Source organism: Prionailurus viverrinus, chromosome C1 (assembly GCF_022837055.1).
Source record: "Prionailurus viverrinus isolate Anna chromosome C1, UM_Priviv_1.0, whole genome shotgun sequence".
Classification (NCBI taxonomy): Eukaryota; Metazoa; Chordata; class Mammalia; order Carnivora; family Felidae; genus Prionailurus; species Prionailurus viverrinus.
In genome coordinates, this window is record NC_062568.1 from 141320527 (window position 1) to 141381474 (window position 60948).

Consider the following 60948-nt stretch of genomic DNA (forward strand, 5'->3'; position numbering starts at 1 on the left):
TTTTTGTGTCCTTTGGATAAATACCTAGTAGTACAATTGCTGGGTTGTAGGGTAGTTCTATTTTTAATTTTTTGAAGAATTCCCATACTGTTTTCCAGAGTGGCTGTACCAGTTTGCATTCCCACCAACAGTGCAAAAGTGTTCCCCTTTCTCCACATCCTCACCAATATCTGTTGTTTCCTGAGTTGTTAATTTTAGTCATTCTGGCAGGTATATAGAGATAGGTCATTGTAATTTTAATTTTTATTTCCCTGAGTAGAAGTGATGTTAAACATCTTTTCATATGTCAGCCATCTGGATCTCTTCTTTGGAAAAGTGTCTATTCACATCTTCTATCCAGTTCTTCACTGGATTGTTTGTTTTGGGGGTGTTGATTTTGATCAGTTCTTTATAAATTTTTGATACTAATCCTTATCAGATATGTCATGTGCAAGTATCTTCTCCATTTCCATTGGTTGCCTTTTAGTTTTGTTGATTGTTTCCTTCACTGTGCAGAAGCTTTTTATCTTGATGAGGTCCCAGTAGTTCAGTTTTGCTTTTGTGTCTCTTGCCTCTAGAGACATGACTGGTAAGAATTTGCTGCAGCCAAGGTCAAAGAGGTTGCTGCCTGTTTTCTTCTGTAGGATTTTGATTGTTTTCTGTCTTACATTTAGGCCTTTCATCCATTTTGAGTTTATTTTTGTGTATGGTATAAGAAAATGGTCCAGGGTCATTCTTCTGCATGTTGCTGTCCAGTGAGACTGTCTTTTTTTTCTGTTGGATATTCTTTCCTGCTTTGTCAAAGAGCAGTTGGCCATACATTTTGGGTCCACTTCTGGGTTCTCTATTCTGTTTTATTGATCTATGTCTGTTTTTGTGTCAGTACTGTACTGTCTTGATGACTACAGTTTTTTAATACAGCCTGAAGTCTGGAATTGTGATGACTCCAGTTCTGGTTTTCTTTTTCAACATTACTTTGGCTATTCAGGGTCTTTTCTGGTTCCATGCAAATTTTATAATTGTTTGTTCTAGCTTTGTGAAGATGCTGGTATTATTTTAATAGGGATTACATTGAATGTTTAAATGTGTAGATTTTTTTGGGTAGTATAGACATTATTTCAAAGTTTATTTATTTGAGAGACAGAGAGAGAGAGAGAGCACGGGGAGGGGGGGTGCAGAGAGACAGAAGAGAGAGAATCTCAAGCAAGCCCTGCCCTGGCAGTGGCAATGGCATGGAGCATGAAATGGGCTTGAACCTGTGACCTGAGCCAAAACCAAGAGTTGAATGCTTAACTGACTGTGCCACCCTGGTGCCCCAGAGTAATATAGACATTTTAACTTTTCTTTTTAAAAGTAAATTTCCAGCCACTCTGGAAAGCAGTGTGGAGGTTCCTCAGAAAATTAAAAATAGACCTACCCTATGACCCAGCAATAGCACTGCTAGGAATTTACCCAAGGGATACAGGAGTACTGATGCATAGGGGCACTTGTACCCCAATGTTTATAGCAGCACTCTCAACAATAGCCAAATTGTGGAAAGAGCCTAAATGTCCATCAACTGATGAATGGATAAAGAAATTGTGGTTTATATACACAATGGAATACTACGTGGCAATGAGAAAGAATGAAATATGGCCTTTTGTAGCAATGTGGATGGAACTGGAGAGTGTGATGCTAAGTGAAATAAGCCATACAGAGAAAGACAGACACCATATGGTTTCACTCTTATGTGGATCTTGAGAAACTTAACAGAAACCCATGGGGGAGGGGAAGGAAAAAAAAAAGAGGTTAGAGTGAGAGGGAGCCAAAGCATAAGAGACTGTTAAAAACTGAGAACAAACTGAGGGTTGATGGGGGTCTCAGGAGGGAGGGGAAGGTGGGTGATGGGTATTGAGGAAAGCACCTTTTGGGATGAGCACTGGGTGTTGTATGGAAACCAATTTGACAATAAATTTCATGTATTGAAAAAAAATAAAAGTTAAAAAAAAATAAAGTAAATTTCCCTGGGACAGTGATTACAGCAAATATATCCATAACTTCATAAAGTTACTATGACAATGCCATAATACAGAATGTTTTAAAATTTTCTCCTAGATTTAAAAAAATGCAGTTGATAAGTAATATGTGTCTTCATTAGCATGCCATGGACTCTTGGGTAGGGTTGCCTGCAAAGCTGGATAAACAGAATGATGGTATAAAAGGAATAGGGTCTAAATGAACTGTATGATTAAACAGAGGACAAAGACTAATTTAGGGCTGACACAGTAGGAAAAGGCTGTGAATTTTGTGTATTGATGACAAAATGTCAGGTATTTCAGCACCTCTATATCACCATGAATAAATAAAGAGAATATTATCCTGTGGGAAATGTCCCTCAGTCATATGATTTCAAGGAAGTTTTCTTTCAGTTTATGACTCAAGAGTAATGTGAGATTTAGAGGGGACTTAGAGTGACAAGGAAGATAAATGTTGGTCCAAAAATCCAAGGAACTTCACAATGAGATATCACTTCACACCCATAGGTATGCTATTATCAAAACACACACATGCAGAAAATAACGATTGGTGGGAGGGAGAAATTAGAATCCTTCCTTGTGTATTGCTGGTGGAACTGTAAAATGATGCAGCTGCTATAGAAAACTCTGTGGTGACTCCTCAAAAATTAAGCACAGAATTATCGTGTGACCCTGCAATTCCATTCCTGGATATATACCCCAAAAAGTTAAAAGTAGAGACTTGAACAGATATAGGTACACTCATATTCACAGCAGCATTATTCGTAATAGTCAAAAGTGGAAGCAACCCAAGTGTCCATCAATGGATGAATGGACAAACAAAATGCAGAGTATACATACAATGGAATAATATTATTCATCTTTAAAAAATAAAGCAGTTCTGACACATGCTACAACATGGATGAATCTTGAAAAAAATGATGCCAAGTGAAATAAGCCATTCATAAAAGACAAATACTGTATGGGTATACTTATATGATATACCTAGAGTAATCAAATTCATAGAGGTAGGAAATAAAACAGTGGTTTCCAGGGGCTAGGAGGAAGGGGGGGAATGGGGAATTGTTGTCTAATAGATATGGAGTTTGAGTTTTGGAAGATGAAAAGTGCTAGATGTACACGGGGTGATAGTTGCACAACAATATGAATGTACTTAATGCAACAGAATGGTACATCTAAAGTGGTTAAAATCATAAATTTTTAAGTCATGCATATTTTAGCAGAATAAAAAATTAGGGACTTAGGAGGATAAAGGTTTAACGTTTTTATTTTATGTCACATACTTAAGTTAATAAGTTTAGCACTCAGCACAATGTTTTTTCCTTTATTCAGCAATTTGAGAGCAACCGGAGTTTCCAATATTTCAACAAACTTTTCTTGAGTCCCCACCAACTATAAAGCAGGCACTATGGTAGGCTTTAGGAATACAAAAGCAAATTAAATATAGTCCTTGGCTTTAATGAAGTCACAGATGAGCATGGTAGAGAGACATGGAAATCAATGATTGCAATTTAGTGCAGTGCAATATGTAACAAATATATATGACATTGTGGTTGAGAGTGCAGGTTCTAGAATGAGATTGCCTGAATTTGAATGCTGGATGAGTCATCTTTACCAGTTGATGATCTTAAATAAGTTGCTAAAACTGTGCTTCAGTTTCCTCATCTGAAAAATGGGAGTAGTAACAGTTTCTACCTCACCGGCTTATTGTGAGGGTGAAATGATGAGTTCATATTGCAAAGTGCTTAGAATAGAGACTGGAACATGGTGAATTCCTTTTAACTCTAGCCAGCATCAGAATCATGGCTAGGGAAGCAGTAGCAGTGGAATGTAAGGAAGAGATTTTATCTTTTTTCTTCACTGCTAAATCTCCACTGCCTAGGAGATTACTTGATATGTGATAAGTGCTTAAGAAATGTTTTTATTTCGTGATGAGAAAAGTGAGGTTTAGAACAAGTACAGAGAAGAGAGTTTGAGGCCTGTGGGGTAGGTGGTTTGAGAAAACGTCAAGAAGCAATGCCTCAACAGGATTTTGATAGTTAACTGTGTTTTCCTTGTAATAATGGGGAGCAGGCATTCCTGACAGAGGGAACGGAATTGTAGCCATGCAGCTGAAATAGCATCGACCAGCTGGGGAACAATGAGAAGTCTGGTATTGTATCGTAAAGGATAAAGTGGGGAGTGGCCTGAATGGGGGCTGAGAAAATAGAGAAGTATATATTTAAAAAATTATTTAATCATTACTAGATGCCTGATAATATGCCAGGTGTCAGAGTTGAAGTAGTGACCATGGCACTATTGTACCCCCCCCCCCCCGCCCCCGGGAGATTATGTGAGAGACCTGAAATGCCATGTAAAGGACTTAGGCTTCATGGGGTTAACCAGGGAGTTGATGAAGAACCCTGAAAACTTTTAAGGAAAGCTTTGACCTGGTTAGAGTGTACTGATAGGTAGATCTCTGGGAGAGATAGAGGGTGGGCCAGGCAGTGGCTGGAGTGTCCTGCTGCTGGTGCCAGAGGGCCGCTCATGAAAAGATTTTGCTCTGACCCAGGTAAAGGAGTGTAAAGCCCAAGATATGGTGATGTCTGCAGGGAGAGAGAGGAGGGATATAGATTTGAGAGGTAATTACAGGATACATTCTTTATAATTTGGTGACTGAGATTGAAGAGAGAGAGAACCAGCTGACTCTAGTTTTCTGGCTTGGCTGTCTTGGTGGAGAGCTGGGACTCCCTTCTCCCACTCATGCAAGGAAGAAAACAAGAAAAAAGCAGGTTAAAGAGTTATAGGCAGAAGCAAATTCAATAATTCAGTTTTGGACAAATTGAGTTTGAGGCATCAAATTCAAAAAGGCATATATCTAGATAGAAAAGATTTGTAATGAATCTCTCTCTCTCTCTCTCTCTCTCACACACACACACACACACACACACACATTTATCTCTCTTTCTCTCTCTCTGTGTGTGTGTGTGTGTGTGTGTGTGTGTGTGTGTGTATGTATGTATGGGTTGGTACTTGGCGGGGGGGGGGGGTAGTTCCTAGAAACAGAGAACTGGGAGTAATTAGACTAGAATATAGCATTTACTTACCCACAAATCTATTTATTACTATCTTTTGATAGAACACAGGCTCTGTGTTTCAAGCTGGATAGGTGAAATTCTTGCTGATGGATATGTGTAGCATCTTGGCCCAGGTTGCAAAGTCTGAACATCAGGATTAAATATGACGGGGATGGAGGCATCTTTTAAAATCAAATCACTCCTGTCCCACTGTTTTAGTTTTCTCTTTGTGTTGTAACAAATTACCACAAACTTAGTGACTTACAGCCACATAAATCCATTATCTTATGATTCTAGATGTCCTAAATCCAACATGGTTCTCACTGGGCTAAAGTGTCAATAGAGTAAGTTTCTTCTGAAGGCAGCAGGGGAAAACCTGTTTCATTGCCTTTTCCAGCTTCTAGAAATTACATGCATTTCCTGGCTCATGGCCTCTTATACCATTTTTAAGGCCAAATGTATTGCATCTTCAAGTTTCTCTGTGTCTCTGTTCCCATCATCACCTCTTCTCTGCCTCTTCTCCCACCCTATTTCCCTTATAAGGACCCCTGTGATTATATTGGCTCCACCTGGAAATCCAGGATAATCTCCAAGTTTTAAGATCCTCAGTTAAAATATTTTTAATGTTTATTTATTTTTGAGACAGAGAGAGACAGAGTGCAAGTGGGGGAGGGTCAGAGAGAGAGGGAGACACAGAATCTGAAATAGGCTCCAGGCTCTGAGCTGTCAGCCCAGAGCCCAATGTGGGGCTCGAACCCATGACCCGTGAGATCATGACCTGAGCCAAAGTTGGACGCTTAACCGACTGAACCACCCAGGCGCCCCAAGATTCTTAATTTAATTATAACTGCAAAGTCCCTTGTGCCATGTTAGGTAACACATTCACGGTTGTGGGACATGCCCATCTTTGGGAGGCCATTATTTTGTCCTACACATTTACTTTTACCTGTAGAATTCAAGTTCATTTTAAGTTTATTCACCTTTAGTATTTAAATTTTTTTAATGTTTATTTATTTTTGAGAGAGAGAGAGTGTGTGTGAGCTGGGAGAGGCAGAGAGAGGGAGACACAGAATCTGAAGCAGGTTCCAGGCTCTAAGCTGTCAGCACAGAGCCCGATGCGGGGCTGGATCCCACAAACTGTGAGATCATGACCTGAGCCGAAGTTGGATGCTTAACCAACTGAGCCACCCAGGTGCCCCTCACCTCTTACATTTGTCATGATGGCTGCTTATCTAGCTCTGCATACTTGAACTAGTCCTTGTCCCACCTCAAGTAAAGTCATTAAATCTTTCTTGACTCCCTAGACCAAAGAAATCTCTCTTTTGAACTCCTAAAATGCTTCTTTCTGTCTGGTTCATTTGCACTAATCATTCACTAGTCTGAACTCTCTGTTCCAACAAATAGAAATTTACCTCAAATTGGTTTAAGGAATTAAGTGGAAGTTATTTACTCGGAGAATCCTAAAAAGGACTGAACAAGGAATTATGGTAAGGTCAAGATGCAGCTAGTTTTTATGAGCAACCAAAACCAAGGACTTAAACATTATCTTTCCTTTCTTTGTTGCTACTTCTCTCAGAGTCACTTCCATTCTTTCCTATGAAGGCCGACTTTGTCTATATGACAAGAAACAGAGCCAAGAACAGGAACTAAATTTTACACTTGACAACTTCCCTCACCAGAAACACAAATCAAAATGGCCTTACAAGAAGAAATATTGCTTTAATTGCCTTTAAGAGTTGTGAAAAAGAAGAGGCAAACCAAGAAACAGACATTTAACTATAGAGAACAAACTGATGGTGATCAGAAGGGAGGCGGATGGGGGGGCTGGGTTAAATAGGTGATGGGGATTAAGGAGTGCACTTGCTGTGATGAGCACGGGGTGTTGGATGAAAGTTTGGGATCACTATATACCTAATGACTAATATATCACTGTATGTTAACTAACTGGAATCAAAATAAGACCTTTAATAAAAAGAGTTGTGAAAAATAAATATAATGTTTCAACTACATGTTTAATAACCTATTGTTTTCTCTAGAAGATGTTTTTGTTCTTTGGTCTAAAGGGATATCCAAAATACTGGTCCTAATTCACCTAACTCCTTATCTATCAGCAAAATTTCACAATGAAAATAGAACTCCTCCAAATGCTTGCTTTTACATCTACAAATATACCTTTATTTAGACTGTCTCTTTCCTCATTCCCCAGAAAACACTGATAATTACCTTTTAATATACATGTACCTGTGCTCTTTGTCCTCCAGTCTCCTCCAAGAACTTAACAAAACATCCTTTCCCCTCTCTTTTCCCTTTCTCCCTCTCTACTGGCTTCCTACTGATCTCTACTCCCTCTCAACAGCATTTAAAAGTGATACAAACCTTTCTCATCTTAGAAAAGAAAATCTTGTAATTTGGATATATTGTTTTATGCAGTGAACAATTTGGAGTATTTAATATTACTTGACTTCTCTGTAATATTTGATGTTGTTGATCATTCCTTTTTTTTTTTTGAAACTGCCTCTTTTCTTGGTTTACATGATGCATTCCTGATTGTATTTGCAAATCTCTGGCTTTTCCTTCTCAGTCTAGTTCACAATGCCCCTTTTCTTTACCCCTATTCCCCCTTAAGTGTTGGCTTTTTTCAAGAGTTCATTCTTGGCTCCCTTCTCTTCTCCCTCTCTATGTTGCAGCTAGTGATCACACTCACACACATGGCTTTGGCTATCCTTTGTACTCTTATGATGACCACCTACCCATCTAGCTCAGACTTCTCAACAGAAATCCTAAGTGCAAGAAGCAAAGGAATACTATTTTCACAATATTGAAAGAAAAAATTAAACCTAATATTTTATTTTATTATTTTATTTATTTGTTTTTTAATATGAAATTTATTGTCAAATTGGGTTCCATACAACAATCAACAAAACTAAAAGGCAACCAACAGAATGGAAAAAGATATTTGCAAATGACATATTGGACAAAGGGCTAGTATCCAAAATCTATAAAGAACTCACCAAACTCCACACCTGAAAAACAAATAATCCAGTGAAGAAATGGGCAGAAAGCATGAATAGACACTTCTCTAAAGAAGACATCCGGATGGCCAACAGGCACATGAAAAGATGCTCAACGTCGCTCCTCATCAGGGAAATACAAATCAAAACCACACTCAGATATCACCTCACGCCAGTCAGAGTGGCCAAAATGAACAAGTCAGGAGACTATAGATGCTGGCGAGGATGTGGAGAAATGGGAACCCTCTTGCACTGTTGGTGGGAATGCAAACTGGTGCAGCCACTCTGGAAAACAGTGTGGAGGTTCCTTAAAAAATTAAAAATAGATCTACCCTACGACCCAGCATTAGCACTGCTAGGAATTTACCCAAGGGACACAGGAGTACTGATGCATAGGGGCACTTGTACCCCAATGTTTATAGCTTTCAACAATAGCCAAATTATGGAAAGAGCCTAAATGTCCATAAACCTAATATTTTAAATTAACACTTAAATATTAGAGTGAAATAAAAATAATGTCAGAAATATTAGATTACCTAATACACACTTTAAAAACACTTTTGGAGGAAATTCTCCAGCAAGCAAAATAAATAAAGATGAATCAAAAAGATATGGGTGGTGGGGATTAAGGAGGACACTTGTTGTGATGAACACTGGGTGCTGTATGTGAGTGATGAGTCACTAAATTCTATACCTGAAACTAATATAGCATTGTACGTTAACTACCTAGAATTTAAACAAAAACTTGGAACATTAAAAAAAATAAGTTTTGGTAACTAAATGCTGGTAAATAATTTAGTAAAATTTCCTGTCTAAATAAGCAATGAACAACAACGACAAAAATCTATCAATTTATAATTTAAACTCTAGAAAATATCAACAAAAGGGAGGTTGGTATTGGAGTGCAGAGAGAGATAAGAGGCTGCTAAGGCATTTTTGTTGGAAGTGAGGAGATGAGGGAACAATAGATATTGATAAGCTTTTGAATTCTATTACTATAGGAATGCATACATGAATAATAAGTATAATAATGGGTCTTAATCAGTAGAGATGACCACCAGAAGTCTAAAAGCACAATGTATCATTTTCAAACCAGCAGAGTAAAATTCAGTCAACCTAATGGATGTCAGGAAAGAAGGGGAACAGAAGAAACAAAAAGGAAATACATGAGATAGAAAATATGAAAGAAGATGCCAGAAATAATTTTTAACAAATAAACCTCATGTGAATTCACTAAATTCACTTTTAGTAAGACAGGGACTCTCAGATTTGTGAAAAGATGTAGTAATATGCTGTCCACAGAGCCACATTTTAAATCATAATGTTATATTTTATAACAATTCCAAAAAAGACAAAATCAGTTGACCCTGATTTTATTTTGCCTCATTATAATTTTGCATAGTAGCTCACTAGCTCAAAGATTGCAACCTCTTTCCCAACAGAACTCCTGTCTCTATCTTCTCTCAATATATTCTACAGCATAATCTTCCTAAACAAAACATGATTTTGTCCTGCTGTAGCTATTTTACTATCATTCCCCAGTTGACTACAAGAAAAAGCTCAAGATCTTTGGCATTTTATTTAAGGCCTTCCTTGATTTGTAGCTTAGTTACTTCCTCATTGCCTCCCTACTTTACAGCTCCCTGCCCTTTCTTCTTTCTGCTTTGGGCATACTGAAACGTTTACATTTCTAAATGGAACACTCTGTCTCTCATTTTTATGTCTTTGCCTATTTGGCTCTTTCTGACTGGAATTTCCTTTTTCTCCTTCTATTTGTCCTTCAAGACTTATATGAGGTGCCACCTTTTCTGTGATCTTTCTCCTTTATGCTCCTATAATTGTATGACATTATATCATATCACATGAAATTACTTTGTGTCCCTCCCTAACCAAACTGTAAGCCACTGGAAGAGCAGGGACCATGCGGTCCCAGCTTCCAGCATGGTACCTGTCATACGGTATAAATTGTGCTTGGATGGATAAATGAATTCAAGTCAGCAAATATGTTAGATGCTAGATGGTGCTAGACTCAGACCAGTAGGTGAGAATCAAAAATTAGGAAATAGGTTCTGTGTATAAAGGTTACAATGAACGGTGTATTCAATTCAAAAAAGAGGATTGAGATAAATTATTTTCTGAAATATTAATTGTATTGTTTGAGTGTGTTAGGCATACTCTTTGTCTGCATGTGACAAATAAAACCAACTCAAATAAGTTAGTCATATATTTTTATATATTGAAGGATACTAGGCACATTGTGCTGCAAAGGTGAGGTTGTCACCTAGAGTTCAGGTTCTGTGGGAACTGGGGAAACTAGGGATGCGAATGTAGCCAGGTTTTTGCCCATCTCTTGGTCTATTGGCCTCATAACCCCATAGCAACTTACCCCTTTCAGCAGGGAAAATGTACAGAGACTAGTCCTCAGCCTCACAAGAGACATTGATCATCTTCCCTAGTTCTGGTTCAAAAAGCCCTAGAGAAGAGTTCTGATAAGTTTGTTATGACAAGTACTTACCCTGGGCAAATCAACAATAGCAAGGAGGGCAGGGTCAGATAGCAATGATATGAGAAGAGGGGCATTCTCAATCCTTGCCACTCGAAGTGAGGTCCTCCTGGTATCATTAGAAATGAAGAATCTTGGGCTCTGAATCTACTGAAGCATAATCTGCATTTTAGCTAGCTCCCTAACTGATTACTTAAATTTGAGAAACACAGGACACATTGACTGGGAATAACTGCTCTCTATTTCTTTTGATGTTGGGTATACTAGCACTGGTTTTAGTTGTAGGAGATGTTTCAAGGACATGCCTGCAAGATCATCCTGAGTATTTTCACATAAAATACAATATTTTGAAAAGTTTTGGAATTTTCTTTTGAAGCAAATTTTACAGAGAAATATTATTCACTATTTTTTCTGGTATAGTTTGTCATATTTGTAAAGAAATAGACATTTCAACTTCCTTTACTGTCCCATTGTTTTTTTTTTTTTTTAATTTTCTTTACGTTTTTTTATTTATTTTTGGGACAGAGAGAGACAGAGCATGAACGGGGGAGGGGCAGAGAGAGAGGGAGACACAGAATCGGAAACAGGCTCCAGGCTCTGAGCCATCAGCCCAGAGCCTGAGGCGGGGCTCGAACTCACGGACTGTGAGATTGTGACCTGGCTGAAGTCGGACGCTCAACCGACTGCGCCACCCAGGCGCCCCTGTCCCATTGTTTTTTATAGTAAACTTACCTACTCTTATTTCATAGCCCAAAGACTAATTATTGGCTCCTGGAAATCCCCATTTCTATACCAGTGACCTGGTTTCTCCTTGGGCCCCACTCTTATTATGTTTTTGCCAGATGGTCCTAATTAAACAGTTGGACATTGACCATGATAACTCCTAGAGTGGCTCTATGGTGGTATCAACACACTTTCTGAGCTTGTATAACAGTAACCTATGTCAACCAGTCAACAAATATGAGACTCTGGGTCCTCAGTACTCAGGGCTGTGTCTAGTGATGTAGAGGCTCCTTCTGGAAGGAATAAAATGGAAGAATTCATTTGTACATCAAGCTAATAACAGGTTGTTGAATTTACCAATCTTCTAGAGCATTCTAGATGAGGTCTAAAGACTAAAGAAATAGATATCATTGAGCTTGGTTGAATTATTATATGACCTGAAATCTCATTGGCCTGGATTATTCCACTGGTACAGTAATTTTAAGGAATGTGGCTGGTTCTGTCTATGTGAAATCATTTCTCTTTCATTTTTCTGAAAGATAATGTTCCAAAGCAGCAACTCTCCATTTGATTTATATTGAAACTAGAGTAGCCAAGAGCCCTCTCCATTTGGTTCAAAGATTTACTGAAAGTCAACTGATTTTTTTTTTTTTTTTTTTTTTTTTTTTTTTTTGCTCAGGAAGTAAGTCCCTGAGAGAACTTGGTTGGAATCAGCCCAACTTCAGATTAAGGACAATACAGGACTAATATTTGTAAAGTGCAAAATGCAATGCAAATTAAGGAACCAGTATATAATTAGTTTTGCTGGCAAAATTTTCAATCCAGATCCAATTCTGAAACTATCTGGGGGATGATTTCCTAAAGTCTGGAATGGTGTCAGGTGAAAACACCCTAGTTGGCAGATGCTTTAGGCTGTGGTATAGGCAGTGCCAGCCAATCTGCTATTTCTTGTTATTATTTGTAGAGTATATGATAGTCTTGATTGTCTGTAATCGATCAGGAATAAATAATGTCACTGAAATTTCCAGATAACTGAAACCTAATCCATAGAGTTTGAAACTTAATTTTAACTGTTTTCATGCCTATCTTTCTAAAAGAGCATATATTATGTAGGATGTACTGATGATAGCTTAGGTGATGTAATGGGACCTGAGTGAATGCATGTGGCAAGAGTCTTTATGAATGCCCTCCCGTAGACACCAGGTTCATATAGTCTAAGTCTTTATCCAAAGAGTCAGATTTTATTGAGGCACACACATATTTTCACAGAGGTAAGTGCCATATTTTCAATTATTTTTAGTGATCAATATCAAATAAATGCATATGGTAATCAGTGATGGGTCAATAGAGTAGAGAAGTCTCATTTACTTGGCATCTTCTCTGAGTGTTTCTTGGACTTACCTCTCTGTGGCATCCTCTATTTAATGTTAGAATTACTTCAGCTGCAAACCTGGGGTCATCATGTTCCAAATCAACCTTGGTCTCCTCTGGAGACCACTACAATGTTCTGGGAAGTTTGCTAATCTCTGTGGAGGTGTGTGGTGTCCTGTGTATCTTTAACATGCAACAGTGGCCCCTGAAGGCAGAGATGTTGTCCTGTGCTGCAGAGCTGTAAGTTCTCCATTTTCCTTATTTCTGGCTCTGTTCTGTCTTCCCAGTGCTCATTCTTTGTTGCCACTTTGAATTTCTGGCATCACTCTTCTGATTTTTGTTTCTCAACATGCTTTGGCTTTTGTACTATGTAGACTGTTTCCTTTTTATGTGTAAAATCTTTGTTGTGATTATAAATAATATTTATTATATAAATTGGAAAACATTACAAGGTTTCAAGAAGGAAATTTTAATTACCTATTATTTTATATATACATACACTTTTTTTTCTTGAACTATTAAGACTATACTGTGCATTCAATTTTCTAAACATTTTTAAACTGGGCATATTAGGGGCACCTGGGTGGCTCAGTCAGTTAAGCAGCCGACTTCGGCTCAGGTCATGATCTCACAGCTAGTGGGTTCAAGCCCCGCGTCAGGCTCTGTGCTGACAGGTCAGAGCCTGGAGCCCGCTTCAGATTCTGTGTCTCCCTCTCTGCCCCTTTCCCACTCATGCTCTGTCTCTCTCCTTCAAAAATAAATAAACATTAAAAAAAAACCCAACTGTATATACTATAAGCATTCTACCAAAAGACTTTCTTGGAATGAGGATGAAATTGATGATGGAGGTGATAAGTAACTAATACTGACTTAGTGATTCTTCTGTGCCAGACCCTGTTCTAACTACTCTACTTGTATTCGTTCAATTAATCTCCACATCAATCCTATGATAAGATTATTATTCCTACATTTCAGATAGAGAAACTGTAGTACAGAGACATAAGTAACTTGCCCGATGTTCCATAAGTGAATGGTTATATATTTTAAAGCATTTTTTATGTCAGTAAATTCTTTCATAAATCCCACTTGAAATGATTGAGTAGAATTCCACCACATGAATACCTCATACTTTACTATTATTGTTAGACATTGCAATTGTTTCCAGTTTGGGTATCATTCAGATAATGCTTCTATGAACATCTTTGTTGGCAATTTTAGTTCTTTCCTCATGATATATATCTGGACATAAACTGATGTTTCAAAGGGGTGAAGATATTTATGGCCCTTGGCGTTGCCAGTTGCTTTCTAGAAAGATAGTGCCCATTTATAGTTCATGAGGTGGTACATGAGAGTAAACACCTCATTGTAATTTATAAGCATTAACATTTAAAGATATCTTTGGGGGCGCCTGGGTGGCGCAGTTGGTTAAGTGTCCGACTTCAGCCAGGTCACGATCTCGAGGTCCGTGAGTTCGAGCCCCGCGTCGGGCTCTGGGCCGATGGCTCGGAGCCTGGAGCCTGTTTCCGATTCTGTGTCTCCCTCTCTCTCTGCCCCTCCCACGTTCATGCTCTGTCTCTCTCTGTCCCAAAAATAAATAAACGTTGAAAAAAAAATTTTTTAAGATATCTTTGTTAGTTTGAAAAGTACAAATAGTGCTCCATATATGCTTTTAATGTAGTAGTATGGATTTTGTTGTTACCAGTCAATGGGATTGCTCATAGCACACAGAAAACTAGGGCTAGAAGATACCCTTATTCCCAGTTGAGGAAATTGAATGAACCAATCCATCCTAGTACTTAGGATCTTTGTTGTTCTTGGTTACCTTTGTCACAGCTTATTATTCAGAACTGCTAGTTCACTATCAGATATGCACATTTGATACATGAGTTCCTACAAATATCCAGTGAAACAGAGAAACAGTTCAAAGTACTGGACAACTAGGTTATGTTATATTAGCAAATTTGATCCACATACCGTCCAGTGTTAAAACAGAAAAACAAAACAAGCAAGCCAGGCAATGATCTCTGTACTTTAAGTTATTAGCAAATTTGGTTGGCAGTCAATTTTAAGTTTTTTAAAATGTTTATTCATTTCTGAAAGACAGAGAGACAGAGCACAAGCAGGGGTGGGGTGGAGAGAGAGGGGGACACAGAATCCGAAGCAGGCTCCAGGTTCTGAGCTGTGATTGACAGTCAATTTTAAAGTTAATAGTTATGTTGAGAACAGTTTTTTTGTAACAGTTTTGTGAGTCTGCTGGGGTTTCCCCTTATTTCCTGGTTCCTGGATATGTTGTAAGTGTAGATAAGGAAGGTACGCAAAACATTGAATTAAATATAAAATGTTTCCTGTTTATGGAGCATTGGCTATAGGATCAAAAAGTTAGGTCTATAAAGGGAACATTTAAAAATTATTTTCTGAAAAGTAAAATGCATGAAAAACTGGTTAATGTGTGGTTTTAGTTATGTCAGATAAACTAAAATGCTGTTAAAGTTCCTTGTACTATTATTCTAGGAATATTTACTCATCTTGTCTGGGTCAGTTGCTTTAGTTCCACCTGTCTTCAATAATATAGGGACAGATCTACGAAGAGAGAAAGATGATTCAAAGGAGTAGAACTGCCTGAGTTCTAAATGGTGACTTTGTCACTAACTAGCTGTGTGAACTTACTCAATTTGCTGGACCACTCTTTGCCTCTGCTTCCTCATTTATAAAATGTGGATAATAATATTACCAACCTCGTAAAGTTTCTGTGAAGAAAAATGAGATAATAGAGCAGAAGCTCTTAGAGCAGTATCTGGCACATAGTAAGTGCTAAATAAATATTCGCTATCCTCATTATTACTATAAATAATAAGTATTCTTGCTTTTTTGTGTATTCTAATTATTACTAGAAGGAAAGTCACTTGCTTCCTCTCTCTTCATCAAGCTAATGTTTTATGCTTAGCAATAGTGTAATTGCAACTATGTTGCTGAAGCCAGCCTGCCAATGAATCAGCCTGGAAGTTCTTGGCTATGGGGAAAAGAACTCTGTGAAAATATGAGCCTTGTACAGTGTTGATCCAGTTCACACAACTAAGCTTCTGTTTCATGAGGAACTATGGTAAACTGATTAAAGAGGTTGGTCTCTAGATTTCAACTAACTCTGCTTAAATACTACTTAAGTCACTTATCAGTTGTTGCAGGAAACTTACTTAATTCTGAACCTTAGTTTCCCATCTATATAGCCTTTTGATAGGACATTTCTTCCCTTTAGAGGACCTTGCTCTGGCTCTTTGATGGCTGTGTCTCTTTCAGGTCTGGCATCACAGGCAAGATCTGTGTAGTCACATATCAGGGCCCTCTACTCAGAAAGGTCCTGTGCTTGGTTTAATGCTTTGCTGTAGTTGTCTTGAAATCCTTACTAATTTTGTCTTTGAGCTTATGTTTTATAAGTGAAATCTGCTGGGACAATGGTTCATGCATTTAAGTAGAGGAAATACATGCACTATGTGTATCCAACATTCCTTGCCACCCAATTTGCATAAAGCACTCACGATGTCTCCTAAGCATAGAACTTGGCTGGACCCACAATGCGTTGGAGTTCAGTGAGACTCAAAGTGAATACCAGGTGAGCATGTTACATCTGCAATTGAGTAGGTGGTGCCCTGACAGTCCTGAGAGTCTGTACTTTCAGTTCAACCCAGAACTTTTCTTTGAACACAGAAAGAAGGCAATGATATTCTAAGAAAGATAAACAACCAAGAAATTGTATTGTATTTTTTTCTTATTCTTGTTACTTCCCTTTATTAGCCAACTACTTAGTTGAAAATGGTGAGATAGAAGGAAAGGGAAAAATAGGGTAACCGTAGTTCCTTTTTCTTTTTGTCCTGCTTACTCACAGGTAAGCGAAAGGTGGAGAACATATATATAACAAGATGTGAAATAAAAACTGACTTGAGTCAGTTTTGTTCAGTGTTTTCACTGTTCTGGCAAGAATGAAATATACATGCATGTACAGGCTACAAAATACAAATTGTGTGTTCCACATACAAGTTAAGTGTTCTTACATTTGCATTTAGACCTCGCATTGTACAATATGAAAATGAATAGTAAAATTCATATATGTACTTTCAAATAGTGGTTTATCTTTATTTGGAATAACTTTAAATAACAAAAATATCACAGAAAGCTGAGAAAGACTATGGAAGAAAGGAAAAAGCTTTATATTTTAGGAACTTTTTTAAAGTTTATTTATTTATTTTGAGAGATTGTGTGCATTCACATGTATGCACAGAGCAGAGAGAAAGAAAGAGAGAGAGAATCCCAAGCAGGCTCCACACTGACAGCATGGGCTGATGTGGAGCTTGACCTCACAAACTGGGAGATCATGGCCTAAGCCAAAATAAAAAATTGGGCGCTTAAGTGACTGAGCCACCCAGGTGCCCCTTAGTAGCTTTAATAACATTATTTTTTACTGCTGCTTGAACAAGGGGTATTACATTTTCATGTTGCACTGAGTCCCCATAATTATGAAACTGGCCTGTCCTCTTTTTCTGGGGTAAAGAGTCCAGAGGGCCAGGGAATTATACCCATCCAGTGAATGACCCCCCTACCCTACTTCTAAAACATGCTACTCATGCCTGAAACCTGAAATTCTCTGATTAGTTAATGGCCCTCCTTTCATGGTCTTTATGGCCCAGAACTGACTTGGGTGCAAGGATCAGTTCTCCCTAGGGCAGAGATTGCATCAAAGGTGTGTGCACTTCCAGGCTAAAGAGATGGATAAAGAGCAGCTATTGATATTGTGCATGGGCTTAAAGAGGCCATACCCATGAATGTGAGGTCCCTCAGGGTGAGGACTGGAGTTGGAAAGAGTAGGAAAAAAAAGGGTTGCTTCATGGCCCATCTGTTCCTGGGCTGCCATGTTCCAGGATGACATTGTGAGGGTCCAGGAATGTTAACTCTGAATCTGGGTTTTGAAGTCGTAATGACGGTATATTTGTGAAGATAGGGGATAAACACATTTTTTTTATAGCTTGTTAGCCTGATTTGTAATATTTGCATATTTAGACATATTTTAGGTGGGTCATCAGTTTGTACTTAATATTAGGTCAGGACCTGGATGTGAATATGCAAAGCACTTAGTGCCTGACACTTAGTAAAATCCTAATAAATTATGGTTGTTATCAATATTAGGTAATATACCAAATGATGATGGTGATAATGTAATGCCTTCCTCTTCTTGGCCAAGGCCTTGAAACCCTGTCATCTCTCCCTCCATCAACACTTCTTCCTCACCCCCTAAGTCAGTGGGGGTGATGGTGGTAATGCTAGTACTCTGCTTTCCAACCCCCAAATACTAAATTAAGCCTTCCTCTAAATAGCCTGATTGTCTGGCTCCTCAAAGTATTGCTCTGGGTCCCATAGCTATGCCCTATGAGTAGGACCAACTACAGTCCTATGCCCGCTGGAATCACGCATGAGCTTGCTATGGCCACTAACAGTATAGATTGTGCTATACATTCTGCAGCTCTTCACGTGTGTTTTGGTTTTTTCTTTTTCTAATGGATTTGAAATTATTTTTGAAATTTAGGAAAAACTTATCTCTAGTAATAATTGAATAGGCTAAGAAGATCGATTTAACAATTTTCCCTTTTCATATTGAGTGCCAAGAACTGGGTTAAATAGATTTTCTTAATTACAATAACTATGTTTTGCTTAGGCTTTCTAATTCAATGAATTTCCTGTCCTCATTATTTGGTTCTTACCTGGATTTTCATCTTTGACTATTTTGGTGAAATTTTACCGTAAGCTTCCTTGAACACTGTTTTATTGATTTGTCTTCTCTTTCTTAGTTTTAATCAATCCCTCAATGTTGAAAATGCTTGGACAGCATGTTCTTTGGAGAGGTTTTGGCATTTGCTCAAAAGTCTGAAGCCTTGTAGAATTATTTGAGAGCATGTAGAATTAATTCACTGAGGCCACACGTCAGGTAGTTTTTTTAAAGTATAATTTTAAAAACATAGTGCTTATATTCTCGTCCTTATTCTTTTGCTGATCTTGATATCACCAAGTAATTCATTGAGTAAATGAAAAGAATTTGATCCCCAGAGTCACTCCAGATTGCGTGTGGCAGTAGAGTTTGCCCAACATGAAAGATGTAATAATACTTGTAGAAATGGAAGTTTGATTAGGATTATTATGCTTATCTTTCTCTTGGTTTTCCCTCCTTATTTTATGCTTCTAGCCAGACATTATGAAAGTAGAAGTATCACTTCCTTTGGCAGATACCACACCACATGTGGACTGGCTACCACATCATGGGTTCTTAAAATAGATGCTTCCCCCGCCCCCATAGCAACTACATATTGTGCATTGTTAATTTCCCACTTGCTTGTTTATTGCCAGCTGCCTATAAACTCCTTGAGAGCAGAAACCCCACCTGGTTTGTTCACTGGTGGTATCCTTGGCATTTAATGCAGTGCTTGGGACATAATGTAGATACTTAAAAAAATATTTGTTGAATGGGTAAACGAATGCCTCAAGCACACAGACAGTATGTTTAATGCAAAGCTAGAGATTTCCCAGGCAGGTGTGATAACAAGATAAGTAGAAGTAGATGAAGGAATTGAAGGGGTTGTCAAGGAAGGACTTGAAGTGACACACCATATAGGGGCTGTTCAGCAAAGGAGATAATGGGCTGGGTAAAAAGAGGCAATCAAGTAATGAGAGAGCATCATGAAATTGCCAGACAGTTTAGGAGGATAGGAAGTGAGGAAGAGGGTTAAGAGCTTGTCCCAGAATAGGCTATTGTATTTTAAGATTTCATAGGTGGGGTTGTTCTATGCAATTATTAGGTCCAGATTGGACCTTAGAAGTATTAGGTCACACCACGTAGAATTGCCAATATTCTATCATTTTTTAATTTATAAAAAGGCACTTTCATGATTCAGACTAACAATTTGTTAAAGTTTAGTGGAGATCAGGTGAAGATCAAGGAATTTTGAGGTTAAGATATTGATTGACTCATTCACATAGATTATGATATCAGGCAGAGAGATTTTAGGAGGCAAGGAGAAGAAAGATTGTTACCCAGGCACCTGTCTTGGGATTGGTAGGTGACAGTGAAGGAACAGAAATGGATGAAGGCTTTAAAAAACAAAAACAAAAACATGAGACCAGAGGAGTAATGGCCTAGTTTGGAAGTTGCAAAGGGAGCTTAGAGAATACTTCTCCCCACCCATCCCTGGTTCTTGGGTACTGGGAAAAGTCTCTTCTAGAAGAAAGGGAGTCTTCCAGGAAGAGTTCAAGCTCAGTTAAGTAACAAAGGCGGAGAAAGCATTCACAAAGGAAGCAGAATGAAGCTGTGGTTCTACATGAAAAAAAATCTATGTAGGACACAGGCCTTTATTTGAAAGTTCTATGTTACCAGTATCTTGGATATATTCACCAGATTTATCCACTCACTTAAGTGGCCTAGGAGAAACTAAAAAAACTAAGGTCATTTTGGGGTAAGGATGGCATAAGGCAAAATTTTGGTACATTTTACCACATATGACTCCAGATCTATTTTGCAACAAGCTTCCCTACATTCCCAGAGTACATACGAATGTTTTCTTTTGCTCTTCTCTACTTTCTGCCTTATTTACGTGCTGGCATTTACCTCCTTTCTCTTAAGTAACACTATATATCCCTATGAAGTTCCCTTCTGTATTCCATAGTATATTCCATTGAGTTTGTCCAAATGGGAAATTAAAATCTCAGTGAGTCACTTAGACATTTTCCAAGCTAAACCCGTGGTAGCCATGTTCCATGGGGCTGCGTTGAAGACTTCAGACCCACTTTCCCACATGGGGCAGGTGAGTGGCCCTCTGGTCAGGCACGTGTCCCAGTTTGGTTTTATAACTGTTCAAAGAAACCTTCGAATTGACCTTCTGTCCGTTTGCTTGGAAGAGTACCTGAAAGTGCCCTTAATCAACAGTACTGAACTTTAGGACATTGGTGTGCTTCTAGCCTCAGAACACTCTGCCATTCAATTACTATAACAAACTTGCATATAAGAACAATTTGGCATAGAAAATGGCCTAAAGGACATACAATCCATGTCTCCGAAATTTATCTTTGGAGCAAACTCAAGAGCTACTTGCTAGATTTGGGTTGTTTGGGTCAATGTAGAGTTGTCTTTCCTAAACAATGCTGGGGTATCACTCTGTTGTAACACCACAGTGAAGTGTGATCACAGTGCAGGATGTTGTGACCAACACTATATTAAACTTGTTGCAATTATTATATGGATGCTGCTGAGGGCGCAGCCCTTAATATCACAGTACCCTAATTTATTAAGCATCCATTGATGAAACTCCACATGGCTCCTCCTGAGTCTCTGGTGTGTTTTCCATTGTAGATTCTGTTAATTTTGTTACTCTGCAGGGCTCCTTTGTTCTGCCTGCTTGGAGGTTCAAAATGAAATGTGTGATCTGATTGTATCAATTGTATAGACTGTTATATTAGGCGTTGGATGTACTGAACCTTCCACTTGTTTTTATTATATACTTATTTCACTTCATTTAAAAATTTTCTTAATCTAATATATGTATTGAATGTGTCTCTGAAGTGCCTAAAATCCTATTTTGAAAGAAGGAAGATCTGTATAGAAATAAATTTGGGGCCTTCAGTCAGAGAGCCACCCACATCTTGAACTCGTCATGCTAATGAACTGAGAACTTGAAATACCTTTTACAAGGATACTTCCCCTTGAAGGCCCTGGAATTTGTGATTAGTTGTATGGAGGCTGCCATACTGCTAAGTTTATTTGGCTCCTTTTCCTTTTCCTCTCCTTTTCCTTTCATCTGTCATAACTTTCCCGACTTTATTCAGTTCTTCACATGGTCCTCAAAGTCCGTCTTCTGAAGCGTAGCTCTGATGATATCTACCTCTTCATTAAAAACAAATCCTCAGATATTTTTTATTGCTTACAGGAAAGAGGCCAAATCTTACTCATTTGTTTGTACTCAGGACTTAGAATGGGCCTAGAATATAATAGGCAGCTGATGAACATTTGTTGAATGAATTATATTACATAAGATAATGCATATAAGCCATTAGTAGAGAATTTGGTACAAAGCATACACAGTATAATTCATTTCTCAATCACTTTCCCTTCCTATCAGGCTTGAACCCACTTTTCCTACTTCATGTCCCACCGCTGTGGCTTTAAGCATCACTGACTTGTAATTTCATGCACATAACATACATATCTATGCCTGTGGAGATTTCATAATTCTACTATTTCTTTCTACAATGCAATCTCTTCTTGAAATGCATCCTTGCCAAAATTTAGGGAAAAGAATACACATTCCTGGTAATGTTGGTACTAACCTAGTTGGCCATTTCTGGCATCTTTCACATGAAATTACATGTTCTTCTTAATTGGAAAAGGTCCTTAAAATGAACTAAAACATACTTTCATTAATAAATGCCTGAGCAATGATAAAACTTTTGGATTTGAATGGATAGTTTTTATTCATGCATAGCCAGTTGTTTAACATTTTATTTCATTATGTCGCCCTCTACAGGAAAGTTTAAAATACATTTTGGAAAATTTTACAATCAAAGAAAGGATGGATGATTTATTCATTTCATGAAAACTCAGCCCAAGGCTACTGACAGCTGCAATTCTCCTAGCCACTTCCACATAATTTTTAAAATGTGAAGGCCAGGAATGGTGCTGTTGACATTAATTTCAGGACAAGGAAGAGAAGGACTAGGTATCTCTGGAGGAATCTCGGGGGGGATAAACAAAGACACACGTGCAATGTTAGAGATTTCTGACTTCAGGTTGGCCTTATCAACAGCCTGAACAGCAATGAAGAGATCTGTGCCATTTTCAAAAGTGATGTTTTCTGGTGTAAACACAAAGACTTCCTCAGAGTTGGCCTCCTTCGGGATGAGATCAGATGTGTTCACTTGAATAGAATCATTGAACTTGTCTCTCAGATCAAGAATATTTGCACTTATTCTAATGATATACTTGTGAGCTGAAAAGAAAAAAAAAGTTTGTGGCATGTGATTCTCAAGTTGTAAAGAAGTTTAAAAGTCTATTAGAAACTATATCACCATCCCCTATGTTCCAATGAATAAATGTAATTCATGGTCCATATTTATAAGTATTAGTATACTTTTTACATTCTCATTTGTGTATCTTGACAGAGTGATAAATATAAAACTGGATCAGGCATGACCAAAAGCCTTGGTCCGTATTTCTGTGCATGCTGCATGCACCTGACTGAGAAAGGAAGTTTTAAAATTACTGCTTATTGCTTTATTACTTATAGAGGAGATTTTGGTAGTGGTGGTTCTCAAATTTTAATGTGCATACAGAACACCCAGGGATCTTAAAATGCAGATTATGGTTCAGTAGGTCTTGTTGGGGACTGGGGTTCTACATTTCTAACAAGATTCATGTGATGCCCATGCTGCAATCCAAAGACTACACGGTGCAGCAAAAATCTAGTAGGTTTCTTCCAAAGGCCAGTTCTGCTCCTTAGTAATCTATGCTCCACTCCCAATCCTTTCCAAGAGTTGTTTCTAAAAATGGGGTTTATTAAAGGACAGCTTGGCAATATTTCAAAAACAAAACAAAACCCTAAGGATTGCCTGTTACTGGTTGAAGCCTCTTAAAACTTAAAGTACGCCAGTTTTTCGGGTTCCAAACCTCTCATATTTAAAAATCCTAACCTTTCATTTCAGAGGACATTCAAGAGCCCTCTTGCCTTCTGCCTTCCACATGCATCACAACACACCTGCCTGCCTCACCTTCTTTTGCACCCCTGCGTGGCTGCTAAACTCCTTTACAGGGTGCATACCACATTCTGCTTACCTCTTCCATGATCATAATCGTCTCCAGGAGCTGTCCAAGTCAGATTAATAAATTTGTACCCGTGGATTTTTGCCTTAAGGTCAGTGATTTGGCAAGGTGGGAAGAGATCAGGTATGGGAGCCTGTGGGACACCAGAGGCCACAAATGAACCTCCTGAGGATGTTCTGCTGAAACACACTTGCTTGCTTTGAGGATCATCCTTATTAATTTCCGGTCTGGGTGGATTCCAGTTTACTTCACCTGCATTATATTACGTTACATTATATTACATTATGTTATGTTATGCTACATTACATTGTAAGCATTGTATGACTATACTTCCTTCTCTTTGGTTATCAGAATGCCCTCTTCCTACTGTCCCCTTTGCCTTGTTTCCTCCCATACACAAAACTAATTTTAACTATTTGGTATAAAGATCCCAAATCAGGTTGTATCTGGGGAAAAAAAAAAACAGGGAATCAGACATTTTCAGGAATAACAATTCTCATAATTTATTTTCATGACATTTGTCCTGGAATTGTTTCTCTTCCCATCTCTTTGTCTATCCTGATTTTACTCTTCCTCAGTCAGTTTAAATCCTACCTCTGTTTTAAGATTTTAAGAAATCTCTTGCACCTAGGTAATACTGTTGGTTTTATTATTTTTCCTATTTATTTGCTAATCATCTGGACCATCAAGAATTGCCTTGATTATTTCTTCTATACATTTTTCTTTTCTCCATGTTCATGTTTTATCTTCCTTATTAGATTGCAGATTCTCATGAACTGTTTTATGTTGGGGTTCTAAAATGTTATGCTTTTGGAAGACTTCTTATCTTCTCATTGAATGCATGGGAACTTAGTGCCTGAAGCAATCTCAATTTTTCTCACATTGTTGTTGAAAGATTATATAAAAGTTATCCTGGAATTCAACAAATACCCTGGCCTGGTCAGTCATTAGGGTTCTCAGACTGTCTTTTCAATAAAAATATTCCATAATACCCTAACATGGCATTAGTCAGAATTTACTCTCTTATAAACTCTACTTCCTTAGCCCTTAAATTTTTTTTCTGTAGAGACAGATTGATTTTCATACCCATCAATCTCGTCTTGGGCAAAGATGAAGTGGCTACGATAGCAAGTTCAGAGTTAGTATTCAATTTAACAATAGAGACTATCTCTCTTGGTATTAAGATTCATCAAAGGATAGAGGGAAAAACACTGACTTTCCAATGCCAATCCAGGTCCTGTCACAGTTAGTTCTATCACAGTTAGACTAATAGTCTCTCTAGCCTCTGTTTCTCCATCTATAGAATGGGATAATTAGGAGAAAGTAATGTCCTAATGTGAGTAAAACACTGAGCATGAGGCTAGATATAGCCACCACACCGATCTCCCCTTGCCTTCTTCCCCTAACTCAGAAAGACGAACAAATGAAAATAAACTCAGGTGAAATATATAAAAGAGCTTTGGAAGCAATAGTGTCTTTTAAAGTGTTTTTTTTTTCTTTTCTGTGATCGCCTTTGCATCAGATACCACACGTCCTAGAATCCTCCTTTTACTGAGCACACACCCAACCACCCAAACAAGTAAAGAGGACAGTGGGAAGCTACTTGGAGGAGCTGTTCTTATAATACACCAGCACCAACACACTCTGCCCAAGACAGAGTAGAAATTGATGGAAAGCAGGTCCTGGAACCCATGAGGACTAGTCTTGGTCCCAGTTCCAGCTCTAGTCTAGAGGATGTCTTTATTACCAAAGATGGTATAGGAATATCTGTTTCTTGGTACATAATTTCCCCGCACGCTTGCATATGGGCTCTGTGTGCTGGTTGGTTTTAGATTCATCTACTAGTCTCCCTGGTCTGAGCAAGAGAAAGGAGACAGTGGACTTGCGATACTGATATATATAATAAGCCCTAAATTTCCTTATTCTATGGAAATGCCAATATCAGTGGAAAGAGCTTCATTACAAAATATTTAAAAATGGGGCGCCTGGGTGGTTTAGTCGGTTGAGCATCCCACTTCAGCTTAGGTCATGATCTCAGGGTTTGTGAATTTGAGCCCTGCGTCAGGCTCTGTGCTGACAGCTCAGAGCCTGGACCCTGCTTCGGATACTGTGTCTCCTCCTCTTTCTGCCCCTCCCATGCTCATGCTCTGTCTCTGTCTCTTAATAATAAATAAATGTTTAAAAAATTAAAAACAAATGTTTTAAAATTTATTAAAAATAATAGCAAACATTTATTGAACATTATTATTTACCAGCAACAGCTTATTAGATGTATTTCCTTGTTTGTTCCTCACAGCCACCATATGAGGTGGTTACCATTATTATTCCTATTTTACAAGTGAGGAAAATGAAGCACAAAGAGATTACCTAAAATACTTTATTTGCTAGAGGGCTATAATATGAACCCAGGCAGTTGAAAGCTACTTTGAATCTATTGGTTTTCAAGTGGAGGTTATTTTGCCTCTTAGAGGACAGTGGATGATGTCTGGAGACATTTTTGATTGTCATGACTGTGGGGGTTGCTTCTGATAACTAGTGAGTAGAGGGCAGAAATGCTAGTAAACATCCTACAATGCAAATGACAGCCCTCACAACAAAGAATTATGTGTCCCAAAATGTCAGTAGTTTTAATACTGAGAAACCCTGAAATTAAATTACACCATTCTCCTCACAGGCTTAATGGTTTTCTCTTGATCTCAAGCCTTTTACTCAAGTCAGATGTGTTATTACAAACTTCTTACCATTCTCAATCCAGCCAGGTATGTACATGGCTCCATTCTGCTGGGGTATCAACCTCTGACTGGCTGCGTTTATTCCTCCAAGAGCCCACACTTTCACACTGTATCTACCATTTGCATTGTAAGCTGTAAAATACCTTGAATAGACGCCATCATCCTTAGTAGCATCAGCACCTTGACAGGGAAATGAAGGAATTAATGAATATCCTAAAGGCAGCTGGGCATTTGTATATTTCCAACTTATAGAAGGTTAAAATTTTTCAAAGCAAGGATAATGTCACACTATCTCCAAGAGAGTTTAGGATTTGATTGTGTTAAGAATGAGATCTACTTTTTCTTTTCGTGTGTGTGTGTGTGTGTGTGTGTGTGTGTGTGTGTGTGTAGCTTTATGTGTGTATATTTTGTCTTCCTGAATTGTTATCTTTCTTTTTGAAATCTGACATCATGCCGCATGTCTCTGCTACATCCAACATAGCACAAGGTAACTATTCAATAAGTATCTTTTGAACTGAATTGAATTGCTGTACATTACTGGGGAGAAAAAAATGTTATATGATTATTTTTTTTTTAATTCATGATTTCTCACTAGGGTAGATTTAGGTAGGCAATTCATTTACAGAATTTGTTCTAGTAAGATTACTTGCATCATAGTAATGTTCCTTCTAAAAAGAAATGTAGAATTCTCTTTCTCTCACTCTCTGTATTAGATTCTTTAAAAAATAATGGACAATAATTTCACTTTGGGGGCAAGCTAATACAGAGTCTACATACACAGAGAAGTAGCATTTGAATTTATATCTGCTGTTTTCTAAATACGAAAGCCTCAGTTTCTTCATCTGTAATGTATGGTTTATATCTCAAAAGTGTGTAATGAAGATAAAAATGAAGATAACATAAGATAGTTATTACTTTTCCTCCTTCCCTTTTAGGGAGTGTAGAATATCCTCTGACAACTCCCTAGAGTCTCTGAGTTTATTGAGCTTAAACCACTAATGTGTTTGGCCTTTGTGGAAGCAAAAGGTAGGCCTGTCTTCATGTTTTCCAACATTTTAAAATATAGGAATTGTGGGGAAGCAGAGAGCTCTCCCAACCAGACCCCCAGTAGTGGACCCCCTGCTTCTAACTATCCTCATCAGACCATGCCCTCTTTCTGTTTTCTTGGTTGCTTTTTGGAAAAGAAAGATGTATTTTCCAATTTTTTGAATGGTTACCTGCTCCATTGTCCAATAATTCCAGGGTAACTGTTTTACCATTCACTGATTCTATTATGGCTGTGACAGTGGCCCTGAGGATCGGTGAGGCTCCTTGATGAATCTTTGCATAAACTGTCATAGCGCTAGGGAATTTTCCTGTGTTTTTGTTAATTTTAGAGGTCACTGTAATTGGAGGCACAGTAGCACTTGATGGACGGGAAGTGACAGTCAGAGTCAGGGTTTGTGAGCTTGCTTGCAGACTGTAACTCCAAATGCCAACCTAATCAAAACAAATGGAGACATTTCCAATTAATAACCATAGGTGACACAGACATGACTTCAATGCCACCTATAGGAAAAGCTTATCTGATACAAGCATTTTACAAGCATATCGAAGAAGATCTTTGATATTCTGTCAGCCAAGGGAAACTTAGGTACATTTGGAATGACTACATGTCTCTTATAGTCAATAAAATTGTAATTTGGGAAAATGAGGTCAGAAAGCTGTGTCCTTATCATTGCTTGGTTTCTAAAAAGAAGTATCAAATAATTGGGTTCCTGAAGTAGAGAAAATGTTTTTCATGATCCCATAGTTTCAAGGACCATGTTGCATCTTGACTCCTACGTAATTTGAAAGTTCTCCTTTTAGTACATGGAGAAAACATCACCAATTTCCTTTCTCTTGATTTTCTGTCATACTAATGAGACAGAGAATTAGATGGAGAATTTTCCGTGTTCTCCCTTTCATTCAATACTAACTCTCCTTTTAGCAACCATGCACATTTAAAAAGCTATGATTTTTAAGAATCTCTTATGCTTTGGCTCTCTTCCACTCTAACCTCTTTTTTTTTTTCCTTCCCCTCTTAAAAACTGAGAACAAACTGAGGGTTGATGGGGGGTGGGAGGGAGGGGAGGGTGGGTGATGGGTATTGAGGAGGGCACATTTTGGGATGAGCACTGGGTGTTGTATGGAAACCAATTTGACAATAAACTTCATATATTGAAATAAATAAATAAATAAAAATGAGAATATATTTCAAAAAATAAAAATAGAAAATAAATAAATAAAAAGCTATGATTATTTTGTCCAAATGTGAGAAGGATAAAACCTGGCCCCATACCTTGGCAGTGCCTGGGATTTGGAGGTAGGCCATTTTGGTGTTCGCGTCCACTACAAAGCCATCCTGTTTCTTTTTACTAGGATCCCACAGAAGGATTTGGGGAGGCTGTTTTGTCCAGGTGATGAGAAATAAAGTGTCTTTCCCCACAGTGCTGTCCACAAGCACTGTGCCGTTCATCCACTGATTGTTCTGGAGGGTTAATCCCTTACTCTCAAGCTGTTAAGAAAAACAACTCTTTACATACTGGAGAATAGAGCCTGCATCACACAGTCTCTTCCACTCTGCTTCCAGCTCTCAGTTGCCCCATTAAAAGCTTTCAGTGATGCCTGAGTTCTTGGTTTGGCACTTAGGTCTAGTCATGATTGAATTTTAAATTACCTTTCTTCCAATCTTAGCTTCCAAGATGTATATTCCTATACCCAAACCAGACTACTTCCCCAAATGACACTCATGAATCCATGACTCTGACTTTATTATACTCTGCTTTTCCTGGAAATCTGTATGTTAATCTCCTTTTGTTCAAGCTTTATCAATCCTCCAAAATTTGGTTCAAATGTCACTTTCTCTGTGAAACTTTCTCTGACATCCATCTGACTTACTAGCTGAGAATAATCTTTCCCTCTTGTGAGTTCCCATAGAATCTTGATTCTATCAGTCCTTTGATATTCTCAGAGTGTGTTTTGCTTTATACCTACTAGTGTTTATACCTCATCTTGTTTACTAGACTATAAACTCTTAAGGGGACTGACTGGGACTTTTTTTTCCATCAACATATGGATCATTTGGGTTGCAGATAATCGATTACTAGGTCAAGTGTTATTGCAGGCCCTGTGAAGATAAATGAAGTAAGTCAAGGGCCAAGGCAGATTTGCTGTTTGGAGCAGAATGAAGGAATGGTAGAGCAGGAACTGAGGTGGGGAAGACTTAACGGGACTTTTACAGAGAATGTGACCTCAAGGATTGTCTCCTAGGTAATTATTTCTCATCCTTAAACTGATATCTATGAGAAGACAGGGTGACCTGTGATGGGATCAGATTTTCTAATTTCGTAGGTAGTTTTGATCTTGGATGTGGAGAAAGTGAAGGGCTCTTAGATATGATTTTTATGGCAGGTAGGTAAATGAGTTCTGCTCATTTCTCTATTTCTCTCCCCGTTAGGTTTCCAAAATACAAAAATAATGGTCAGAAACTGCCTGATTATGAACTTGTCCTTTCATCAGTGTAATTACTTTTTTTTCAGACACCATCCTCCAATTTCCAGACTGGACTCCTGAGTTTAATTTTTTGAATCTGAGCTAGGATTACCCAAATGAGTATAGTCTTCTCTAATTGAATAAATGCTACACTGGTAGCCCAGAAAGCCTGTTGCTTCAAAATTTGTCATTATTTGGTTTTGACATTACAGTATTCCTTTACGTTTGTCCAAATTTTCACAATAAAATTGTGAAATCACGATGAAATTATCACAATAAAACTCATAATTCACACACATGTGAGTTCTGATTGTTCACTCTGAGGTTTAAAAATTCATAGGAGTAGCTTTTGAAACTATTCAAGGAAAACATTTAAAATACATTTGTTCTTTTCGTAAAAAATAGCCTCAAGACTTTTGAAAGAAATTTTGGTTTTCTTGAAATTTTAGAACCAGAAGGGTCCAAGAATGTTTTCTGGTTCATACCTGGCTGAGGTCCAGAAAGATGAAGTTCTTAACCCACAGTTATAGAGTCAATGGCAGGCCCAGGCCCAGGATCCAGGTGTCTTGACTGACATCATGGGCTTTTCACAGAACAAAACACTTTCCACCCATTATAAGAAACTCTTGGCAAATATAAGGGGTTTGAGGTAATGGAAAAATAGAGCAAGTAATCCCTGAACACTTACTTGTTCCAGAAAATTTGTTTTAAGATGATCTACTGTGAAGAAAATTCTGACCCAATTATATTGCTATGGGTGCTTGTTAGCAGATGTTAAAAATGAATTCTTGGACCTATTATATTTTATGTTGCTGGTTTCCATGAGGAAGTCAGTTAGCATTGTTTCCAAACAAATAAAAACTAATTGCTTTGTTTAAATAAGTAGTGTTGCATTTTAGGAATAATGTCTAATGTCAGGCTGAAACTTCTATTTTTAATTTTAATCTACTACTAGAAGAATATAGTACTTAGGAGTTTTAACCATTAAACTCTCCATCTTGGCTATGATTATTTATAAACATGAAAAACCAAACAGTAAAAATTCTGACCTGGATAGAGCGCTGGGAGTCAGCTCCATTTCCAGATGAAAGGGCTCCAAAAGCATCAATGAGGCCGTTGTTCTGAGCCTGATCTGAAGCATATGTCTGTAAACCTCCTAAAATACAATTACATTATCAGAAGTTGTTTTCTAGAAAGCAAGTATTTGCAGCATTTTAGCTATTGTTAAGACAGCAGAATATGTGAAATATTTTGTTGCATTATTAAGGTATTAATTGATCAATATCAAATAGGCATCCAGATGAACTCAGAAGCTGCTACTAATTTTTTAATCATACTAAATAATAGCTTCAGCAACATCTAAGTTGCCCAACTATGTCAATTATTTGTAAAGCAGCCATGGATCTCTGATAGGTCAAAAATAATATAAAATTTCATGTTTTAAAAGTCATGCACTTTCATATAAGAGAATTCATTAAGCCTTATTCCAAGCCTATTGATTTATTCTTATTTTAGACATAATCCTAACAAGCTTCAATTTTGAGTTTTCCCCTAAATCATAAAACATGTATATGTAGCAACAGCAAGAAATAACAGCTGACAAAGAACAGTTATAGAAAAGTATAATATGTAGTAAAAAAAAAGATTATAAACCAGGTCTTGCAGTCTTGGGCTATTTAGAACATATGTAACTAAGATAGTTGATGTGAAAGTACTTTTAAACTATTAATGCCATCCAAAGTTTAAGGTAAGTATTTTGGTAATGTTCTTGGAGCCTCACTCAGATACCCTTACCTAGACAAGTGACTCTCTCCCCAGCTGCTCTGAGTGTTAGCTGCTAATGGCAGATAGCTACCCCTTTGTCCAGAGAGTTGCCTTACCCAAAGAGGCTATACTTGCCAGAGAAATAACATGTCCCTTCACCTCCAACTTGCCTCAACTCTTCATAGCCACTGACTGATGGACACAGTGCTACAAAAGGTCAGCGCTTTTACCTCAAGATTGCACCAGGTGTGTGATGCAATTCCAGATCGAAAGCCCGCTGTGGGCTTAGACTTCAGCTAGACTCTAAATCCATTTCTGTGCTTACGTCTTTCCCCTGCCCTATCCTATTTTCAATTCTCCTGTTCTCCTGAGGGCTCTCCTTCTATAACTGCCTGTCTCAGGCTCTGTTTCTAGGAAACCCAACTTAAGACAAGTAAGCAGTCTTAAGCAGATAGGAGCAAGCAGTCCTATCATTTTACCTGCCTCAGAAGGCAGCTCACATAATAATTGATATGCATAATCCTGGCCCTAAGTTAAAAAAAAATGTGCCCATTTACTCTGCTAAAGAAGCCAGGCATATATGGAATCTATGTTAAACATCTGTCTCTGTATGTGAGTTAGAAGCACAAAATATTAATGTCTTATGGAGAAACTGCATTGTTTTCTACATTTTCAGAGTGATCTCCTCTCTGTGTGGTTCAGTAGACCCTTTGCTCTACCTCTGCTACTCCTTATTAAAGTCTCTGCTTGGAGGTCATCCTCCTGGAACCTTCTTCCCTCAATAAAGTCAAGGATTTCTATTCTTTCTTTTTATTCAAGTGCTTTCTACTGCTAATATGGTACTTGTATCATGGTATTATGTGGTTAGTGGCTTGTCATCTGTCCCCCCTGGGTCTCTTAGCTAGCTGAAAACTGGAAGAGAGTGGTTCCTGGGTAACCTATTAGATTCTATCCAGTCTTCACAAAGTGTCTGGGAGGAGAGACCTGCATCCTAACTAGAGTGCTGTGCTGATTCCCATCTTCCTCCAGACTGCCCTAATCCTAGAACCAAGGCCTTAAAATAAATGGGTAGAGTTAGTTCTAATGGTCATTTGGGAGGAAGGGCAGGTAGTTGGTTAATAAGATTATCCCTCTCTATATATATCCCACCCTTCTCCTTCTCCTTCTCCTCAGTTCACTGGAGCTTGCAGTGCAGTAGAAGTGACAATTCAGTGGGATGCAGCAGGCCACTCTTCACCTGTCATTTTAGACAGCTCCTCTAGTTCTTTTGCTGCTGAGGGTCCTAGGGCGACTGTGTGGATGATGGCTCCGCTTTGTTTCACCTCGTTAAAGCATGAGCTTATCGTGTTATCCTCCCCATCAGTCAGTAGCACGATTTCAGATCCATCTGTTGAGTATTTCTTCCTAATAACCTGAGAACATAATTCAGGGCATGAGTTATCAGGGTGCCCAAGGTGTTGGGAAAACTCATTTAAAGGGAAATTCCAGAGGCAATAAACGAGTGCCTGAGAATGGTCACATATCTTTCTATCTTGAAATGATTAATTTTAAATCAACAACTTTCATGGAACTTGACAGTAGTGTTTTCTCTTGGTTACCCTGCTATGGAGCAGGCTCCGTTAAGAGGGATACAAGACAGTTCTAGGGATGGACACCACTGTGGAAGCAGCAAAGGAGGTTTTTCTAGTTTCTTTCACATGATCTCTCCTTGACAGGTTTTCAGAAGTTCCCAGATATTCTCAGAAACTACCTTCATTGAATGAGAATAATATTTTGGAGATATGAGACTCAGGGCAGATTTTAGCCTATAAAATGGTTGGCATTGGTTCTGACTGGTAAGTACCCGGGTCCCGTGAGTTGTTAATAGTTTTTAATATTCCCTCTAATAAAAAAATAATTTCATTACTATTAACCCACAGTTCCTAGTTGTCTTATGACATCTACGTTTCAACCATTTCTTATGACACAGATTAAAGCTTTTTACATTGTGTAGAACCAACCTTTTACCCATGTTGGATAAGTTACGATAGAAGGAAAATTAGATTAAAAAATAGTGATGTTCATTTCAGAAGAGGAAGGCAAGAGTCCACTCTTCCCCTAAGAAGAGTAGAAGAGAGACCCAGAAGTAGGGGAGACAAGCAATCAAGCCTAAGCAATCTTCTCTGGACCAGACTGTCAGAAAGGGAAGGCACCTTAAGTAGCTTGAAACGAAAGCTAAGAACAGAGGGGACTTCTGCCCCACTTTGTTTGGACTCTGAGAGAGGGCTGCCACACAAGGAAAGAGGGAAGAACTACGACTGCTGCTGCATGTAGGAGTCCAGAGCCCACGATCCTCTCAGCCATGGCTGTGGCCTTGATTTGACTAAGTTGCAGAGCCTGAGAGGCCAGGGAAAGGGCTTCATTTGGATTCTTGTGTCCTACTCCCCATCACTGCTACATGCCATGGAAAACATGCAGAAGTTCCCACATACACCGTAGGGAAGACAGAAATGGGCAGATAAGAGAACAGGTCATCTTGCCAGACAGGCTGAGGGGTGTATAGTCTGCTCAGGGGTTGAATGGAGGACATGGGGTGCTCAGGGCTCTGCTCCAATAGTGAGAGCCAGAGTGGGGCTGAGTCAGCCAGGAAGGATCACTGGGCCCTGATCAAACCTGGAGAGCAAAGTCCAGTGGGCACTTCAGCAGACACAAGAGCCCAGAACAGACCTGACATGGGTCCTGCAGCAGGAAACAATGGGGAACTTAAGGACAGTGTAGGACCCAAGGCCCTTTACCTCATCACTGTAAAGTCACATATAAGCTCCTCCCACCCCACATCTGGACTCCATTGGGCAAGAGGAGCATGTAAATTCCAGTTGTGTCTCTCACACTCTCTCTCACCCATTTGAGAGGAAAATGCAGAACCAGAAGTTCTGTCTTCACCACCAGGCCATCTGGCATTAGTCATCTCCCCTAAGGTTTTGCATAGCGGGAGTTTAGTCTAACACATCAGCGATTTCAATGTCAGTTCCCCTCCTTCATTTGGTTCTTTAATCAAAGCTTGGGTGAGTGGTAGAGGCCAGAAAATCCAGATGCACACAGGCATCTGGAGAAGGGATCTGCAGCTGACTGTACAAACAATGGAAACCACTTTTAAAGAACTAAACTTCAAGGTGGAATAAAAGGTCTAGAGGAACAGACTGAATGTGAGGAAATTGTCCACATGCAACAGTGTCTGTTGTCCACATGCAACAGTGTGAGCTGGGTGCTAACTATTCCTGCTGCTGATTGGGAATCTGGAACAGCCCCAATGATGTATTGTGCTCCACAGCAGGCAGAAGGCCGACCTGCCCAAGATGCCACAGATATTCTGAGACCTTAGCCAGCCAGCTTCTCTCAGCCTCTTATTCTTTGTTTCATGGGGCTAAATATCTTCTAAAGAAATATTCAATATTGGATGATATATTTGGAGCAATTAAGAATCAGGTGCTATCAGATAACTCGGTTCAATTTTATTTATTGACAACCTTCTGTAGAAAAGATATTGTGCCAGCAGCCTGGGAGGTAAAGAGATAAGTCCTGTTCCTAAAGAAATTTTGCTTGAGTGAAGTACATGATTAGAAAGTAAGACAGAAGACCTAGAAGTAGTAAGAGATTTTTTTTTAAAGTTCACAGTGTTTAGAGAGATTCTCTACAGCTGAAGGAATCAGGAAAGATGTCAAGAAGTAGGTGGCGTCTGTGATGGATCTTTGAAGAATGAATGTGATTTGAATTACAGGAGAAGGAGGAGAAAGTATTCCAAGTGGGGAGCCTAGCAAAGGTGTGGAAGTGCTGAAGGACAGGTGATCCAATTTGCTTAAACATAGGACACCTGGAAGAGAATCCCTGCCACGTAAACACAGAAAGGTAGGTAGGCCCCATATTATGATAGAACTTAATATTAGAGGAAATTTGACTTAATTTGTTGAAAACAGAGAGATGTTTAGGAAACAAATTGTAAACATTGACAGATTATAGGGGAACTTGTCTTACAGCAAATGCCGATCGAAGCCCAGAGCAGATGGACGTTCCTCCTGCGGCCACGGTGGGTAAGCTTCTGGTGAGTGCATTCCTTTCCACATCACTGTTTATCTGTATGAGTTCACTTTGTACATGGGCAACACTGTCAAATGTCACCATCCCAACCCAGGACCCTTGCTCAACCGTCTGCAGAAGGAAAAGTTTGCCGGCTTGGTTCAGTCGATTAAGACGGTCACCATTCTGAATGAAGAAGTAGAAGAAAGGCAGTCAGTTGAGTTTAGATGAGCGGACTAATAACAGAACAGTCTAGAGGAAATTTGGAAATAGCTCCCTCAACACAGAGTAAATGACAACAAGCTTATTCAAGGCCTTTATATTAAATTAGATTTCTGTATTAAATTTCTCCTTTATATTTAGTAACATCTTTGGGTAGAATTTTAGGGCCTTTGTATAGGTGGCCCTAAAAGATCAAACCGAATTTGGCTTTAGTTTGATCATTAGATCACTGCTTTAGTAACAGTTCTATACATCTACATATTATCAGCAAAACATAAAAAATGTTAAGGCTATGCACTTTATCAGATCAGTGCTCATAAATTGAAAGCTAATTTAATTTGGCAAATGAGACACTTGATGCTGAAATTTCTGTTGAATAGAGTTGAGGTGGGTGTTTCTGATGGTCGTGTTATTGTTCTAACTGTTCTGACCCTAAGGGTTGTGTTTATTCCCAACCTGTTACAAATTGCAGTCCAGATCATATCATATACAAATGTGAGACCAGAGTCCAGAAGAGTAAGACCCAGTGAACATACCGCCATGCTTCCAGACTTATCAAGGACTAAGCACACAATTCTTTGTCCTATCTGCAGCAATGAAAATGTGGGCGTGGGTGGCTGTGTCGTCATAGGAGTGGTTTTCTTAAAGTCCTCAGAATCGCTAATCACTTCCCATGTGCTTCGGAGATTGCATTTTTGGTTTTGCAGGTTTGGGGCTTCTTTATTGTGGTTTTTTTCTGTACAGAATTCAACCACCTGAAATTGTCAATAAAATTATAGAGATAAATAGTAGAGAAGGGTATTTAAATCCCTTGCCCTCCTTCCTAGTCTGCCCGGCTAACCCATCAACTTGGCTTAATCCCACAATCACTCCAGAACACTGCTGGGGGAAATTCACAGTCATAATTCAGAGTTCCAATCTCATACCATGTCTTCAACCTTATTGGATCCTTAGTGTTCGTCAGCAGTCTAGATCTGCTCTTGGCTTCCTTCCTACTTCTAAAATTTGCCATTTCAAGCCATCACCACTATCTACAAGCCACCCATTTCTTAACATTTCTCTGTTGGTACCATCCTATCTCTCCATCCTCTTACTTCCCACTCACTTACCAACACCCTACATCCCAGCTCTTTCCACTAAGATGTCCCACAGGCTCCTCAACCTTCCTGTGTTCATAATTGAACGTATGGCCTTTCCTTTAACTCTGCTTCTCCTCCTCTTGCATTTTCTAACTTTTTAAAAACATTTTTTTTAACGGTTTATTTATTTTTGAGACAGGGAGAGACAGAGCATGAACAGGGGAGGGTCAGAGAGAGGGAGACACAGAATCTGAAACAGGCTCCAGGCTCTGAGCTGTCAGCACAGAGCCCGACGCGGGGCTCAAACTCACGGACCGCAAGATCATGACCTGAGCCGAAGTCGGCCGCTTAACCCACTGAACCACCCAGGTGCCCCTGCATTTTCTAACTTAAGTCACCACTATCCACACAACCACCTAAGTCAGGAAATCCTATCGTCTTCCCTCTACCAAATAACCAAGATCCATATATTTCACTCTGTCTCCAGTTCATCATTTTTCTCCTTCTCCATTGGAATCTCCCTCATTCAAGCCCTCATGGTCCGTGACTCAGACTATTTTGGTCTCCTATCTGACTTTTCCATCTTGTTTGCCCTCCAGTTGGTCCACTGTGCAGCTTCTAGAAACATCCTCTTTCTTATTTCTGTACTCAAGACCCTTTGGTGGCTAATCATTGTTCATACACTGTAATCTGGACTATTTCACAGAACAAGGAGCAATCTCTGTGTTTAGATTTTTGCATCACTCTACATCCTCACTCTGCCTGTGCATCCCAAGTCTTTTAATTTCCCCCCACTGTGATCCATAAATTCTCAAACTTGCCTTGTTTTATATCTCTATGCCTTTGCTCATGGTTCCCACTTTGTCAAGGAATTCCTTTTCCTCTGTCTTCTGCATTGTGAACTTTACCTTCATTTTCAGCCAAAAGGTCATTTTCAAATTGTTTTTTCATTTCCTACCTTCCCTCCAGAGAATTTCTACTCAGCCCTTTGGCTTTCCAATACCCCGTGGATGCTTCAGTAAGATCCCTTTAACATCATTAGTACACTTATTCGGCTATAAACCAAATATAGCAGAAAACTGACTCATTAAATTTTGCTTCCTCAAAACTTGGTTCAGTGTCTTATACATAATAAAAGCTCAATATAAGTTTGTTGTTTTTTGAGTAACTCTAAAATCTGTGTGTCAGGTTTTTTTTTTTAATCTGCAAAAGGGTAATAGTTATTATGCAAGAATTATATGAGAACATACGGAATAGGGTCCATACTAACACAGTCAGTAAATGAAAGTTTCCTCCCCTTTCTTAAGTATTTACATTGCTAGCATTTGGGGGGATTAAAAAAGGTGGCATAGTATGCAAAGAATGTGTAACCTCATTCCTCCTCTCAGACTATTATTCACAGTATTATCATTCAATTAAAAATCCTAAATATCCAGGATTCTAGTAATATAGAAAGTAATAATTAGGTGTAAAGCACTTATTTTTTTCTGTATTCATTCTCCAGGTCATTTTGGTAGTGTTTCCATAATATCATTATGGCTACATTTTAGCAGGGGTTCTGAAAAACTTGTATGTGAACTCCAGGCAGAGGTTCCTAAACCTGATCATGCATTAAATTTAACTTTGTGGTTAATCTAAAACATAATGAGGGCCCTCTCTTGAAAGTTTCTGAATAAGTCTAGAAATAGACTGCAAAGCCAGAGTGAAGGATGGGCCTTTTGGACCATGGTACATCACATTTTTTTTTTTAATTTTTTTTTTTCTCAACGTTTTTTTTTTTTTTAACTTATTTTTGGGACAGAGAGAGACAGAGCATGAACAGGGGAGGGGCAGAGAGAGAGGGAGACACAGAATCTGAAACAGGCTCCAGGGTCCGAGCCATCAGCCCAGAGCCTGACGCGGGGCTCGAACTCACGGACCGCGAGATCGTGACCTGGCTGAAGTCGGACGCTTAACCGACTGCGCCACCCAGGCGCCCCTGCATTTTTAAAACTTACACCACATTTTTATTGACAGACTCTTGCAAGTTACTTCGCCTTCTATTTCAAAAGGAAAACATAATTGTATAGGAGACTGAAAGACAGGAGAGTCTCCCCACAAAGTCTCTCCACTGATTTTAGTTAGTGATAAACTGATGCATTTAGTTTTCGTTTATGCAAATTTGCTGATATATATATTTAACACTAATAAGGATAATTTGTCAAATTTATTATATACCAGTTGGTAATTTAAAAAAACATTAGGACACATTTAAAAACTACTTAAAATTATTAAAACTATGTTCAAACCCCTTATAGGCAGCAACATGCTTAAAGGATTCAAAATTTCAGTTAACAACCAAAAGCAAATATGCAGACTGAAAAGAGATCTCTGCAAATTAAATTTAAGGCTACTTTTTATTAATGAATAAAAAGAAGTGTCTAATTCTCTTGGGTAAATTTCTTAGTTAACCAAAAATTGTTGTGCTTGTCTGCCTTTAAGGATATTTGAGATGATTCTAAGCACTGAAACCACAGGCTCATGGGAGGGAGATGATGGAGTCTCACTAATGGACCTAAAGAGGGGGTGTGGGGTGCGGGGAGGAGATAATGAATTTATCGCTGATTTTGTACTCCCAGTTTCTCCCACAGAGAATCAGCTGCTCACTGGTGATTTCCTAAAATTTGATCCTTTCTTGCAGCAATCGGGGATAAGATACTTCACTAAATTCATAAGTGTCAAGAAGACAAAAATACAAGAACAGAATACTTACAGAATCAATACTTTGTGCAAACATTATGGAAGCCTTCACAGTCTGCAGGCCATGAGGTATGAACTCACATCCTTCTTCATACAGCCCTGTTACTTTGTCGAGTTTGCATGATTTGGTGACACAGCTGCCTCCCTGACACTTCTTTATTACATTTTTGCCAGTAATATCTGCCGAACATCTGAAAATACATTAATACGTTTAGGTGCTGTAATCATTTCGAAGGGTTATTAGACTCTGTGGTCAGGTTGTTCTGATGTCTACAATTTCCTCTTATAAACAAATAGATCACCTTAAATAGCAAAATTATTAAATTCTCAACAGAGTCATTTTTATTTGCCAGAAAGTATCTGAAGAGTTCCCCAAACGGTATCAGAATTTGTTTCTTTGCAGCAGAAAAGCTAACTCTGGCTTATGGCTGTTGTCAGAATTAAAAAGCTTCCAAGCCCTTAGCTACCTCCTAATCTAGGACCCTCATTGCTAGAAAATCAGGAACTCTCTTTTGTTTCCCTCAAAAGGCTTTAAGACATTTCCTGTTTTTCTAGTTATACAATTTTGCATATTTCTTATATGTTCGTAGGTATTTTAGATTTTTCTTTATATGCTTATGAGTTTGTGGCTATTATAAATGGACTGCTTTCCCCCAAATTTTATTAAAATTTTTTTGATGTTTATTTATTTTTGAGAGAGAGAGAGAGAGAGAGAGAGAGAGAGAGAGAGTGAGAGTGTGAGCAGGGGAGGGGCAGAGAGAGAAAGGGAGACACAGAACTGGAAGCAGGTTTCAGGCTCTGCGCCATCAGCACAGGTCTCAAACCCAGTGGGGCTCGCAGAGCGGCTCAAACTCACATACCGCAAGATCATGACCTGAGCAAAGTGGGATGTTTAACTGACTGGGCCACCCTGGTACCCTTCGCCCCTACATTTTATTTTTTAAACATATAAATAATGTATCAACACCACAGAAAATTTGGAAAATAGCAAAGGAGCATAAAGAAGAATATAAAAAAATCATGTCCCACCATTAGAAATAAGCTACTGTTAACATATTGAAGCATTTTCTTCTCTATATATCAACATAGCATTGCACATATCTCTTTGCTTCCTGCTTTAAAAAAAACTTGGTATGTTAGTATACTTAAGATTTTAATGTATTATTATAATTTATAATATCCTTTTAAAATGTGACTTTAATAGCTGTATGTTTTGATACTATAAAATGAATCTAGCCTAATTTATTTAATTTGGTCCCCACCCCCCCAATTAGTAGAAATTTGGTACTGATTTGTCAGTACTAAAAGTAAAACTTCAATGAATAAATAAAATTTCACATGAAGTTTTGGCTCTGTTTCCAAGTTTGCTACATGATTCCCAGAGTAAAAGTTTGAACATTTTAAAGTCTGTGGATACAACCCATTCTGTCATTTCCCTTAAAATGGATTTTTAAGCAAGAAATTACTGGATCAAAAAATAGGAAAAGTTTTACAGATTTGATATGTGCCATCAAATTGCTTTCTAAGGAAAGTTATGCCAGTTTATGCCTCTAACAACCATCTGTGGGAGTGCTCATCCCGCTGAAAGTAGCTTTACTTACTAGGTAATAAGTGATTCTCATCCTAGTCACATTTGTACCTCTTTGATTACTAGTAAGTCTGAACATTTATTATATGTTTATTGGCCATTTTTATTTCCTCATTTGTGAGTTATTTATTCTTCTCCAGTGTCTGTTTTTCTATTAGGGAGTTACCATTTTGTTTTTGGTTTTAAAAAGTTCTTTGTGTGTTATAATACTAAGCTCTTAAAAGTCTGGTTTCTTAATTTTCATAGATATGTTTTTCTGTTGTTACCTTTTTCTTTAATTTACGTTTGATTTGTGTACAACCAAAATTTTAATTCATATGTTGCCAAATTTATTATTCCTTTAGTTACGTCTTTTTCCGATTCTTTTTTTTTTTTTTTTTTTTTTAAATTTTTTTTCAACGTTTATTTATTTTTGGGACAGAGAGAGACAGAGCATGAACGGGGGAGGGGCAGAGAGAGAGGGAGACACAGAAACGGAAACAGGCTCCAGGCTCTGAGCCATCAGCCCAGAGCCCGACGCGGGGCTCGAACTCACGGAGCGCGAGATCGTGACCTGGCTGAAGTCGGACGCTTAACCGACTGCGCCACCCAGGCGCCCCACGTCTTTTTCCGATTCTTGAATGCATAGAAAGAACTTCACCAACTAACAATTCAATATTTATTAATATTTATCTAGTTTCTTACTCATTATACTTGATGAGTCTATCCAATTGGAATGAGGGTCTGTTAATTTTTTCCCCACACAGACACAGTTAAAAATTGCTCTGATATCTTAAGAAATTCTGCCTTTCCTCATAGATTTGTAATTCTGGCTGTATTAAATAATAAATTATTATATATGTGTCTACTAGCCCCATTGTTTTAATTAATGTAGACTTAGAGTATATTTAAAATTCAATAAGTAAAATGACCACTTATTACTATTATTTTTCAAAACACTTCTTAGCTACTATCTACTGAATAATCTCTAAGGTTTTAAAAATGAGGTAAAAATAGATGTATTTTAACTAGTTTCATAAAATCTATGTATTGATTTGTGTTGAATTTACATCTTCCATGAATTCAAAGTCTTTCAACTTATCTTGATATTCTTTTAAATTCCTTAGAAGGATCTTACTGTTTTATTCTAATATGACTTTCACATTTCTCAGAGTTGACCCTACTTAAAAAAAATTATTTTATTTAGTTTTTAAGTTTTTATTTTAGTTACCCGGTGCTTATCACAACAAGTGTGTGCACTCACTCATTCCTTAATCTTCATCACCTATTTCACCCATTCCCTCCACCCACCTCCTCTCTAGTAGCCATCAGTTTGTTCAGTTAATTAAGAATCTGTTTCTTGGTTTCCTTCTCTCTCTGTCTTCCCCTTTGCTCATTTGTTCTGTTTCTTAAATTCTACATATGACAGAAATCATATGGCATTTGTCTTTCTCTGACTTATTTTACTTAGCATTGTATGGTCTTGATCCATTCATGATGTTGCAAATGGCAAGATTTCATTCTTTTTTATGGCTGAACAATATTCCATTGTTCCAATATTCTTTATTCCTTCATCTATTGCTGGACATTTAGATTGCTTCCATAATTTGTACATAATGCTGCTATAAACATAGGGGTGCATGTATCCCTTCAAATTAGTGTTTTTGTATTCTTCGAGTAAATACCCAGTGGTACTATTGCTGGATCATAGGGTAGTTCTATTTTTGACTTTTTGAGGAACTTCCATGCTGTTTTCCAGAGCAGCTGTGCCAGTTTGTATTTCCACTAACAGTTCAAGAGGGCTCCTTTTTCTCTATATCCTCACCAACACCTGTTGTTTCTTGTGTTGTTGAGTTCAGGTATTCTGACACTGCGAGGTGATACCCCTCCCCTACTTTTATTACACTTTTAATTGCTGTCTTAAGTGGAGAAGAAATTTTCCATTATATTTTTGAACTCGTTATTGTTAATCTATGGAAAGGTAATTTGAATATTCATTTTGTATCTGGTCCCCTTATTGACTTCCTTTGTCAGTTTTAATTTCTATTTATTTCCTTGGGTTTTCTGAGTGGACCATGTCTCATCTGCTTAAAAGCAATTTTCTCTCTTCCTTTTGAGTAGCAGCTCCCTACTGCCCCACTGTTTTTAACCTCTTCAGTTTAACGTGTTATTGCATTGGCTCCAACTTTCTAAACAAAGTTAGAATGTGCTAATAGTGGTCATCCTTATTCCTAGGAATGTCTCTAGCATTTCCCTATTAAATATGAAAGGCTATCAGTTTTCAGTGAATGTTCTGTATCTTATTAAAGAAGTAACTTTCTGTTGTGGTCACTACCATCATTTTTTAAAATTGCTCCTAGCCCTTCAAAGCAATAAAAATATTTGGAAGATAAGAAGCAATAAACATTATTAATACACTATAATTAAATTTTTGTTAAGAGGACATGGTGATCATGTCAGCTTTGCTAATGTTATCTGTGGAAGAACATGCCATATATGTAAATATGTCTAGAATATCTCTAGGAAGGACTAATAAGCTTACTAATAAGTTTTTCTCTTGAGGGAATATACAGCGTTCAACTATGTAGTAGCTTAGAAAAGAGAAGTGCGGAAGGCAGGTGTTGGGTTTGGGATGGCATGCATTGGCTGAGACTGTAGAGGTCGGTCCAATGTATGATCACATCAGGGAAGGGCCCCTGGGTGTGGTCTGTGAGGTGCAGAGGGAATAAGCTAAAGGAATCTGGTGGACTGTGCCTGGTTCTAGGAGGCACGTAGTGTCTATTTATGCCTGAGGTGATGTAACAATGAGGGAAGATACAACAGAAGTGGACCTAGCTAACAGAGTTTGAATGTAGTAAAGAAAGGCGAAATGGTGAGTAGTAATGCTCCTGTGGGAGAAATGGGAAGCCAACATTGAGTGCTGAGCCAAGTGCAGCTCCCCTTGGAAACAGTTGCACCATGTAGGACAGTAACTGAACCCAATCCTAGCTCCCGTCCTTGAACAGCATCAGGCAAACAGAACTGGAAGCAGAAGTGGAGAGGAGTGTTGTACCAAATTTTAGTCTTCAAAAAGGAGTTGTTGTTTTTAAACTTGGGCATATGTGTGCAAGGTTATCAAACTCCTTTGAGAATCTATTGGCATCATTATTTTTCTTCTGTACTCAATATACCATATTAATTAGTTACCTAATATCACAATATTTTCAAATTTCTGGAAGATATCCTACTTGGCCTTAGTATGTTTGTTATCCCCTTAATTCTACCAGATATAATTTACTATCCATTAATTTGAAATCTTTTTAGAAAACTGTATCTACAGAATTATTTTTCATACCATCTGTCAGGTTTTAGTGTCTAAATGATGCTACCTCTTTAAATTGGAAAGTTCCCTGCCTTTTATGTTAGTGCTAAAGCAGTTTTTTTTTTTTTTTAATTTTTTTTTTTATTTTTTATTTTATTTTTTTTTATTTTTTTTAAAGCAGTTTATATTCGTTGAAATTGAACTCACCCATAAAATAATGGCAGCCAAGAGTACTTTTCAAGTATTCGTTTTGCTTTCTATTGACAGTACAGAAAGTGTAATTTAAATTGGGATAAATTTTGTTTTGTTTTAATATTTGGCTTGTCATTTATGTAAGTTCCACAGTCCCTCCCAGGCCCATTTGTACTGATCAAGTCCACATAGATACCATTCTGCCCTCAAGGCACTAAAGAATCCCATTAGGCTGGCTTATGTCCCTGATTCTGATATAGGGAGATGGAGACACTGAACATGGTACCTGTGGATTTCTTATCATTGCACACACACACACACACACACACACACACACACACACACAGAGGCAAATGATTTGTAGCTGCAGAGTAGACAATTCAACCACTGAAGCACTTATAAAGGGAACAAAAGAAGTAGTTTTGTGGGAACATGAAAAAGAAGGCACTAAGAGAATGAAAGATAAAAAATATTAAAAAAAACTGATAATTTTGAAGTCAATTCATGGAATAAATGATTGCAATTTTAAAATAGTTTGGGAAGGTGGCTCAGTCAGTTGAGCATCTGATTCTTTTTTTTTTTTTTTTTTTAATTTTTTTTTTTCAACGTTTATTTATTTTTGGGACAGAGAGAGACAGAGCATGAACGGGGGAGGGGCAGAGAGAGAGGGAGACACAGAATCGGAAACAGGCTCCAGGCTCTGAGCCATCAGCCCAGAGCCTGACGCGGGACTCTAACTCACAGACCGTGAGATCGTGACCTGGCTGAAGTCGGACGCTTAACCGACTGCGCCACCCAGGCGCCCCAGAGCATCTGATTCTTGATTTCAGCTCAGGTCACGATCTCAAGGCTTGTGAGATCGAGCTCTCTGTGCCCCCCTTGGGCTCTGCACTGACAGTGTGGAAACGACTTGGGAGTCTCTCTTTGCCTCTCTCTCTGCCCCTCCCCCATTCACACACACAAGTGCCCATGTGTGCACATGCTCTCTCTGTCTCTCAAAATAAATAAATAAGCTTAAAAATAGGTTGAGAAAAATTAAATTAAAATACACATACCTTACTGCTTGTCTTTTTCCATTGGAAAAGTAGAATTTCTGGTTATTATTGTATTCATCATATACCCCCCATCGCAGATGAGCCCATTCATGGACAAAGACCCTTCCTGTGAGAAAATATTTTAAACACCGGATTACAATAAGAATGACAAAATTATCTTCTCACACTAGGAGAAGGTAATTTTTCTGAACATCATTATGCATTGATATGTTAATTTTTTTCAGCTAAAGGTTTGATTTCCTCAGGGAAAAAAGAATCTAATGATAACTGCACATTTCTTTAAAATATAACTACTTATTTTGCCTCATCAAATGTTAATCAGGCACTAGTAGGTGCCAGGCAGTTATTCATACAAAGACGAAACAACTGCCTTGTCCTTACACAGCTCACAGTCTAGCAGATGACACAAATGATCAGATAACTAAAATCCCTAGTGGCGCAAGTATAACGATGGAGGCCAGTGCAGGCTGTTGTGGGAGCCAGAGGCATTCATAGGGCAGCCAGAGCAGCATCCCCAATATGTCCTTCTCCCTCATGGTTCATATCTGGTTAACCCTCAAGGTCTGCCTACTACACCTCTGGCTTTTTGCTTTGACCTAGTCTCCTCTTTCCAATCTTACTGCTGCCTACTCCTGAATCACTGCAATGGCCACCCAACTGGCCACCATATCTCTAGTCTTAGATGGCTCCCCTATGGTGCTCAGGTTAAGTCCAACATCTCAACATGGCACACAAGATTCCTGATCCAGGCTCTGCTCCTCTCTGAAGCCATATCTCTTGCTGTTCTCCATCCACTACCAAAACTCTAAAATCACAGTGAATTCCTAAACTCCTTTTGCTGTCTAGAGTCACACCATGTTCTTGCTCATCTCTTGTTCTTTTCACATAGTTTTCCTCTGACTCAGAATACTCTTTCCCTCTCTCTGGATAAATCCTACTCCTCTTTCAAAATCAGGCTTATCTCCACCTAGAAGCCTTCTCTGACATCCTAAACCTGTCCATATACCCCTCCCTTGCACTTTCATTATATCCCATTATGACACTTTATCATGTTATATTTTCATTACTCTTTAATGCTAGTCTGTCACACTAGACACATCTCCATGAGAATAGACACCATGACTTCATTGCCGTGCCTTGGCAAATAATGCCTAGAACTTAATAGGCACTCAGTGAGTATTTGAGCTTACACTCAGCTCAGTTTTTCTGGAATGTAAATTCCTAGGTAGGCTGAATTTGGACAGTTATATGAAGGGATGTATGCTAAGGAAGACCTAGAATCTCACATTAAAGATTTAGACTATTCTGTCAGTGCTGGGGAACAACTGATGACCTCTTAAAGGGAAGGGAAGGCTGTAGGGGAGCAGGCATGGAGGCACAGTACAGAAAGAAGGGATTATAAATGTGGTGACCATGATGGCTGAGGTGGGCTCAGGAGTGGGATGGGGCACTTAGGTAAATCAGTTCAACACATATTGAGCCATAGGTTGGGAATTTTCTGTTCCTGTTATGGAGTAGAGAAGGAATGTTGTAAAGGAACAAGGGAGAGGTACATTTGTTTGACACCTCTTTCTGATAAGGTCTATAAGTGCATTTGTGTATTTGGGGGTGGGGTATTGAGGTGCTAGTACTCTTTTGTTTGTTTTCTCTGCCTTCCCTATTTAAATGAAGAAAATCAAATGGGTCCTAATCTTTTCAAGATAGAGAAGAAACCTAGTACTAGTTATTAGTTACCTTAATTATCTAAAACTTATTGCATTTGATTATACTTGGAAAGTATATTATAATACTATCTGATAACAATTTCTAAAAATTAAAAATTCTGTACTTACACACGTGTGCTAAACATGAAGAATTTAAATTTTAACTGGGAAATACACTATTCTGAATCTCTATTTTTTTTCCAATATATGAAATTTATTGTCAAATTGGTTTCCATACAACACCCAGTGCTCATCCCAAAAGGTGCCCTCCTCAATACCCATCACCCACCCTCCCCTCCCTTCCACCCCCCATCAACCCTCAGTTTCTTCTCAGTTTTTAAGAGTCTCTTATGCTTTGGCTCTCTCCCACTCTAACCTCTTTTTTTTTTTTTCCTTCTCCTCCCCCATGGGTTTCTGTTAAGTTTCTCAGGACCCACATAAGAGTGAAAACATATGGTATCTGTCTTTCTCTGTATGGCTTATTTCATTTAGCATCACACTTTCCAGTTCCATCCACGTTGCTACAAAGGGCCATATTTCATTCTTTCTCATTGCCACATAGTATTCCATTGTGTATATAAGCCACAATTTCTTTATCCATTCATCAGTTGATGGACATTTAGGCTCTTTCCATAATTTGGCTATTGTTGAGAGTGCTGCTATAAACATTGGGGTACAAGTGCCCCTATGCATCAGTACTCCTGTATCCCTTGGGTAAATTCCTAGCAGTGCTATTGCTGGGTCATAGGGTATATCTATTTTTAATCTTTTGAGGAACCTCCACACTGTTTTCCAGAGTGGCTGCACCAATTTGCACTGAATCTCTATTTTAAGTGAAAAAAGTTATAATAATTTATTTTGCTTGTATATGCTTACTCAGAAAATGCTATTATTGATCTACTTTGAGAATAAAATCATTAAATTGTGAGAAATATACCAGATTATTTTATCTCTAGCCCTACCTTGTGGTCCATATTGAGCAAGCTTTTTTCCCGCTAGGAAGTCAGGAGTGAAATGAATCCTTTCCCCTTTTTCTCCACAGTTGCCCATCTGCTCCGTGTAGGGTTCATCGTTACCTGGAGCAGTTGGTTCAGCAACTAGAACATCAGCCTGAAATTTAACAAATAGTCATTATTACAAAATTCTGCAAATGAATTGACCTTTTTCATGCAAGAGTATTTTGAAACAATTTCATTTGATTCTAGAATATTTTGATGAAAAAAAATCTGAATTAGAGAAGGAAATTGAATGTGAAAAAAAACTTGATATTCTCACATTTTTGTAGGTCTCGAGTTTTGGTCTCACATACTCAGGTTTTGTCTTCCATTTTTCAGGAATCAAAATGGCAACCTTTTTGAAATAGAATCTTCTTTCTGTAGCTTCAAACAGATATGGAGATGCCTGGGTCACCATGTCCTGGGACAAAAGAAAACACATATAACCAGCACATTTATGACAGAAAATAGGCAAAACTGTCAATAATTCAAATTTATATCCGTATTTCACATTTCCAAAGACTAGTTATTTATCAAGATGGGAAGGGGAAATGTGGAAATTGCTTTTATTAATAATAATAGCTGATCTTTTGTGAGTACTTGCCACATGCTATGTATTTCAGTATAATGGTTGACAATGCAGACTCCAGAGGCAGACACTAATTGTGGTTCCACCACTTATGGCAGGACATCAGGCAATTTCCTCAAGCTCCCCTGAACCTCAGTTTCTCCACGCGTAGAGTAGAAAATATTCTAGCGACTAGCTCATAAATTTGTTGTGAGGAGCAAATGAAGTCAAGGAAGCACTTAGAACCATGTTTACTTAGCAACATGAAATGTTAACATTTCAACGTTGTGTTAACATTATGAAATGTTAGCTATTGGTTTCATTTCATTTGATCTTTTGAGGATCAATAAACCTTTAAGGGAGAAACTGACAGTTCGAGAGTATAGGTCTCAAAGTCCCACACCAAGTAGTACTGGGAGAGAAACTCAAATTAAAATGAATGCACCTGTAGCACTGCTGGCTCCTGTAATAATTTTGGGGTTAACTAAATGATATGAGAGTATTTATTTTTAGTATAGTACTAAGTGTTGAATATAAGGAAGTGGTGTAATTAATTTCTCTTCAACTTTATTTCTCTAAAATGAAAAGAGCTGTAGTGTTAAATTATAAATGCCTCTGCACATTCCCTGAGCTGCTTCATGACAAGATGGTAGAGAGGGTATTATAAGAAATTTATTATAGAAAGTGGTATTGGGTCTACTAGGACTGAAAACCACTGAAAGGTACAAAAGCAAGTATAGACAGAGGAGAGATGAGGGCTGAAGACTGAGCCCTCAGGCCCCCAGCATTTAGGGGTCAGGTGAGGAGAAGCCAGCAAAGGAGATCCGGAGGGAGCAGCAGGTGCATGGGGAGGAAATCAGAAGGCACTGTGTTTAAGTGGCGAGAGTGTTTAAGGAAGGAGAGATTCCTCATCGGTGTCTAATGCTGTTGAGCAATCAAGTATGATGAGGACTAATAACTGAGCAATGAATTTGGCTACCTGAGTGATCCATTTTAGTGGAACAGAGATGATAGCTCCATATGAGTGAGTTCAACACACTAGGGGATGAGGAAGCAGAGACGGTGAATACAGACAACAGGTCAAGAAGTTTTTCTGTAGATTAAAGAGGAATGGAGAAATGAAACATTAGCTGAAAGAGGACTTCAGGACAAGGGAGTTTTGTTTGGTTTAGTTGTTTTTTTTTTTTAATGGAAACTATTATAACACATGTATATGCTAATGGAAAAGAACTGATAATTTAAGAGAAAAATGGGTCATTGCAGGAGGAATGTCCTTGCTGGAGCAGACCAGAATGACTAGAGTCCAGTGCCTGGCAGGGTTGGCCTTAGGGGAAGAAACAGGTCATCATTACATGGGGAAGTACTTGCCCATTGATGCAGAAGTGACTCCTACTCTGCCACTTCCTAACAGGATAAATTTGGGGAATTTATTTTATCTCTATGAGCCTTAGGTTCCCTCCCTTCAGATAGTGACAGTAATGGTTGCCTGGACAGTTTTATTAAAGTTCTTGTAATTTGCATTTCCTTCTTCCCCCAAAGCCAGATTTTTAACAATTACTAGGATAATATAATATTGTCTCATTTAAAAAAATAAAAACACTGGGGGCACCTGGGTGGCTCAGTTGGTTGAGCATTGACTTCGGCTCAGGTCATGATCTCCTGGTTCACAAGTTTGAGCCCCGCATCAGGCTCTGTGCTGACAGCTCAGAGCCTGGAGCCTGCTTCAGATTCTGTGTCTCTTCTCTCTCTATGCTCCCTCCCCCATTCATACTCTGTCTCTCTCAAAAATAAATAAGCATTAAAAAATTTTTAAAAAATAAAATGAAAAATAAAAACACTAAGTCAAGATCACCAAAAAGTTGAAAAGTAGATATAAAACTTCCTACATTAGAGTATTATATTACAATTTGACTTGTGAAATGTGAATTTTCATTATCTCCAGGAAGAATAAGCAGCATGAAATTTTCTTGTCTCCCATGTTTTAATAGAAACATTAATAAGGAAACTGCTTCATCATCTGTTCCAGATTTTGAGAAGGCGACTTCATATCCAAATAGACATTTTTTTTTAAATTTTTTTTTTCAACATTTATTTATTTTTGGGACAGAGAGAGACAGAGCATGAACGGGGGAGGGGCAGAGAGAGAGGGAGACACAGAATCGGAAACAGGCTCCAGGCTCTGAGCCATCAGCCCAGAGCCCGACGCGGGGCTCGAACTCACGGGCTGCGAGATCGTGACCTGGCTGAAGTCGGACGCTTAACCGACTGCGCCACCCAGGCGCCCCCCAAATAGACATTTAAACTTAAGAGGTTTGGAGAAGGTTGAGGGTAACAGTTTATAGGATGGGCTGGTAATGCCTTAAGGGCAGGGATAGTATACTATTCACCAGTGGATTCCTGGTACTGACATTTTGTAAATGCTCTATGAATATTTGTTGGATGGATGAACAAAGAATGAATGAACGAAGCGGTTTCATGAGTGGCAAACTGTCCAGGAGTGCCAAGTCAGGGCGTGCCTGGGCTCCCACGCATTGAGAACACTCCAAACTGCTCCCATTCAATATCTTTAATGTGTGTATAAGTGTGTGTGTGTGTGTGTGTGTGTGTGTGTGTGTGTGTGTGAGAGAGAGAGAGAGAGAGAGAGAGACAGAGACAGAGAGAGACAGAGACAGAGAGAGAGAGAGAGACAGAGAGAGAGAGACAGAGAGCGCTCACACAAGCAGAGAGCGAGTTTCTCCCTTAGTCTCTCTCACTCTGTCATGTGTGTTCTGTTGTTTCTACAACTGAAACGGACTAGAATGTAGGTGCCGTAGATAGAACTGCTGCAGCGCCATCTGCCGGTCCTATATATGGAAAAAATGTTAGGGACTGTCCTGCTAAAGCCAGTATTTAAGAGCTGACTTAGAAGCTTCTGCCCCACAAGGGCTTGAGGAAGAGAATCCCCTTAGAAAGCAGAGAGTGAGGGATGGCCAGGAAAGGCAGCAAAGCCAACAGTGAGCTCCCTCAACTCTGCAGATCTGGAACATCAAATAGTGGGGAACCCACTTTTATTCACTACTCAGGGACACAGAGTACACTATTGTCCTTAAAAGTGTTCCCGTTACAGAGAAGATGTAGACACCAACTTAATACCCAACTCATTTAGGACTCCTACCAGGAAGCAGATTTAATCGTTGTAGTGAGAAGTACACTTCTCAGGAAGAAAATCCCCCTAAGATAGTGAGATGAAAGAGCTTTGAAAGCTTTGAAGCACAATATAAATACAAATGACCATTGTCATTCAAGATAAGGCATCTGTGTCCTCCTGGTATTTCCTGAGCCCTACTGACTATCCAGCAAGAGACAGAAACATTGCCAGCCACATTTTTTCTTCCATACTTTGTCTGTTACTTTAAGTGGCTACTTCATTTTTGCTCATGCCTAAATTTAGAGGTAATCAAAAACCTACCCAAGGTTTCTGATTTGAGGGATTTCAAAAGATGTAAATTTCTCTTTCACCAATGGTGGTAGACCTCATAGTCTTCCACTTAAACAGGTAAGCTTCTCCTCCCCCATCAACTGCTGCACTTCTCCAACCCCAACCTTCTCTTGGTGGTAGAGATGGCCCTTTTTCCAAACTCCATCTTTTTGGCCTTGCTTCTGCTCAGAGCAAAGAAACTTTGGGGACGACCTTTGGGGCCCTTACACTATTAACTTCTGAACTCACACTTAGGAACTTTGCCTAGAAACAAGCTTCAGCCCCTTTGGCTTGGTTAAGAGGGAGGAACTCTTTTGATCTAGAAGGATTAACAGTGGGATTGATGATTGATGGCTATACCTAACATTTACTGAGCTCTTATTATGTATCAGGCATTATGCATACATTTTTGAAGTTTTTAAAAAAAATTTTGAGATAATTTTAGACTTACAGAAGACATGCAAAAAATTGTACAGAGTTCCCATATACCCTTAACTCAGCTTCCCTTATATGCATGCATTGTTAAACTTAATCATGACAAAGTCCTATGAGGAAGGTGCTTACTATTATTCCCATTTTACAGACCTACACTTTTGCCTTTTATAATGCATTTCCTTCTTAAAGTTTGCTGTTGTATGCAACCTCTCTAATCCCTCCACCTTATAGCAGTTAGATGCTTCCCTAGTTTTTCCTTCCCCCATGGGGGAAGTAACAAGTGAGGTGAGCCTGCCCAGCAGCCCTGAGAGGGTCCCTTGCATTGGAGCTGGTAAAATGCATAGTTTCCTCTCATTGGAAGGGTCAGGATTGTTCTTAAGTCAGAGATTTGCATCCTGGGCTCCTGTATTAAATAGGATCACAGAGAAGGGGATTACAATTAGGAGAATAAAAGGAGAATCTGATATAAACCAATGGTAAAATCCAGTCAGTGTAGACATCATTTATTAGGCACCAATGATGTATCAAACTCTGAGTTATGTGCACTGCATTTATGATCTCATCTGTCACAAGAATCCTAATAGTTTAGTGTTATTATTTACATTTTACAGCTGAAGAAACATACTCAGACCTGAAAATAATGTGGCAATGTCACACAGCTGGAGTTAGAGAACTCATGTTTGCTCTACGACAATATTACACTTATTTTTTTTTAAAGCATAGAGGCACCTGGGTGGCTCAGTCAGCTAAGCGTCCAATTTCGGCTGTGGTCGCGATCTCATGGCTCATGGGTTTCAGGCCCCGTGTTGGGCTCTGTGCTGACAACTCAGAGCCTGGAGGCTGCTTCAGGTCCTGTGTCTCCCTCTCTGTCTGCCCCTCCTCCACTCGTACTCTGTCTCCCTCTCTCTCAAAAATAAAAATAATTGGATAAAAAATGTTTTTAAAGCATGGATAATTATCATTTTGAACCTACCTTTATTTGTTGAATGAGTGTTTCATCTTCTGGCACATTAGGGTCAATTGCAATGACAATCCCTTCATACCCATTATTATTCAGCTGAATGAGTGACTTGCTCACAGCGCCTTCCAGGAGATGAAGGACCAAGATGAAAACAGAACATTTAAATGACCCCATTGCTGCACATTGCACTTTGATTTCTCTCTTTGGAGAATGCTGCATTTAGAGGTATCTTTCTTTACCTCTCTCTCTATATATATATGAATATATAGACACACATTTTTCCAAGTTATCAGAGGTGGTTTATCACAGTGTTTAACCCTTTGACCCAAAATTCTTTCACCATTGCATTTGTCTCCAATATAAGGAACCATACATATAGCTTAGTCTCAAATTCTGTGTACTTTCAAATATTTCATTTTGAAAGGATTATTAGCCTTGTCTACACCTGTGCCAGATGCTGGGAATGAGGGTGGGGAGCCCACATCCTGTTCCTTGGAGGAATTCACAGGTGACAAGCAGCTCGGCCATTAAAAGATGTTTACTTATTACAAATGTTTGCTGATCCAGAGACACTGACCCACCCAACACCACCCTCCAACCCTCACCTCCCCATGGAGGCCTGACTATTCTGCATATTCAGTGAGCACTATTAAGTGTAAGTCATATACCCAGTTATCTATGATGGTGGTCTTTTTTTTTTTTTTAATCCTCATTGATCTTGACATAACCTCATCACCTCTTGATGCTCTCTTATACAATCCACTTGTAACAACAACAAAAAAAATTAGAAAGCAACATAGATATTATTGAATATTTTATAATGGAGACAAAAGATAAAATTTACGTATCACTGTGCAAAGCAAATTCCCTCCAGTTCCCTCATCAGACTTCTATTTTTCTATTCCACAGCTCATGGGTCAATATAATTCAAATTAACAACATTAAATTATTTTATTGAAACTAAATTTCTCTCAATATGAATTATGGACTGCCACCTACTTCATAAACTCTTTTAAATTTGTCAAACCTCAGATGGAAACTCAAGTTGGTCTACCAATTTACTGTATTCAAATTACTTGAAATATCCCTTCATCCCAAGACTTCATTTGTGATAAGCATCAATTTCACCTTGTTTATCCCCTTTCTTTGACGTTGGCTCATAAAAGTTAGGTTAGTACTTACAGCTAATAAATAGAATTTATTGCTCAAGTACATGTCTTTAAGCAATTGAAAGTAAAGCATTGAAGTAGTGGGAATATCTGATTATAAAGTGGTTGTCCAGATGATCTAAATATGCTTTGGTGCAAAAATAATTTATTTAATGTGTATTGAAAAAATGTATGCGTTTATCATACATAAAAATTTTTGATTCTAAAACATCTCACACCCCCAACTACATATGTTTTTCCTGGGTTCCCTAAAAAACAAAGTCTAGGGCAAGCTTATGTGTTAATAATTGGAGAGTTTAATCCCAGAGCAGAGCAGTGAGAGTGAGAGAAAGGGGGAAATAGTCAGGGATGGCTGGGAAGCAATAAAAGGTGAAATGTTACTAAACTGGCCACTGTGGTACAATGAAGAGACCCAGTGGGCCACCCTGCAGTTAGACTTGCCCTGACATTTGGGATGTCTACTAATGGGCTATAGAATGAAACCATGCCTTGGAACAGTCCATGGGAAGGAGGAAGAGGAAGTATTTGGCTTCTCATCTCCTAGAGGTGATCAGCTCCCCTGAACTTACTGGCTTTGTTGTCCAGCCATTCAGCAGTAGCTTGGAAAGAGCGATTCCATGCCTTGTGGTGTATAAGGAGCTATATTCCAAGTGGTGCCTGGTTGACCTCCGGCAGTGGAACCACTTGGGCCCTCAAGGAGCAAGTAGGTACTGAGAAGGGGTGAGTAACTGAGGGTCCAGTGCATGGATGGGGCCAAGAAAATCTTAAGGGGGTTCTGTAAGATTAATCCAACACAATTTACCCCTTGAACTGCTCATATCCACTCTTCTCCTTCCATGATATTTAGCTCCAATATTATAATGTAGAGGTGGCATTTTTTTGTGTGTGCGAGCCCTCACTATTTTGCTTTTTCTTTAAGAGAATGTACAAGTCCAATCATTCATAGAATCTCCTACAAAGTGGTGGCCAATTGCAATCTCCTAAAAGACCTAAAGCAAGAGAGTTATTGAATAAATCAGTGTCTGCTGCTAGGACTAGTCTCAAGACCATGTTAATCTTAAAATAAAAGTCAGTCATTTTGCTAGCAAAAGTGGGTTTATTCAGGAGTAACTGAGAATTTTATTTTATTTTATTTTATTTTATTTTATTTATTTATTTTTTAACATTTATTTATTTTTGAGAGACAGAGAGACAGAGCATGAGCAGGGGAGGGGCAGAGAGTGAGAAGGAGACACAGAATCTGAAGCAGGCTTCAGGCTCTGAGCAAGCTGTCAACACAGAGCCTGATGCGGGGCTGGAACCCACAAACCAAGAGATGATCATAACCTGAGCCAAAGTCGGATGCTTAACCGACTGAGCCACCCAGGTGCTCCATAACCGGGAATTTTAATTTGGGGCATGCAAGCTATAGCAAAACCATAGGCAAGTCAAAGAAAAAAAAAGGAAGGGAACAGTATTTTATGAAGATTGAGAGGGTTTGTTTCAAAGGAAAGTCCATTGGAGAAATTGGCTGAGTTGCAGGTACAGTTGATTTCTTATAGGAGATGCCATGTAAATCTTTCCCTGTTGAGGCCTGTAATGGATGATTCTTTCCTGTTGATGATTCTCTACTGGGGACTGTAATTAACAATTCTTCCTGTAATTGACATTGAGTGGTATGGTTCCCCCTTTCAGCCTCTGCTTCTACCCTCCTGATTCCATTTTTTTTTTTTTTTAAATTTTTTTTTTCAATGTTTATTTTATTTTTGGGACAGAGAGAGACAAAGCATGAACGGGACAGAGAGGGACAGAGAGAGAGGGAGACACAGAATCGGAAACAGGTTCCAGGCTCTGAGCCATCAGCCCAGAGCCTGACGCGGGGCTCGAACTCACGGACCGCGAGATCGTGACCTGGCTGAAGTCGGATGCTTAACCGACTGCGCCACCCAGGCGCCCCCTGATTCCATTTTTAGTGAGGCTTCCCTATATTAATTTTCACAGCCATTATGCATATTTATCTCCTTCCTTTATCACCAATTTCCCTCACTTTTAGCCAGCATTTTGGCTGATCTGTATTGTTTGTTCGCCTGTTGCTGTAACCAGAGCCTTCATTCCTGAGGGGTGTGAGCCTTTAGTTGCCCTGCCCTTATTGAATTGTGGCTTTTGCAGTTATCTATGACAAAGTTGTGAGAAACTCAGTTTAGGTGCTTCCCCAGATTTGCTTGGCCTTTCCTGCTCACTGAGCCTTGGCTGCTTGCTCAATTGAGAGTCTATGCTGCTGCCATGACCACCTCACCTCCTCATGTCCTTCTTGTCTTGTCTGCCTCTCCAGGGAGAGGGCCTAGTTTAGCATGGCCTCTATTGGGCTGGAGTGGCAGTTCCACTCTCTCTGGTGCCCAAGTCTGGTCTAAACTGATTCACAGAGGCTTTGGCTCAGATAAAGCATTGCACCATGGCAAGTGGGATCTGGCTTTGTCAGAGGCAGGGCAGGTGGGCCAGAGGTGCACAAACCAGAGGTACAGGGAGTTAGCACCCTGAGAGACAAACTTTTGCCAAAGGTGTAGAGTATTTCCAGCACCCAGAAATCTCTTTTGTGTTCCTTTTCAGTCAGAAACCCCCAAATGGTCATCACTATTCTGACCTCCATTGCCACATAGATTAATTATTCTTACTTTTGAACTTCAAATAATAGAAATATACAGTACATCCTCTTGTATCTGGCTACTGCCACATAACATTCACTGCATGAAATTCAGCCAGGTTGCATGCAATAGTAATATGTTCTTTATCCATTGTATTGCATTTTAAGAATATAACACTATTTACTTACCAACTGCTGTTGATGAACACTTGGATTATTTCCTGTTTGGGACCATTGTAAGTAAAACTTCCGTAAGCATCTATTTCATGGGTATATTCCAAGAGAGGAATTGTTAGGTCACAGGGTATACATATGTCTAGCTTTAGTTGACCTGCCAAGCACTTTTCAAAGTAGTTATACTGATTGCTCTGCTTTTCTACCAGTATGTAGTACTGTCAGTCCTTATGATTTTAGCTACTCTAAGAGGAATGTAACCATATTGTACTGTGGTTTTAATTTGCATTTTCCCTGATGACTAATGTTTTTAAGTACGTTTTCCTATGTTTTTGGTCATTTGGATGTCATTTGTTGTAAAGTGCCTGTTCAAATTTTTTTGCCCAATTTTTAATTAGGTTGTCTTATTGATTTATAGTAGTTCTTTACATGTTCTAGGTCCTGAGTCCTTTGTTGGATATATGTATTGTAAATTGCTTTTTCCAGTTTGTGGCTTGCCTTAATGGTGCCCTTGGATGAACAGAGGGTCTTAATTTTAATGGACTCTAATTTAATCTTTTGTTTTATGGGTAGTGTTTTTTGCATCATATTTAAGACAGCTTTTTCAAGTTCATGAAAATATTATACAGTATTCTGTTATGTTTTATTGTTCTACCTTTCATGTTTAGGTGTGTGATCTATCTCAAGGTGTTTTTTGTAAATAGCGTAAGGTAAGATTCATAAGTTTTGTCTTGTTTTGTTTTGTTTTCCTTTATGGATAGCCAAGAGACCCAAATCATTTATGGAAAAGACCATACTTGCCCCCATTGAATTGTAGTTGTGCTTTTATTCTGAATGAGGTGCCTGAAAATGTGCAGGTCTGTTTTTGGACTCTCTTTTCCGTTTCATGGGTCTATGTAGTTACCTTTACCTCAGTAGCATATAGTCTTAATTACTGCTGCTTTGTATGTCTTTTTTTTTTTTAATTTTTTTTTCAACGTTTATTTATTTTTGGGACAGAGAGAGACAGAGCATGAACGGGGGAGGGGCAGAGAGAGAGGGAGACACAGAATCGGAAACAGGCTTCAGGCTCCGAGCCATCAGCCCAGAGCCTGACGCGGGGCTCGAACTCACGGACTGCGAGATCGTGACCTGGCTGAAGTCGGACGCTTAACTGACTGCGCCACCCAGGCGCCCCTGCTTTGTATGTCTTGATACCTGGTCGTGTAAACACTCCAGATTTGTTTTTCTTTAAGATTATTTTGGCTATTTTAAGTCCTTTACATTTCTTTCTTTATTTTTTTCTTTTCCTTTTTTAAATTTAAATTTTAGTGAGTTAACATACAGTGTAATATTGGTTTCAGGAGTAGAATTCAGTGGTTCATCACTTACGTACAACATCCAGTACTTATTACAAGTGTCTTCCTTAGTACCTATCACTGATCTAGCCCATTTCCCACCCACCTCCCCCATCAACACATAGTTTGCTCTCTGTCATTAAGAATCTCTTGTAGTTTATTTCCCTCTCTTCTCTTCCCTACCCCCCTTTCCATATGTTCATCTGGCTGTTTCTTAAATTCCACATATCAGTGAGATCATATGGTATTTGTCTTTCTCTGGTTGACTTATTTCACTTAGCATAATACATTCTAGCTCCATCCACATCATTGCAAATGGCAAAATTTCATTATTTTGATGTCTGAGTAATACTCCATTACATATAAATATACACACACACACACACACACATACACAAACACACACACACACACACACACACACACACACACACACACTATAGAGAGCCCAAACGTATATATATGTATATGTATATGTATATGTATACACACACACACCCCACATCTTCTTTGTCCACTCAACAGTCAATGGACATTTGTGCTCTCTATAGTTTGGTTACTGTTGATAATGCTGCTATAAACATTGGGTGCATGTACCTCTTCAAATCTGTATTTTTGTATCCTTTGGGAAAATACCTAATAGTGCAATTGCTGGATTGTAAGGTAATTCTATTTTTAGTTTCTTGAGGAACCTCTATACTGTTCTCCAGAGTGGCTGCACCAGTTTGTATTCCCACCCACAGTGCAAGAGGGTTCCCCTTTCTCTGCATCGTCACCAACACCTGTTGTTTCTTGTGTTGTTAATTTTAGCTATTCTGACAGGTGTGAGGTGGTATCTCACTGTGGTTTTGATTTGTATTTCCCCGATGATGAGTGACGTTAAGCATCTTTTCATGTGACTGTTAGCCATATGGATGTCTTCTTTGGAAAAGTATTCCTGTCTTCTGCCCCTTTCTTAACTGGGTTATTTGTTTTTTGGGTGTTGAGTTTGATAAGTTTTTATAGATTTTGGACACTAATCCTTATGTCTTTTGCAAATATCTCCTCCCATTCTGAAATCTGCCTTTTAGCTTTGTTGATTGTTACCTTCACTGTGAACAAGCTTTTAATCTTGATGAAGTCCCAATAGTTCATTTTGCTTTTGTTTCCCTTGACTTCAGTGACGTGTCTAGTAAGAAGTTGCTCCAGCCAAAGTCAAAGAGATTTATGAGTGTGATTCCCTGTAGTGTTTTGATGGTTTCCTGCCTCACATTTAGGTCTTTGATCCATTTTGAATTTATTTTTGTGTATGGTGTAAGAAAGTGGTCCAATTCTTCTGCATGTCACCATTCAGTTTTCTCAGTACCATTAGTTGAAGATATTGTCTTTTGCATTGGATATTCTTTCCTACTTTGTCAAAGGTTGGTTGAACATATAGTTGTGGGTCCATTTCTGGGTTTTCTGTCCTGTTCCATTGATCTATGTGTCTGTTTTTGTTCCAGTACCATACTGTCTGGATGACTACAGCTTTGTAATATAGTTTGAAATCCAGAATCATGTTGCCTCCTGTTTTGTTTTTCTTTTTCAGGATTGCTTTGGTTATGAGGTGTCTTTTGTGTTTCCATACAAGTATTAGAATTGTCTGTTGTAGGTATGCAAAAAATGCTGGTTGTATTTTGGGAGGGATTACATTAAATGTGTAGATTGCTTTGAGTAGCATAGTCATTTTAATAATGTTTGTTCTTCCAATCTATGAGCATGGAATGCTTTTCCATTTCTTTGTGTCATCTTTGATTTCTTTCATAAGTGTTCTATAGTTTTCAGAGTAT

At 38.6% G+C, this 60948-nt stretch overlaps 1 protein-coding gene across 1 annotated transcript; it reads right to left on the reverse strand.

Moving 5' to 3' along the window:
* Window positions 1-22270: 22270 nt before the first annotated feature.
* CLCA1 (chloride channel accessory 1) lies at window positions 22271-54029 on the reverse strand. Its single transcript, XM_047871792.1, has 14 exons — window positions 53853-54029; window positions 48700-48840; window positions 48387-48534; window positions 45722-45827; window positions 39620-39797; window positions 36325-36543; window positions 35525-35752; window positions 32751-32925; window positions 30799-30905; window positions 28557-28772; window positions 27454-27715; window positions 26246-26416; window positions 23517-23756; window positions 22271-22674 (listed from the first exon to the last, which is right to left on the reverse strand). Exons 1-14 carry the CDS (start codon window positions 54012-54014, stop codon window positions 22286-22288), a joined length of 2742 nt encoding a protein of 913 aa, XP_047727748.1. The 5' UTR covers window positions 54015-54029; the 3' UTR covers window positions 22271-22285.
* Between the last annotated feature and the right edge of the window lie 6919 nt (window positions 54030-60948).

What these genes read in the sequence shown, in the direction of transcription:
- CLCA1 (XM_047871792.1), bottom strand. Translation starts at nt 54,014, where the DNA reads ATGGGGTCATTTAAATGTTCTGTTTTCATCTTGGTCCTTCATCTCCTG. An exon ending in CACTCATTCAACAAATAAAG is followed by an intron (nt 48,841 to 53,852) that starts GTAGGTTCAAAA and finishes CTTTTGTCCCAG; the next exon opens with GACATGGTGACCCAGGCATC. An exon ending in AACTCGAGACCTACAAAAAT is followed by an intron (nt 48,535 to 48,699) that starts GTGAGAATATCA and finishes GTTAAATTTCAG; the next exon opens with GCTGATGTTCTAGTTGCTGA.